Here is a 72,089-nt window from a genome sequence, read left to right as displayed (position 1 = left end):
TTGGGAGCAGGTGTGAACAGAGGAGTCTTCAAAGGAGCTAGGGAAAAGGAGACCGACACGAGGGAAAACAAGAAATACCTAAGAACTAAAATACAATCAAAAACAACCAGAATAACACAAAATGGAAATAAAACCGATGAAAGAAAACAGAACCAAAAGCATGACACGGTAGGTGTTAATACAGCAGCTGATTCGCATTCTATTCTGTTTCTGTTCATCGTTTAGCTAACTAATGGTGCATTGCTTAGTTCCATGAACAATATTTAGGTTATTTTGTTCAAATGCTCATTGTTAAGATACAATATTCACCAGAGCACGATACCTGAAGAATGAGAGTTTGAAGGAAAACACAGAAAAACACCAGGGATTCAAGAGTAGACTACTTTTCTTTTTACCATAAACGATTTATCATAAACATACATTTTGGTAAGATTTCAGTTGGTACATAATATAATTTAACTGTCTTTAACACAAATATTAAAAAGTCTACATATACTTTTATAATAAGTCGTAAAATGATAGAAACAAACCATTTTATTCTGGCTTTAAAAAAGACAGAAGTTTTAACTTTTTGGGTTAGTTAAAATGTAGTGTTTGAACACAATGGAAATTAGTAACCTCAGAGGAACTGATGTGCTTTAAAAAAATATGTAGTATTGTGAAAAACTGTGGGTTTATTAAGCTAACGCTGTTAGAATATAATAATAATTGAACTTCATTGATCTCACACTGGAGAAATTCACTTTCTGCATTTAACCCATCCCCTTGGGGAGCAGTGGGCTGCCATTGTGAGGTGCCCTGGGAGCAGTGTGGGGTTAAGGGTCTTTCTCATGGAACCAGTGTGAAGTCAAATGAGAAAAGAGGGGGAAAAAAAAAAAAAAGTGCACTGTTTCACACGGACCTGTGCAGGTTGTGGGGATCAAACTGGGTACTTGCAACTTTAGAACAAGCGCACTGCTCTAACCACTAGGCCAATACTCCCCCCTTTTTTAGCTTAGGATTCCAAGCTCTATGCTCTAACCACTAGGCCAACACTCCCCCCTTTTTTAGCTTAGGATTCCATGCTCTATGCACTAACCACTAGGCCACCACCTCCCCATCAACCGGGAAGTTAAAGCTTGGACATAAACGTGTATTTCAACGGGACAATGATTATTAGCATACCACAGAAGTTCTTAAGTGGTTTATGGATAACAAAAATGTTTTGGAATTACCATTACAAAGCGTCGATTTTTCAGATGAAATTATGATTCTACTACATACCGAGAAAATTTATATTTCTCTTTTAAAAACTTTATATAAAACCTTCTCCTCGATTATTCTGTCATTTAATAACACAGACTAAATTAAACTAGGGTTGCTTTGGTTATTGTTGGTCAGTGGAAAAAAGAGCTTTCTATCGTGTATAAAAACAGGGTTTAAATTGAATATTCTTTATATATATATATATATATATATATATATATATATATATATATATATATATATATATATATATATATATATATATATATATATATATATATATATATATATATATAACAGATCAAGAAAAAAAAAGGCATTTGACATGTTACCTGCTGCTGATTACAATTATAATACAGGCCTTTGTCCTCTTGTGGTCACTCTAACACAATCTGAAAATAGAGAATAATCCCCAGTTTCTCTGTCAGTATTTACAGACCAGATAGCAATCAGTCCATGAAAATGTTTTTTTATAGGTTTTTGAAAAAATGGCACTAGTTGAGTTTCAAACTAACACAAAAATGTGTGTGTCTGTGTATATATATATATATATATATATATGTCAACTCATTAGTTTATTTTTTAAAGGAAGCTCTGTATTTTTTCAGTCATGCATTTAAAAGTTTGCAAAATGATCTTACCTAACAGCCCTTAACAAAAATAACATTTTGTATGAGGTTATGTTCGTGTACCATTTCACTCTGAGTCATCCAAAGGTCTGGTCAGATCAGCAAAGGCAGAATGTGAATTTGTACAATAAAAGATAAACTTTTTCAACATAATTAAACTTTTCCTATAATTTTTTTTCAGGGCCCTTCTAGGTTAATAAGTTTAGCTTTGCAACTGTCATTATTACTGATCCAATGTACATTGTAAGTTTTAACATATAACATGGAACTGTTTTTCCATTCAATATGCTCTATTGGTTTAAATTTATGTGATAAACCAACTTGAAGTAGTACATTATTGTGATGTTAAAAAAATTGCACTCTCACTTTTAATTTTTCCTTCAAATTAAAATCTGAAGAGTGTGGCAGCATCAGTACACGGTAAAAAAAAAAAAATACCAGCTCATTTCATTGATAGACCAATGTTCTTATCCAATAACTAAATCTAACTCAGAGTGAATCAAGACTATCTGTGAAAATCTATTTTAAAATGTCTTCACAGATTCTCAATGGGATTTAGGTCCACACCACTTCAAGATATTAAACATTACTACTTTTTAATTTAGTTGTATGTCTAAGCTCAGCTTTTGTTGGAAGATTAACCTCCATCCCTGTTTAAAGTCTTGAGCAGCCCGCAGATTTATTCCCGTGTTGTCTTATATTTTGCTCCGCCAAGGAAAGGCCAAGGTACAGTAAGTCCAACTGCAAGTCAACTAGGAGTCGCCTATGTACAGATAAAGAACAACTAAAACCATTTAACATCTGTACTATTAATATTTAATTATATTAATATAATAACATTAGGCAGAACCATACTGTAATTGAATAAAGCTATGGTAAGTATTATTTCCAGAAATGTAGAAGTCAATTTTTGAATTTCTGCACATACACAAGAGCATCCTACCTGCTCTTTCACCATGGCGTAAAATAATCTCCCAAATGTACTGTGGTTTTATTTATTTATTCTGAGTCCTTCCTCTTCTTGATTTAAGACTATTCTTTGGGGGGGGGGGGGGTTCTCAACCATTTTTTAAGGTACACAGCGAGAGCAGTGGAGTCTCAGTGAAAGGCTCTCCACAGACATAAACCCTTGAAGTGTCCATGTGCAGCAAAAGCATGTGCATTGGCATTAGGGTTTGTTTTTTGTTGATATGTCTGCAAGGTCCGTGCGGCTTCCATGCCCCACCGCGTGGCCTCCGTGAAAGGTTCAAAACTCGATCAATTATAACCATGCTGACAGATTCAAGTTATGGTGTTATCACTGCTTGTGCTTTGGGCTGTACAAGCCAGAAGGTGGGAAAAGCCACACAAAGTATAAAAAGCTGCAGACATTGTGACAGGCAGCTAATCAACAATAAGTTGAGGACTCATCCAGAGTTACCATGCTTGCCTTGCCCATCCCGTCAAGAGAGGAGGAGAATGTGATTCAGTGGGAAAAGTAGCAGACTTTTGCCGTCACAGTTTCCTCTTGATCACATGTCGATGTGCCCCTTGGCAAGGCACCTAAACCCTAGTTGCCATCTGACTGGTATAGGGATGTGATTGCGCCGTGGAACATCCATTAAGTCGTCTGTATGACTGAAATAAAGCACTAGATAAATTCAGCCATTTACCAACCTTTTGCAAACTGGAGATCTTCTTTATGGGTATTGAGTCAATGAAAGGCTACCAATATTGACTAGTTGAGTCAGAGTTCACCTTAAATTCATGTGAGACAAACATATGTTTTGTTTTTAATTTTATAAATGTAAGTGGGATTTAATGAGAAGGGAAAATTTAACATTTTTAAATGCAGCTCACTGTTGTGTTGTGCTATATTTTAAAACAGGCTACTCATGTGATCCTTTCGGGCCACCTGGGGCCTCCTACTGTCTAGTGGCCCCTGGTTTAGATAGACAAACTTGTCTTGCTACTGTATGTTAATTTTTTCAATTTTGCCATTCTCTCTTTCTTTTAACCTAACATGCCGTAACTGATTAGTGTTCATTTTTGACATGAATGGAAAATATACAAAGTAGGCAGCAACCTTCTGAAATAGTCGCCTGTTGAAATAGTAAGGGTATTTCTACAGGTGACTTAAAGCTGACGTATTGTCTGAATGAAACCAGGATAGTGGCTTCTTAATTGCATACTTCATAACAGTTGTAATTTTTCTTTTGAAAGAGAACCATTTTACATAAACCCTGGCTGATTATAGTGGATATTGTTAATCTGGTCCTGCCGTAGGCGTAATGCTGCTTCTTTGTTAATATTTTTACAAAGCAGATTGGTTAGACTATAGCCTATTTATAATTACATGTGGTAGTTATACTGAACCTCAGGATTTTTTAAGAGAATACAGATATTCTTTGTCTTTTATTTCATGCTATTTTCTGTGACCAAAATATATTTTTCCCCAGGTCTTAATGAGATGAATTGTATATCAATCAAATCATTAACGCTGTAGAATCGAAACATTTTACCAAAGGGTTCAGATGACACAATAAATGCCTTAAAATCTTCGTTGTTTTTGCTGATATTTAAGGTAATATCTATCCTAATTGAACTAAAGAGTTAATTTTTTTTGTAGTTTTGATCACACCAATATAAATGTTTTAAAAAATAAGCTTTTTTGTGAAGTGTTTGATTATATGTTACTTGGAGACTTTCTACTAAGGCAACTGCAGACAGTAACCTCTTTTCCACTGGTTTGTACAATGCTTTCTCCAAATTAAAAACAGCATTTTTAAATAAATGAAATACAATAAGTTGAGGACTGAACTTGACTAACATGTTATTAGTAGTTAATAACAGATAATATCTTTGACTTTATAATAGATTTAATTGATAAAGTTTAGAAGGACTTGCCTGACTCATGATTTGATGTGTACAGTCGATAGACATAAAAAACACGTTATTTGGACGGAGGTGGCGTGCCTTTAAAAGTATAGGGGCAAAGAGTTGAATTCAAAGGTTTACATAAACTGTACATTAATACCATTTCTTCTTTATCACTATGCAACATTAAATCAAACTGAACTATTCTTGTTTAAGGTCCGTGAGGGTTACTCAGAGGACTCTGTTTGCCCGATTCCAGAATAATTAAAGATATTTTACAAAGTGTTCGATCGTCATTTGACCACGGGAAGGGATGTTTCTCAGATAGTGTACACTAAGAAGGAAACATGTTTAAGCATTAACAGAATTCATTCCAGTCAAGTTTAACAAAATCATTGACATAAGCACAAATTGCAGAGGATGATCGCACCTTCTACAGTATCTTAGGCCTTTTTTCATCTTGACCATTAGCTGGGGAACAAGCAAAATGGCAGAGAGCTTCTACATACTTCTCAGTTTATGCAAAAAGTCCGCCAGAAGGTGCCTCCCCTAAAACCCACAGTCAGCATCAGACAAGGTCGGACTGGGAATGATTTTCGGCCCTGCTGTTTTTCCATCTACACTGCCCCTGCCCCCACCCCCTACCGAAAAAAACAAAACAGAAGCACAATCAAACATGTGCGTCTCAACTGTGAAACACAATACGAACACACGTTGTGGATTACCCGATCTATCCCAAGCATCACAAGACGACCATCACCAAGACTTCTGCAATGCGTTTTTACTGGCTTTGGTTTTTAACACGGATGCAACAGTGACTGCTGCTGCTGCGTAACGTCCATACCTGCACGAAACCAGCCAGAATCCCACTCACTTATATTAGGTCTACAATGTAAGACCGAGTGTTGTAAAAACACCAACATAAAACAATACAATAAAGAGGCAGACAGGCACTTCTGCAAGAATGAAAACATTAAAGTTCAGCAGAGTGTAATAATTCACTGCGACTCTAGGTGGCATGTGAGCAATGAAACGGAATTATGTAAAAGATGCAAAACCCTATCATGCACCACAACATATTTTTGCAAAATATAAAATAAATTCGCCAAATACAAGAGGAACATCGTAGTTTGGTTTAAAGATGGCATTTTAGTTTTATTATAATTTAGTTTGTTGCAAGGATTTTACAGTTTGAAGAAATAGAAAATTACATCATATGCCAACGGTCACAAGGATGTGCAGGACAAGGAAGGGCTGTATATACTGCATGCATCATTCAGGGGGTTAACATTGTATTACTTCTTGAGCTCCTTAAGTTATTTACTGTCACAGGTAGGAGCTTCGGCCGGAGAAGAAGTGTTGGGGCCGGTATGATTTAAGGAAGGCGGGCCCTCGCACGCTGAAATTAGGACAGATTACCAGTCCGCGCCTGGCATCAGACCTTTCTCACACAGCTCCACAGCATTACCGTATGAGGTGATGATAGAGCCTCTCTGATAGTCCTCATAAGTCAACGTAAAAATGTCCATTTGGCTGACTTACATGGAAAGTGAACAGATACAGAAATGAACAAATATAACAGTTATTTAAAACAGAAAATGAAATAAAAAGAATTTGATCATTGACAAAAGACTATTAATTTAACTTCCTTTAAATTGAGAAATCACATACTCTATATATATCTTTGTCATTAAGCAAGTTAATAAAGGCCTGTCGTTGGAAGTATTTTAAGGCACACCTTTATTTATGACATATTGGGAAATAAAACAGGAAACATGGAAGCCATCAGGAAGGAAATGGTGGACCTCCACGAATCTGGTTTGTTCCATGGTACAATTTTCATGTGGCTTACGTAACCACATTCATTCGTTCAAACATGTATATACAACTGGTCATAATGACCATATTATGTTTAGAAATTAAATGAAGGAATTTACAAACGTGGGAACAAATTTGTAATACAACGTTGGCAACATCATTTTGAGCGAATTAAATAAAAAAAACTTTATTTATGCCGAGTCAAAATTAAATGTTACTCTTATAGGTGTTTCTTCAAGGAGTTATGTGTAAATGTTAATAGCTGCAGTCTGGAAGCACCTCCTGTATCAAGCTGTCAAGTGTCTTCAGTCTCTGAAGACACTTCAAACAAACTTTAATATCAAACAGAAACAAGTGAAATAAATTCAAAAAGGATTTTATTCAAACTGCTGTATTTGTTAAGAAAGAAAAGCTGCCCATATCAATGTAGTCCTCTGTGAAAAAGCAATCACTACCCAGGGAATAAGTTTTGTTAATAGTTTAAGAATGTTTTATTACAAACAAGATTGTACAATTAAAGGGAAAACAGAAAAACATAATATGAATATTATAAGATGTATAATTAAAAGAGATGTCACACTATTCACAGCTTTACAGCTTGATGTTGCAAACTGTCTTTGTCTCATGTTGGCTGATCCTTGGGTAGTTGAAATTAAACATTTAGTAGTCTATAACTCCTTATAAAAAAAGCTAGATTATGTAGTTATAATAAGTGGAATTATATTTTTCACACTTTCATGCAAATTTTTGTACGCAGATACTGTAGAAATAACATATGACCTATGAATGTGTCAGGCCTCCCTCAACCCATAGCTGTGCCATCTTTAGTAAAATATCTAAATCCTTTTTAAACTAGGTAACGTTTGGACATTACCATACTTCTACCCTGAGACTATTACATCGTACTACTTCCTTTTTTTTTTTTTTTGCCACTCTCCCAATAACCCTCATTCTTTCTAGCTGTTACTCACCCTGCCTCTCTCAGTTATTCTCCACCAGAATGCCATCTTCTCCTTGTCCATATATGTCCGTATATCTTTCCGAGGGTCAGTTTGCACCGTCGGCATTTCTGTGTTTCCTGTGCTCGGCCTGCCTTCATTACAATAGTCCATCATATTTTGATGACCAGAAAACAGAACACCCAGAATTCAAAAAGACTCTGAGAGCTTCTAAAGACCGGTTGCTGTGTGACGACACTGATGAACCTCAGAGGATTCCTGAAGCCGTCCAGGCTGCTTTGGGGGAATCCTTCTTTGACAGTTAATAGTTGGTCCAGGGGAATGCACTGGCAGATAGAATGATCAAGGGGAAAAACCAGATTTCAGGGTCAGAGAACAGGTCCAGAGTCAAAGCCAGGTGATCCAAGATCCAGAGAGAATCCAAGGGAGAATTCGAGAGCAAAGTCAGGGCACAGAAAACAGGTCAGAGATCAAAAACACACTATGACAGGTCCAATAGGGTTACAAAATTCAATAAATGAGTATCAGGAAGCAGAATCCAGTTAGATTCAGGCAGGCAGGTGTGCAGGAAAGCTGAATAAAACTCACAGATGGCTTTCAGTAATCTGGTTCTTGTGATTGGTCTGAGAGCTGGTTATAAAAGTCAGGGGAGCAGGTGAATCAGATGGAGGCTGACTGGAAACGGGGTGCAGCTGACAGGTGTGTCGAAAGATGAATCCAACCAGCACTAGTTCCAGAACTCATTACACATATTTATGCAAACTGTTAAACAAAAATTGTTTTAAAATGACCATTGATGTGAGTACTGCTCAAATTGAGCTGCAGTCAGTTGGTAAATGAAGAAAAAATTGTAGCTTCAGTCTAGGATGGGATCAAGACAACGACTTGCATGTGTTGAGGAGGGTCGATAATGCCTGCCTAAAAGATTTTCTGTGTCTTCTGTATTTAAAGCGCTATAAAACCAGAACATTTTGTTGAAAAGTGGTAGTTGTGGCTTGTTTTAGATGCATTGAAATTATTTCATCCTTAAAAAAAGACTACCGGACGGTGAAAAGCCATGAGCTTAAAGCAGCTTAAAAATTCCTTTCAAAATTGGAAATAAATTTAGCGAAAAAGAGCCATGGTTCCCCTACAAAGTATAAAAAGCATCATAACTAATTATCATATATGTTTGATCTTAGCTTTTGACATCAAGGATTTAACTTTTCACCTGTACAGGCAATCATGAAATACAGTGGCTTTTTCTTTTTCTCTGACTTTATAAACATTCATTTTTTATCGTTATTATTTCAAACATTTAAATGTGACAAGAAACTAACAGAATAATAAGTCTGTTTTAGGGAAGGAGTCTGAATGAGTCAAAATCAGATTTTTTATGAATGCCTCATTTGAACATTCAATAAAAAAAAATGATTTCAGAACACACACACACACACACTGCTGCTGTGACAGAATATTTGTGACAGTTCTGCTCATATTTCTAATATTATCCTCAATTCACAGTTATGTTAACAGTCTCTATTCTCTCCTACAGGCCGACTGTTGCTTCTGACTCATTCTAATGCCTTTGTATGACTTCACACACATACTAAAACGCAACTCTCACGTCTTTTCACCGGCGCCGAGCGCCAATGCAGTGACTTTTCTGCAGCAAGCATTAAAACAGACACCTGTCATCAATTGGCAGCCCCCACGTGCCCACTGTTGCCCCCTGTGGATACTTATAGCCCACCGCAATTATGTCCTTCCATTAGTCATCCTACGCGTGCAGTGATGGGTTACTGGCTATACTTAGCCATCGCCATGGTCACTTCTGTGCAAATGAGAGATTTTAAAAATAGATAATTGTGGTTGGCGTCAAAGATGATGAATAGAGACGAATATTACGCACATGGCTCTTGTTTTATTTTGGGTTTTTTTTAACCAAATGTGGAGTCATTTCAATGAGGAAGCATCTTTTACCTGTTGTGCAAATTAAATTTCACTGTTATTTCTAAACGCTGGTTGGAAAGGTGGGAATGAAAAAACAATTAAGCTGCACCGTCTAATGCTTTTACATGTGCTTTGAAGACTGTAACCCTATTTCCTTTCTAGCAGTGGCGGCTGGTGAAAAATATTTTTGGTGGGGCTGATATAGCCTAGTGTATGTCTCCAACTAATCCGGAATAAGAATTCAAATAAACAATTGGACAATACATACAATTTAACAGTAATGATTTAATTTACTATATAATAACAGTAACAGTGATGATTTGGGTCACTGTGACGGGGTTCTTTGGCCTCCAAGAATCCAGGCTCAGTCGGGTTACCAGTGTTGGTGATTTATGGTGCTCAAAAACTCAAAACAGGGTGCAAAAGAAACTAAACATGTACAAGATACTCTGGGCCTCAGCCTCCCTCCAGTTACCAGCAATGTAACAAAGAAACAGAAAACAGAAATGGCGCTCTTCTTCCCACAGCCCTCATTAAATAGTTTAAGCCCCTCACCTCAGGCTCTCTTATTTCTGATTTCTTCTCATTAATCAGTTTTGTACATATATTACCTCCGCAAACAATTGATGTACAAAAACAAATAATTTTTACAACTTAATTATTTTACACAGATTCATTGACTTATTCAATTACACCAAACTGGGTTTGAACCCAGCAAAGACGCAGCCAGACTGAAGATGACAAGTCCCCATAGCATAAACACGTACACACCCACACCCCCCACACACCCATACACACACACACACACACACACGGCTAACCCCACTGAAATATTAAGTGTGCACCCTCAATACGCCAGCAGGTAACCAGGACAGCTTGTGTGTTTTAAGTTCATGGAGCTACTGGGCTCAGCGCGAGCAGATTGGTCCTCACAAACACAGTATAACAGGAATGTGTGTGTGGCACGCAAAGTTTTAAGCGACGAGGTGGATTCGTCACAGTCACAATAACCATGACATGAAATTTTCATATCCCACAACAGGGATGTTCTTCTGGCAAACGGGTAGATAAATAAGGATCTCACCGAATTTGGTGGAAGCTGCATCTCGTTTGTTACGTTCGCCATCATCCCTCTAATTGTCTGCATCTGCGCTTGAGTGCAGAAGCCTGTAAAAGCGCAGTATTTTCAGCGCCCCAATACCATAAAGTTCTGAGACGCTGATTGGCCATTAAATTCACCTAGCAATAGTACATGATTGACAGATTCTCTGCAAATGTGGGTCTGTCTGATCAGCGCCCCCAGAACAGAGACGGTAGGAGTCTGTCTGTGGAAATCCACAAATTAATGACAGTAGATAGGGAAATGTAGTTTATATAATTTGTTTTGCTTATATGTAAACACTCTAGAGAGTAAAACTGACATTTATGAGTTAATTTCTAAAAATATATTTTACGTTTCTCTCTTCTTATCAGGGAGGGCTGTGCCCCAGCGCCCCCTATGGGCCGGCCGCCACTGCTTTCTAGCTCACTTATAAACTATGAAACTAAAATATGTGATGGATCTACTTTTTTAAAGCAATAAATAACAAAGTACACATTAGCTTATACTTTTTAATGCTTTAGAAAATCCTTATTATACTTGCTTAACCTGATTATATATGAGGAAACTAGCAGTGCTTGAACCTGAGTTAAGAGAATAAGAAAAAGATCAACGCATATGGGTATAAACGCAAACATTGATGATAGAAGCAGTGCTGCATCCGCCCTTTAATAATAGACCAAAAAGTTTAAAAATAATCAACTTCTGATTTTCTTTAAGGACAGATAGCCTTCACCAACAGCTCTACATGTATTGGTGATATTCCTGGAAAATCTTTTGGTGTTCTGAGATTTTGGTTGAAAATATCTCTTTTTTTCTAAAGGTTTAGATTCTGATATTGATTTGCAGCTTTTACTTGCCTGTAACTACTGTTTAAGGCTGATCACATTATCACAATATCAGAAGGAAAAAACTGAATGTTTAATTCAGCTAGAAGACAGTTAGCCCTTAATTCTAATAAAAACTAGCAATCTCACTGAGGAAACAGCCCAAACAGTTTAACTTAGTAGTAATTTTTTTATACGCCTGCAACATTCTTGAACTTTGTCCTTAAAATGTTTCTGATAAAAGGCTTTTGATTGCAGGTCCTGAAAGACTGTGCTCTCTTAAATGCTACACATTTTCTTTTAGCTGATAATTGGCTTCTGCTTGTGCCCGAAATGTCTCCATTCAAACATCCAGCTGTGTTTAGTAGGCACCTGTTAGCTTCTCTCGTTCCTCCAAGTAACCCTTTGTCAAGCTCAGTGGCTAAGGACCCATGCTTTTTTGGCAGATATATAATAGGTCAGAAAACTATAATTTCTGATTGCTTAGAGAATGAGATGCTGCTGGCCCATTTCTTATGTTATAATAGCGTTCTATAGCTTACAAAGCAAATCATTAAAAAACCTTTATCCTTCTCTTAATGTTGGGAAGTAAAGGTTTCTTCCAGGCTACATGACCTTCTAGTCCATGATGGTAAAGGAACTGTTTCACCTCAGAAATGTACCCTTTTATTAACCCGCATCATCATTCAGTCGTTTGCTTTTTTGATCTTGGGTTGATTTTTACATTTTTCCAACATTAAACCCCACTTTTTTCAGTTATGATAGCTAGATCATCCTATACTATTTATACAGAATGAGTCCATAAATATGAACATGTCTAAAAAGTTTGTGTAACTCAGTTCACAAAGGGAAACACTTTATATAGATAAGTTACAGGGATTATTTCTGTTAATATGAAGAAGTTGTGCTTATAGTTGTTGAAAACACTGGATCTAAGATTAAAATATTATTGATAGCTTAATGCACATTATGTTTTTTATTGCAAGAAGTATGCTTTTTGGTCATAAAGGAAGATATGAAACGCCTACATATCATAATTAAAACTAACTAAAGTGGCACCTTCATGTTTCTGGGAATTGTAACTGAGAATCAGCAAGATTCTGTGAATGTTCATAATTCCCTTAAAGAGTGGATCTCTTGATATTTCACATGATGCCTAACAAAGGAAGCAGTGTGTTTGACATGTGACTTAAAAACACATCCACAGTTGTTCCTCCAATTAACTGAAATGTTGTGAATAACCTATCAGATGCTTAAAGGCCATAATACATTTACCTAGGCTTACCCAAATGGTTTAAAGGCATATAAATACTTAGCTTTATGTAAAATACTGGCTATGAATAAAGAAAATATTCTGTCATTTAGCAGTTAGTAACAGGCCTTTCCAACTGAACTAAAACTGGAAAGGTTTGGACTTTAGATGTGTTTACCACACTGTCTCACATTTATTCTGTCTGTATGCAGTTTAAATACACTGCCTGGCCAAAAAAAAAAGTCGCCACCATCAACAAGGTCATTCACTCTAATACTTTGTTGGACCGCCTTTAGCTTTGATTACGGCACGCATTCCCTGTGGCATTGTTTAGATAAGCTTCTGCAATGTCAAAAGATTTATTTCCATCCAGTGTTGCATTAATTTTTCACCAAGATCTTGCATTGATGATGGTAGAGTCTGAACGCTGCGCAAAGCCCTCTCTAGCAAATCCCAAAGATTCTCAATGGGGTTGAGGTCTGGACTCTGTGGTGGCTAATCTATGTGTGAAAATGATGTGTCATGCTCCCTGAACCAGTCTTTCACAATTTGAGCCCGATGAATCCTGGCATTGGCATCTTGGAATATGCCTGTGCCATCAGGGAAGAAAAAGTCCATTGATGGAATAACCTGGTCATTCAGTATATTCAGGTAGTCAGTTGACCTCATTCTTTGAGCACATACTTTTGCTGAACCTAGACCTGACCAACTGCAGCAACCCCAGATCATAACACCGCCCCCACAGGCTTGTACAGTAGGCACTAGGCATGGTGGGTGCATCACTTCACCTGCCTTTCTTCTTACCCTGATTCGCCCATCACTCTGGAACAGGGTAAATCAGGACTCATCAGACAACATGAACTTCTTCCATTGCTCCACATTCCAATCTTTATGCTCCCTAGCAAATTGAAGCCTTTTTTTCCGGTTAGCCTCACTGATTAGTGGTTTTCTAATGGCTACACAGCTGTTCAGTCCCGATCCCTTCACTTCCCTTCACATTGTGCGTGTAGAAATGCTCTAACTTTCAGTATTAAACATAGCCCTGAGTTCTACTGTTGTATTTCTTCGATTTGATCTCACCACACGTTTAAGTGATCGCCGATCACGATCATTCAGGATTTTTTTCCGACCACATTTCTTCCTTGAAGATGATGGGTCCCCACTATCCTTCCAGTTTTTAATAATGCGTTGGACAGTTCTTAACCCAATTTTAGTAGTTTCTGCAATCTCTTTAGATGCGTTCTCTGCTTGATGCATGCCAATGATTTGACCCTTCTTCCACGACCACGGGACGTGTCTTTCGACATGGTTGTTTAGGAAATGAGAAGCAAGTCATTGCACCAGTTGGGGTTAAATAACTTGTTGCCAGCTGAACGATAATCGCCCAGGCAGTAATTATCCAATAGGAGGTTCGTACCTATTTGCTTAGTTGAATCCAGGTGGCGACTTTTTTTTGGGCCAGGCAGTGTATATTTGGTTTGAACTGCTTGTTAAACATTTCAGTCCTTTCTGAATTCAACTCTATCTTTTTAATTTTCACTCTTCCTTTTTCATCATGTCAGCATTTTGACAGGAAGACAGGATACTAAAACAGTGCCTTAAATGCATGAATATGTCTGCATATGACCATATGACTGTAATTCCCCTACACTATCTATGAGATGAAAAAATATGGAAAAGTTTATATATTGCCTGTAAATGTGTTTGCTGCCTTCACTCTCCAGTCACAAATATGAAATGTGACAGGGAACAAAATACACAACATGCTGTCATTGTCAATACATGTTTATTTTGACGACTCTGTGCAAAACTACTGATGGTGTGGCAGAGGTTGGACATTGTTAGCAGCTGAATCAACTCAATGTCAGTGAGGCTGGAGATGTCAACAAGGTTTCACTTTTCGCCTTGGTTTCCCTCTGTTGTTTGTCTTGGAGTTATCTCTAACTGTCTTAGGACTAGTTTCCCTTTTCCATCTATTTTTTTCTGCATTATTTTTCAAAAAAGCTGAGGTGATGTACACCTTATTAAAAATGTATTTGCTGTTTAGTTAGGGTTAACATTGTTTTAATCATAAACGTGGCAGAATTTAGCCCATTTAATTTTTGACATTTCATTAATGAAGTGTTAAAAACTGAGTTTTATTGCATGGAGAAATGTATTCCCTGATTTCTTTTCCTTTTTTATGTCCCTGTCCACCTACACATAAAACTTGCTGAATGCAGGTTTTATATGCACCCTGAGGAGGATGCTCGGTTGCCTTATGGTTGTTTAGGAAAAAAATGTTGCTAGACTTGTGAATGCTTTCAGAAATATGCTAAATAAAAATCAGTTATAGGTGTTTATTAAAAATTATGCATACAGTTAAAACCAAGTAAAAAAAAAAAAACATATAAAAATATATATATATATATCCTGTCAAACATTCTCTTCTCTCAACCTCACTGGTGCAAACTATATACACAGTTCACATTCCTAAGCATTGGCAACAACCTACAGTATATAGGTACCGTATTTTCTGGACTACAAGCTGCTAATCTTTTCTTACGCTTTGAACCATGCTGGTTATAAGAATCAAATATTTAATATTCTGATTAAGCAAATCCTTAAAAAAAACAATATTTTTTCACATAATGCTTTATTTATCTCTTGGATTTGCATTGGGAATTGGTTTGAACATATTCCAATTTCTCTAAATTAGCCTAAAGCAAATTTTTCCACATTCCAAATTCTTCAAGATAAACCTTGTTTCTCAAGCATAGAATCCATGATAAACTGTGATATCCTTGCATAATTTTATTGATTATAGTCAACCATGTTTTCTTTATTTTGCAAGCAGTAGCTTAGTTTTGTTGAGTTTCACTAGTTTAGTCGAGATTTTTTAACTAAAATATGTTTGACTTGGACCTGAATGATTTTTGTTAATGAAATCTTATATTTTGAATGGAAGTTGTGGTCAATTTATTCCATATATATGTAGAGTTTTATCTATTGACCATGATTTGATTGTTGTTTTTACAAACAACACATATATAATGAACTGAATATCATCTGATTAAATAACAAATTTAGCACCAGTACTGAAGTGGGCAATAAATATATCAAAGTTGCATTAGATGATTGTGTTGTGAATGAGTTTTACTTTCTGAAATGAGTCCATTCTGGCATTTATCATTTGATGTTAAGTAGCTTAATTAAACATTGTTTGCCATGTAATGGTCTTAAGGGGGGAAGCATGTTTTTATGGTTTTATTACCTGTAGTCTGGACAACTGCAAATCTCTCTGGTTGAATAACTCCCCTCAATAAACCTTTAAATTGGTCCAAACTCAAAGAAATGCAAGCATGTTCCCCTTTATTTGTTCTCCCTGCACTGACTGCCTGTATGTTTTAGGAATGATTTTGAGAATTTAACTTAAGTTTTTAAGTGTTTAACATCCACCTCCTAATTCAACAGGGCTTTAAGACAAATATGTTTTCAGGAGGAATTTAAGATCTGAACTAGTTTTTTCTTTTATGTTCTTTATATGTTTAATTTTGGAGTTTTTGTCTATCTGTCAAGTTAATTTGATAAAATTACTGTAGTTCACTTTGAATGTTAGACCTGTAGAGCATTTTGGTCACACTAGATGTGTCAAAGATGGATGGATAGATAGATAGATAGATAGATAGATAGATAGATAGATAGATAGATAGATAGATAGATAGATAGATAGATAGATAGATAGATAGATAGATAGATAGATAGATAGATAGATAGATAGATAGATAGATAGATAGATAGATAGATAGATAGATAGATAGATAGATAGATAGATAGATAGATAGATAGATCTATATCCTGTTTGTGTGCGTAAATTGGTGTAGGACTGGTTGTAGTGTGTAATGTGTTGAACCACTTGAACTTGATTCAGTGGTATACAAGTATAGGTAATTTAATTACATTTCATAGCAAAATCTCCTAATATTTTTTGTGGAACTTCTTCCTCCCCCACTTGTGATGTCATTGTTGAGATTTCTCCTTGTTTTTCCATTTAAAAAATCATAACTTGGTAATGTACTAAAGACATTTTATTGTGGGGTAAAGTAACATTGGCAACCTGTCAAACATCTGGTATCAGAAAATAAGAGCAGGCCTTTTTTATTTCTGTTTTAGCATGAATCCTATTTTTTCCCCCTAATTGAAATATAACACCGAATTCAATTTGCTTTTTAAGCTTGGTTCATCCCTTTTTCACATAGGTAAAAACAAGGGTTGTACCTTTATTCATACCTTTGTATTTTTAAAATAAAAATCAAATACCATCTTGGGTTTTGCTTTGTGATATATTCATTTCTAAAAAGATATTCAAATGTCCAAAATATACGATGACACTTAAACGTGCAGTTTAAATACTTATGTTAAGAAAGCCTTTGTCATAAATTAATACTGGGCAGCTAAATAAGACCTAAACACTTACAACATAGTTATGTTATCTATCACATTTATCATTTGGAGTTTGACATGTTGACTAAAGAAACACATGCCTTTAAAACTAACTTTCGTTGTTTCTTTCTCTGCACAGGTAAACAGCACATTTCTTCTTCTACGCTTGCATTATCGGCAGAGCAGACGCTGAATGCGCACTTTCATCTGGTTTGGTCTGCCGCGGTTTCCGTAGACTCGTGAACTCGCATGCGCGCGATTTTAGGAAATCCTATACACTACTGTTTATGCTCTAAAAACATTCTAAATGACTTTGTTTCGAGTAAATTATGGGCGCTACCCACTCAGGACACTTGGAATACATTGGACGAGCAGTATGGAGGAATATTGACACGTTTTTGCGGACTTTTATGGACCTTTCTGCCTCGGGTGCCATGGACCTCCATTATTTGAATGTCAGCAGACAGCAAGAAGCCTCCCAGATCTCCAGATGCATTTGAGATATCAAAAAAAGTACTCCAGAGTGTTGTTCAGCATGGGGGGGAGTAGAAAATGAAGGCTAATCATGTTTTGGGTGTACTATTCCTTTAAGAAGATTTAGGGTGGCTTTGTTTCTTCGTCCTACCTCCAGCGCAGACGGTCAGCCGAGGCTTTCTCTCCCCAGCTCTGCAGGTGTCTGCTTAGGCAAGCTTTGTTGATCCTCCACAGTACCTCTTTCATCTCCCACAGTTAGCATTTCACTGTAAATTTATTTCAGTGAAAGCCAAATAATATATTTTAAGAATGAATTCAAAAATATGAGTATAATAAGCCTCTGAATTTATTATTTTAAATAATGTTGTTTCTTCTTCTGGTGCTGCATGGATTTGCGGAACTGAACTGCAACAAATGACTTATGTCTGTAGACTCATCCAAGCCAGGGAGGAGAACGGCGCTGCATTTATATCGTTCACCTGTGTTTCCTCCACTTGCTTTGCCATCGTGATGGTAAGATCAGTTCTTGCCGACAGAGGCATGTCTTGTATCTGTTTGATTATCTTTCTTTTTTTCGGAAAATTATCAAAATGTTCATTGGCCACAGCCAGCGTGAACGCTTTAGCACACAAACCATTTTTGAATGGGTTAGGGCTAGGGTTACTCACTGTTGCTAAAGATCCAGAAAAACTAGTGAAATAATGGTCACCTTGCCAGGTCCGTACATAGCGTTGCTGCTGGCTAGCTTGCATCCTGCTCAGTAGCTCTTGGCCTGCTTTCTTCCTGCTGTCTCCCACAAGGTATTTCTTTGCAGACGTAGCATGACATGTGTCGAAGTGCTGCTTTAAATACCACCGTTTCATCTACGCAAGTTTTTCATTGCAGATTAGGCACACTGCAAAACCTGCTCTCTCCACAAAGGCGAATTCTTCAGTCTATTCATCCTGAATTGTACGATACTCTTTTTTTCTTTTTTGCCATCTTCTTTGTTGAAGGTTTAACTTTAAGCTAATGACAAAAGGGGGCGTTTACCTGTTTACTCAACAATGGCAAACGTAGGCTAGTCTCATCCAATTAAAATAATGGACAATTGCTCCTGCAGCCAACTGCAGCCGTGAACAGGACATGAGCAGTGAAAAATCAATGGATGGATTAAAACAAGTGATAATATTTAGTATTTTATCTGAAAAGCAGAAATCTGCGAGCCAGATGCAATCATCAAAAGAGCCACACCTGGCTCACGAGCCATAGGTTCCCAACCCCTGATCTAGAGGCTAGCATCAACCAGCCGGAGCCTCTCCCTCTCCCAGCTCTGCTGTACCGCTGTCCTACTCCCAGGCAGCCGTAGTCTCTACCCCACCTTCAGTATTCTGTCCTCACGGTAGACTTACCCAATCTACCGCTGTGCTCCCCCTTCTTCCACACTTGGCTTCTATAGCGAGCCCCAGCCAGCTCTAGCCTCTCCCTGCTGGTGCTGTTTTCCCAGTGGGCTTCACATTCTGTCTTCTCTCCCCAACTGTAGTGCAGTGATTCCCCCGATGGCTCCACCAATCTTCCGCTGTGGTTCCCTTTATTCAGATGGTGACATGGTTGGCAGCCTGGTCCTGTTTCTGTTTTTTTTCTCCACCAGTGTTCTCACACTGATTACCTGCTAGTCCTGTGTGAGCTCCAGGATGCCGTCTCACCTAACCCTCTGTTGTCCAGGGATTTGTCCGCCAATGCGGAACAGCAGGGCCTGTTACTGGGTCATGGATAGGTTGAGGTACTGCTGAAAGCGACCTTCATCCAGACTTAGCTTCTGAAAGTCATGGTGGGATTCCCCTTACTGGTTCTGTTTATGGGAATCTGGTGAACCTATGAGCGTTGACAGCTTTGTTTAGTTTTCTAAAGAAAATCCCTGCCAATTGCTTTGTAAATTCATATCTGCTATGATGAGGTGAACCAACGACCAGCAGACTCCATGAAGTATAAGCCTTTCGCTGCCAGCCAAATTTGCCTGCCATGTGAATCCTTTGGCCAGGTAAATATCAAGCTAAGCAAAAGTAAAAGAAACTGTTACATTTTTTGGAGGTTTGTGTAATCACACCTTAAGAAAACTCCATGCCTCTTTAAAAGGGCATTGAATGTCATCTAAAGAGGATATTTTGTCTTTTTCTATGTGCTTTTAATTTGATTGCTTATCATATGTTTATTTTGAGCCAGTGTCTCTGGAAAATGTCAATGTTTGTTTATATAATGATAAGGAATCTTGATTATTTCTAAGCCCAATAACGTTAAAACCAACCAGTGTGAAGTGTTAAACTTTACCTGTGTCTACAGCCAGTATTTTGTCATTTCTTTTTAATGAACAAATTTTGTCTGGAGAAAAAAAAAAACAACACGGTCATTTCTAATTATGCTGTTAAGCTGAGCATAAAGCATATAAATATGCACTGCAAATTTGTTGGACCATTGGTCAGGACACGGTGAGTAATTGAATATTACAGCCAGATGGCACAAACTGAAGTGGGTCTTTACCGTGTTATTTTATCAGTGTGTGTAAAGTTGACTTTCCTTTGACTATCTAGATCTGCACCCAACACCACACTGAAAGCAAAGCTCGGCATGACACCTATTTTCATTTGATCTTATCATTGTGCTATCTGATAAGTGTAGCTTCACAGTCTTAGATGTTCCTTCCAAAGTAAAATTGGAAAAAGGAGAAAAACTGATAATCACAGCACCTGTTAGGTTGTGTTTTTCAGATCTCGTTATAATGTGTCTTTTGTTCAGTGTGCGGTTCATTACATCAGCTTTTCATCACCTGCTGAGACAGCTTGTAGGTCAGTTGTTTTATCCAGCATCTCATATAACATTCCTGTCCAATTTTTTTAACTCAACATTTGTTTGGATTTCTCCATCAGCCAGTCAATATTTTTCGACCTCAATATCAGAGGCTTTCTAAATTAACCAGTAGCTGCACCGCTTCTACAATGGTGTTATTCTATCTAAATTTTCTGCAATATTACATTTTTACTGTGCATTTGTTCAATTTTGGATTGACTGCAGCAAATTTTTATCCTTTATTCCAGACAGAATTCATCATTCGCTTCAATACAGCTCTGTAGGTAATACTATAATTCCTCCATGGAGCATTTTATTTCATGTCCTCCATATACTTACAGCCAGGCTCAAACTGGTAATCTGTGATACTGGGCAGTATCCTAATTTCAGTTTGTAAGGGCCGGCCCTCCTTAAATCATACCGGCCCCAACACTTAGTCTCCGCCCAAAACACCTACCTGTCACAGTAAATCACTCAAGGAGCTCAAGAAGTATTACAATGTTAACTACCTAAATGATACATGCAGTATATATAGCCTTTCCTTGTCATGCACATCCTTGTGACGGTTGGCATATGGTGTAATTTTCTATTTCCTCAAACTGTAAAATCCTTCCAACAAACTAAATTATAATAAAACTAAAGTGTTTTATTTAAACCAAACTACGATGTTCCTCTTATATTTTGCAAATTTATGTTAGAATATTTTGCAAAAATATGTTGCGGTGCATGATGGGGTTTTGCATCTAAAGACTAACGTTTCCCGTCTTACGTGCATTGTTGCCAGGTTGGGATGATTCCCAATGTGGCAGTTTAGGATGGCCGTCTATGGGTAAAAAATGTTTTTCTTTAGATTAATGGGCTAAGAGATCAATAGACTTTGGTTCCATTTGGGCGAGATTTTGTATATCCAGGCGGTTTATGAACATTTTGTGGGGTCAATAAGTGGGCCGGTGTAGATGGAAAAATGCCAGGGCCGAAAATCGTTCCCGAGCCTGCTTACAGCCATAGGAGGAACAGGTGACAACTTTCACCCAATGCTCGAAACTGTTGAGAGCCATGTTCTACCAAAAGGAGGTCACTCTAAGATTTTTTTTTGTAAAGGACATAACTATAATTCTGTCTAAACCACCTATTACCATTTTTCAATATTTGTTATATCTAATTTTACAATAAATCTCTGACATTTGTTGAAAAAAAAAAAATATATATATATATAAATATATATATACATATTTATCTAAGATATATGAATAGCCAAATTCTGGCCTAAGGTCACCAATGGGGGCTTCTTTTCAAGTCTTCTGTGAAAAGCATGTTTACGTTGGTGCCCATGTGGGTGGTTGCTAAGGATGGCAGTTGGCTGTGGGGTTGACACTGTATGCTGTGTGGGATTGTTTTTTATTGTTTTTGTTCTTTTAATATCAGATTCAGGGAAAACAGAAGTAAACTAGCTTCAACTACAATCCCATTTACCATTTATGTTCCTTCATAAACACGGTCGTTTAGCAAAATCCACATCCTGAGTGGATGCTATAAGAAGCAAATGTACAACTCTTTCTGTTTTGTGAAATTATTTATTTCATATTTATTATCTTGATCTGTACTTTTATTGTTTTTTTCATTTGTTTAGCTTTTTTATTTATTTTCTTATGTTAAATATATATTTATTTATTTGGTTTCATTGTTGTGAATTATTGTGAATTTTGTACTAGCATTTTGGATCATATATATATTTATATATATATATATATATATATATATATATATATATATATATATATATATATATATATATATATATATATATATATATATATATATATATATATATATATAATCAAATATTTGTGTAATATATGTTTTATATTTATTCATTTTTATTTTCATTATTAATATTAATAGTATCAATATTTATTTTGGGGAATAAATAGCGCTTCTGTTAATTTCATATCTCTTTATGGTTGTTCAATACTTAACCTTATTGTTCATTTTCTGTTTGTGCGTTATATTTTCATTGCTTTCTTTTTTATTATATATACAGAATTTGTGTTGTACTTACAAATGATTGATAGATTGATTAAATTGTGGAAAAAGCAGGACCACTGACTAAAGGACATTTAATGTTAAAATCGATTTCAATGAAATATCATTGACTATTTTGTTTTGATTGTTGAACTTATGCAGTAATCTTACCTTTACACTTCAAGCACTTAGCAGCATTAGCTGTTCTCATGCAGGTCTATCCCCCTGCTGCTGCCCTCAGAGACAAAAACACTTTGTTAGATACATTGTTGACGTCTCTTTCAGCTTTTTATATTTGCAGTCTATTCCTTTGAAGAGAATCGCTGCAGGCCTGCTGAAAGTAGGATTTCCTTATCAGCCTTCAATTCTGCTGGGTTTTCTCTCATCTTTTTTATCTTTCCCCTCCTGTTTCTCCATTACCGCTTCTCTGTTTCTCAGAGGGAATTACATAATACTTCCAATGCGTGCGTGTGGGCTGTGCTGCACTTTATGTAAGGCGGACATGAAAATGGCTAGTGCAACACTTGGGTCTTGCCCCTTGCTTTGTTTCTTTCTTCCTTTTTCAGCCTTTTGCAGCCTTTAGTGTTTGTGATTATGGTTGGGTTGTCACTCTGGGTATACAATCAGGTAAATTTGGCTGCCCACCAAAAATCAGAATCACAAACATAAATACAAAGAACAGGTTCTATATATATAGATATTTATATGGATGGAACTTTGATATAACACACTGATGCAGTTGACTTTCTAAATGATCTTATTGTTTTAATATTAAATTTTTATGTGTAGATGTGAATTATGAATACTGTATAAACATTTACAGGCTTACCCTTACAGTATTTAACCAAGTGTTCCGCATGCCTATATTTCTATTCTCTGTTCTTTTTTGTTATCTTAGAATACTTTATTGACTAAATCGTAACTCATCTATTGCTTATTTGCATAAAAACTATCATAAATTTGGTCAAAGTCGTCATGTTTGCTGTTGTCTGAAACCTTCCTTTTTTTAGGTCCATTAGGATTACCATTAAAGATGGACCAACCCTTACCATTACTTGGATCATATATCGGCTCGGATATCCAGCATTCCAATATATCATACACAGCAATACAGTTACAGTGATCTAGTGACTATCGAGTGATTTTATGATTACGTCATCACACAACACACAGCAGCTGCTGATCACCTGCGCCAAGGGGGTTATGTTTTTGGTCGTGTTTGTTAGTGGGATTACTTAAAAAGGTTTTAACAGATTTTAAAGACAAGAAATAATCCATTAAATTTGGTGATGATCCATATCATATTCCAGAATCAGGCATTTTTTAAAGGGTTCTGAGGCATTATTTGGCAGAACAAGCATTTCCCCCCTAAACCAGAGTGTGGCTGAAGCAACTATTGACAGCTTCAGCATGAAACTCAAAAACTTCAGGAGTCTTACTCTGAAGAACAAAAAAACAAAATCAAAAGGAAGGGGATCCTTCACTCTCTCGAAGCATTGATCTGCTGATCAAAGAAGAAGTGCAGAGCGAATGAAGAAGGTGAGAGCAGAACAAACACCAGAGGCTGCAGACACATGATGTGCCTTACTTATGAACTTATGAAAGGATTTTAAGGATTTATTTTTTTTTTACCAGGGCAGCAACTCAGGCCAATTAATAATTTATTAAATTTGGGAATAATCCAGATCACATGGTTTTAGATATATGTGTAAAACATAATATGAGGAAGATGTCTGTGTTTATATGTTACGTTTTCTTAGCAATGTTTAGGTCAAGCCTTTAATAACGTGGCATGGTAAATGGTGCTTTTTTTGCTGAACGACTGCGTAACAACAGGGGTAAGGTTTTAATGCATTCTTAAAATACTGAAAGTATGACTTGGGTCAAAGGTTTTTGGCATCATTCTACCAACTTCCGACATCAGTTTGATGTCATTCTGTTCCATTGATCTTGACAAAACTGCTGTGCTTTAGTCATGCTTTTAGGCCACCTCTTTTGCATGGATCTTAATACTAAGACCAGCACCTCTTAAAAGTTATCCCAAACAAGAAGGGCTTTGTCCATCACTCCATTTGCAATCTATAATCAGGCTTTTTAGATTAATTGCTTCAGCCTGACTAAGTAGCCCCTGTCGGTGTGGGAAACGTTTCACTGTGGATACTGGCACTTTCTAACTAGATTCAGTATAAATCTTTATAAGGTCCTTTGCTTTTGTTATTATAATCTGAATGCATGATTTTTTTTGCATCAAAACACTGAACTCAATGAAAGACAAGAGAAGAAAGACTAATTGGTGACTGTCTCTACTTTTATATAATTGTCAGAGCAACATGACATTTTCAGGCAACAAATTGCATCAAAGAATGAATCAGCTTGCGGCTTGTTCCCTTCCAGATCTCCTGACTGACTTCTCTTGATTTTTCCATAATGTCCCTTAAGACGCCAGAGTGTCAAACGTGTTAGGGTTAAACTCAGGTCTTAGAACCGAGAAGTCAAAGTGACATAATATTGCAACTGCTAGCGTTCAAGTTCCCCACTTGTCTGAAAGAAAGAATAAAGATCTTCACTGCTCATATACAGTATGGCCCCTATGGCTAATGATACAACTATAGTGAAACTATTTTGCACAGTAAATAGTTTTTAGTCAGTGAAAGTATTTGTACCATTAAAGAGTGGCTATTAAAGAATGGCTAAAAGGAGCCGAAATAAGAACGTTTTACTGCTGTCATTGCGAGTAACCGGTTCATTTAAACAAGAAAGGCAGTCCTGGTCATATTGCTCCAACTTTTTTACCTCATAATTCTGTCTTTTGAAGTTAAAATTTCTGTGGCCGGTATATTCTGACTTCTATAGACAGATAGAAGGCACCTGTATCACCTCAAATACATCCCTAGATGAGAATCTGGTTACCACAAATGTTGTGGTGACGAAGCCCTGATGAACCGACGAAGCCCTGATATCATCATTTGGGCTTTCCCCAAGTCGTTTCAAGGACTCGTAATCCCCTAGTTATATTTATTGTATGAAATTGTGTTATATCAAACTGGTCCTATAGTATAGTCAGTGGGATTATTAAAGTATTTCTGATTCGGATTCCTCGTTGATGGGACAGGTGTTGTGAATGAAACGGTGTCCAGCTTGAAAGAGCTCCTGTGTGTCTCAGAATGTGTGCATTGATGACTGAAAGAAATCTTCTGCCTCCATTTATCAGTTTACTACAGTGTGTTGAATTTATGTTAATGTGTATTTAAAGACATTTCAATTAGTGGTAAAAATTGCAGGGGGGAATAAAAAAAAATAGGTTCACGACTTTCACGACCCCCATACAGTACCTCCATGAACCCCCTAGGGCTCACAGACCCCCTGTTGAAGACCTCCGGTCTAAGGGGTATGCAGACCCATTACAGGCGCTCCCATCCCTGCTTAATTTTCTTTATTTTAATGTCTATAAAAACATAAAAAACAGAGACTTGTGTATACCACAGAACACCAAGCTGGTGCCTATCTCCAGCTGTCAATGGGCGAAAGGGAAGGGTACACCCTGGACCGGTTGCTGGTCTATCGCAGGGCAACACAGAAACAAACTACCATTCCCACACACACTCACACCTAAGAAAAATTTAGAGAAGCCAACTGTTTGTTTTTGGACTGTGGGAGGAAGCCAGAATACCCGGAGAGAACCCACGCATGCTCAGGGACAACATGCAAACTCCATGCAGACAGACCGGAACCTTCTTGCTGCAAGGCAGCAGTGCTACCCACTATTCCACTGAGCAGCCCAAATGCTTAAACAAAACAATACAAATCAGTACCCTTATTTTATTAGGGGAAAGTTGCGGCATTTATTCCATTTGACTCTGTTACTCAGATATAGTTTGGATCAGACAAACTACAAACTACTACAAATATTTTTGTACAATAAACTACCATCTGTCAAAACCATTTTAAGCTAAATAAAGAGAGCACATTTTTCACTACTTATATCTGAATACATAAAAGAGTCAGGTTGTTCTTTGGGGATGCAATCTATGTCGCTCCTAAAAAAAAGGATTAATAACATTAGAATTGTATATCATATTACTATTTTGCATTAAAACATGTTATGAGTGAATGAATATTACAGTTTTCTCATCTAATTCTCATCTGGTCTGCTTGAGAATGACATACTTGATTGGGTGAGCAGGCATTGTAAGTCAAACATTCAACCCGACATAATTTCAGTAGCATAGGAAGAAGTTTTAAAAAATCTGTTAGCAAAATAGGATTTTAACCTTTTGCTAAATTTACTTTTGAGAAAACTGTCTTGAGAAACTAAATCTGTGTAAAATCCAGCTATTAATATATTAAAATATAAAACTGCCATGAAGACCACATTATCTACTTATGCATAGCAGCGAAATACTTGCATTTCACAACATAATTGCAACATCACTGACATTTTAAATATGTATACTTTTATACAGTTAGTCACTGTTTCTTCATATACTTTTACTTGTCTGACCTTAAGACCTGTGCTTTTCAAAGGTAAAAAAACTAAAGAAAAGTGTCAAAAATACTGTTATTTGCTCAGTTTTATATTTATGGGGACAGTAGCAACAGCTGTTGCCCCTCTTCCTGTCAGCCATGATGAGACCATATGGCGAGCTAAATTAGGTGGCTTCGATACATGCTAACCAATGTAGCTAAAAGTAAATTATCACTTATTTAAAATATGTAGATTTGAGCTAAATTACAATAATGGCAAGAGTACAAAAAAAAAAGCTCAAGCAGAAAAATAATTTCTTAATATTAAAACAATATTTGTCCAGTAAATACCGGAGCAGCTCTAGAATCTGCCTTTTTTATTCTAGAATAGGACCCTGGTCTTTCCTACACAGTAGGATGACCAAAAGTCTAAAACAAAAGTGGGAAAGCTAGGATGCTTGAGATGGACAATGTGGAACTCTTCTGTTCTAACAGCATCCTACCCAGCTCATTCATGCCACTGGTCACATTTACACAGTGTTGTATAGTAACGAAGTAAAAATACTTCACTACTGTACTGTATATTTTGGATTACTTTATACTTTCCAAGAGTATACATTTTTTTTTTAGAACTTTCACTTTTATTTCACTACATTTACAAACTTAATGCATACTTTTACTCCGATACATTTTCGATGTTTGGTTTAGTTACAAAGTAAAAAAAAAAAAAAAAAAAAAAAACAAGCAAGAGAAACGCAAGTGTTTTGACCCCACCTACTGACTAAAAGTCAGGTCTTGCCTGGGCTTTTTCATCAACACCAATAGGATACCCCTGTTACGCAAAGCCAGTCTTAATTTACCCTACACTTGGTTGTGTATATATTTTTAAGTGAATTTAACCTTCAAAGTTTACCAAAAGTGTAATTCATACTGCACTTACTTTTTACTTATGCTTTTCACTACATTACTTGAGTACGTCTATTTTACAGTAATTTTTTTTACTTTACAGTAATTCTTATACTCAAGTAAAAGCCATTTCAGATACTTTAAGACCTTTTCTCAACTAATATTCAGTCAGTGACTTGGACTTTTACCAAAGTCATATTTTGGAGAGGTAATAATACTTTTACTTGACTCCGAGATTTCAGTACTTTATACAACACGGCATTTACATTACATTTAGGTTGCATTGCATTTAGGAAAGCATCTTTGAACTCTTTTGAGATTTCTTTATTTAACCCAGTCAAATGCAGAACATTGTTTTGACCCCCATAGAAGGATTTTATCCCTAAATGTTATCCTTCTTACTCCTCTGTTCTTAGTTCTGTGCCTCTGAGAACTATTTTTCTCTGTCAGGGTTGATCGATCGTTGCTTTTGCACTCCTTTTAGTGCGGCGCCCCATGCAATCATATAATGCATACCCACATCAAGTGTCATACAAGTTAGTGTTCGACTGTATATGTGACTCCATGAACTTTGCACGCTGAGTGTGTTCTTATCTGGTTCTAAACAAGTCTGACTGTTGCAAGAAGACTCTATCCTTCACGCTTTCTTAGAGTCCTACAGACCTTAAGTTCTGAGTTATTGCTGATGAATGGCTCTGTAGGGGATACTGTTTCACTTTCCATTGATCCTTTAAATTAAATTGTACCTGATGATTTATTTTATCTCTCGATGCAGTCAGCACAAACCTGAAATTGTGACACGACACCAAAGGTGTCAAAAGTATTAATCCTTATTTTTAAGTAGAACTATAAATGCTACTGTTTGTAGAAGTTAGAGTATCAGCTTGAGTTTCTATTGGGAGGATCCCCATTAGCTACAGCTATGCTGCAGCTATTCTTCCTGGGGTCCTGAAAATATATATACATTAAAAACAAAACAAAGAATACAAAAATAAATGAAAGGAAAAGATAATATATATACACATATCAACATACATATGTACCCTCATGCGGGCATAAAATATATAGACAAAAATAAAAAGCACATTCTACACTTACACCTGTAAACATACCTACAGATATACATACATATTCGCACACAAATATAAATAAATACAACATTCAGTTATATTATTCTGATAGATGCTGTTTTACATATGATTTAAATGTATTGATATTATTAGCAAGCAGGATATGTTTTGGCAGATTATTCCATTCTTTCATACCTCTAAACACAACTGTATTTTTTATGTCATTTGTTCTTATTCTGGGTAAAGTAAAATTACCTTTAGTTGCATGTCTACTACTGTACTGCTGATTTTCTACAGTAAAAGAAATATGCTCGAACAAAACAGAAGGAAATTTTGAATTAGAAATACATCTTATGAAAATTAACAATGAATACAACAATCTGTCTTCGACCAACAACCAATTAAGATATTTGTGCATTACTATTATGTTTCTCCTGTAGCTGCACCTGAGTGCTACATGAGCAGCTCTATTCTGTATAAGCTGTAATTTATTCCCCAGTGGCATTTGACCAAACTGCTTAAGCTTTTTACTCAAGTAAAGTTTAAAACTACCTAAAGTATAAAACTTGAAATAATGCAGGAAAAAAATGTTAAGGACAGAACTTACTGCACTTACCTACTGACTAACTTTACTGCACTATCCTATTAAAAAAAAATATTTTTCTACAATTCTGGATGATAATTTCCTTATACTTAATTTTTGGTTTTAAAACTAATGTTAACAGTGTCAAATTTAAATTTGCATCATCTTGAATATCTATTTATTTTAATATGTGGCAAAACAAGTTGGTGCAGGACAGAGTCACAAAGAAATTGTCTGGATGAAGCAAATTATTTTGATGGCTTTTGTTTTTTTTTAATACCAACAGGCCATAACGAAAATCAGCTTAAATGTTACAAAATTCAAGAGTTAGTTTACAAAATGTAAGGAGTTGAAAGTAGAGATAATTGCAAAAAAAATGTAAGGAGTAGAAGTACAAAGTTGTCTGAAAAAGAATTACTCCAGTAAAGTGTAGACAGCCAAAATTTCCACTCAAGTAAGGTAAAAAAAAAAGTATTTGTACTTTATTACTTGACACCTCTGCACAACATTAATGTATTTTTATGTTATCATTTGTTTTCAGTAACTGTAAGTGGCAGAAAGAACTAGTTTCCCCTGTTGAAGTGGACGGTTATGTAATGGGGGCCAAAGAGGTGATGGAAAGCATTGTGTGGGAAAAAGATTCAAATAGGTTATTAAGCAGAGAAAATATTAATGGTGCTTCCTTTAATGCCAGAGATGCAGGTTGCTGCCTCTGACCTCTGATTTGCTTCGGTTTTTGTGCTCATTGTTATTTTCTTTCAAAAAATAAATAAATAAAACACCTCTGCACTCCGGAAAACCTATCACCCTTTGGCAAAGTGGATCGATGCTTGTGCAAAGTTGTGTGTTTTGCGGTTTGTGCATGCGCGTGCACCTCCAACTTGTTGGAGAAAGGGTGTTTCACTGAGTGGGAATGCCTGGTAGGATGTGTAGGCCCAGGTTGCCATAGCATCCATCTGCTGCTACGCTCGCAAGAGTTTGCAGACAGCCCACGCGCTGTGACATCCAGCATCAAGCCGGTCTTAGAGGGAAAAAGTAAAGCTATGACTGAGCGCTAACATTAAAAGAGCCAAAAATAGGCAAACAGACAAAGCGATCTTGTTTCATTTTAGGTACGTGAATAGGTACATACGTCCAGAATGAGCTTCTTTTAATGGCATTTCCTGTTGCAGTGAAGACAGACAGACTTAGGAGAGGTGTGCAGCTCTCAGCACACAGAACAACATTTTGGCAAAATGAGGAGCGAACAGAAGGTAGCAAAGCGGCTTTAAATAATATGCAGCTTGACATAAATTCCTGCAGAAGACAAATATGAGATAAAAAAACAACAACTTTAAGACAGCAGGTAATAATTTCTTACTGATGTGACAATGTGCCATAAAGGTTAATAACCTCAGTGCAAACATCAGTTTACCTGGCACACGCCATACATTTCTAGAGCGGAAACAGCAAGAAAATATTAAAGTTTTTGGTTTCAGTACACTGAAAATAGACAACTAATAAGCAAACTTTGTGACTGCTTCATGTAAGAGCACTAAGTAGCACCTTAAATCACACGATCCTAGCAGTGGTGTGCACGCTTAAACAACATTCAGAATAGGGCTACAACTAATTTTTTTTTTTTTTTTGCAAATCGATTAATCTGTCAATTATTTTTTTCGATTAACTGATTAATAATCGGATAGCCAAAGGTTCCTTAAAGAAGCTTTTTTTTACTAAATTAAACCAAGTTAAATAAAAACTTTTCCACCCGAGGACTTCTGGATAGAGCATATTGACAGAAAACATTTTTTTAATCTTTAATGCAAAATGTTTATATATTTTTTTACATTCTTGGTATAATTGCTGCTGATGATGGGTTACAGTCAACTAAAGGCATGTTTACAGTCACTCCAATTACTAAATTAGTTGAGGATTATTTAAATAATCAATTAAACAAGATTAATCTGGTAAATTGTTTCGGCCCTAATTCAGAATTACAACAAATGTTCCTCCTGGGTGCTTGTGAACACATTTGATCCAACCTTCAAGCAGATCATCCAATCCAAGCCCTTTTGTTTCGTGGTTACTGTTATAATAATTTTCACAAGTCATCCTTTCAGAGGTTAGTTTACTGAAGGCTTATTTGTAGCTTTCAGCAAATAGAGATATAACCAAAAAAAATGCATCTATTAAGTCAAATAGGGAATTGGAAGTTGTACAGGATGCAATATCTCTAGACTATTCTTCTACCAATTGATTAACAGAGAGACAGACATCTTCATTTGCTGAAAATGGGAGCTCAGATAAATAAAGTCAACACTTTCCATGGTTATTAAAATGTTATTGGCTGGGCTTTTAGGCCTTTAGTTTGAAGACAGCCCAACAAAGGAAATTTATATACAGACACGATAGAAATAGTTTTGAAATAATACATTTCACTGTTAAACAAGCAAGAGTTCTTAGAATATCAATAGTACTGTCAAAATAAAACCAAAATGTAAAAGATTTCTATTTTCAATAACTTCTAAGGCACATTTAGCTGCAATTGTCAGGGTTGGTTGAAGTTGGGTGAGTACCCAGATGCAGAGATAAGGAGGCACAGATGAGTTCTTGAAAATTTAATTAAAGAGGACAACAGAAACAAAATCCAATAACTGAATACAAGATACCAAAAAAACAGGAGACGCCAGAGAGAAAGAACACACGGGGAGCAAAGAAATAAAGATAAACCAGCACTGATGAGCTGCAGAGGAGGATATATCGGGGAAACAGAACCAAGAGTGGAGTAATCAGTTGATTGGGAGCAGCTGTGGAAAGAAAGAGCTAGAAGGTGGAAAAGAAAGTGGCACAAGGGGGAAAACAGAAGCTACCTTCACATTGAAGCCTGAAGTGACCGAAATCCGATTTTTCTGGCCATATGCAACCTGTTTCTGATCTTTTCATGACAGTCTGAACAACACAGATCCGATTTTTTCTAATGCGACCCAGGCCACTTGGCTATGCGGTCCTAAATCCGATATGAATCTGATCTTTCCAAATGCGACCTGTGTCTGAATGGCCAGGTCGCATCCATCTGGCCTGAACGCCAATAATACCCGACATAGGTCACTATTCTGGGTCTTGCTATGCAGAAGTGGCAAGTAAAACAACAACAATGGTGGACGATAATGTGGAGAGCAGTATTTATGTTTAACCATCTTGGAAAGATTGAGTTTTAAAGTTGGGAAGGATAGCTAGATGTTCTCCAGCACTACCATCCATGTTTAATTCCGTAAACATAGAGCACGCTTGCTTGTTACGTCATTGCGTCCTCTACTGCCCATGCGGGATGCTTAGGTTGTATGAATACAGTTCACACAGGAGATCACATGCAAGTCGCATATGTTTGGAAATGTGAATGGCAACACAAAAAAAGTCGTATTTCACAAAAAAAATCGGAATTGAGCATCAAGGCCTGCAGTGTGAACGTAGCTAGAGAGTAACATTGTGGGAAAAAAACAACTACAAAGACACAAATTTACAGTGAAACTAAAAAAAAAAACTTTAAGAATGGTCAGAACCCTGACAGCAATAACCTCAGGTAGCTGGTTTCTGTATGACTTGATCGGCCTCTGTCATCTATTATGGAGGAATTTGTTATCCATGGCTTTAAGGTTGGTCAGGTTAGCTTACAATGCTTAGTCATTCTATTTCTTGATGTTCTTTCATCTAAAGCAAGAACAGCTGGATATACCATAAAGCCAGTATTTCTGAAGACAGTAAGACTTGTTATCTATTTGATGTCTAATATGCTTTCCTCCAAATAAATGACAGATGTTTGGGCTTGTCTGATTGTGTCTTTCAGATGCAGGAAGTGGACCGCACCCAGGCAGGCTTGCAGCGGGCGTTCAGTGTCCTGGACCGCCTGCTGCTCACTCATCCTGTGTGGCTGCAGCTGTCACTCAACCAGGACTCAGCTCTATACATCCTGCTCAGAGAGCCTATTGGGGTAGATATTCAGCTGTCAGTTTGAAACTAAGCACATATCTTTTTCCTTATATTATTTTCCTTTTACGATAGATGCTATAGGGGTTTTTATTATTATTTACAGATTGATTTCCTGACACTGTCTCACTTGATAAAACGTCAAATAAAGTTAATGCAATTGGAAGAAATTAAAAGCTGTAGCTGTATATTCTAGATCCAGCTTCAGCTTCACCTCTGTTTGTTGATTGTATGCATTTTTAAAATTCACGCAGAATAAAGTAAAGCTATTCCAAATATGCTTACTATATTTTTGTTGGTATTTTCAGACTTTTCTGGTTCGTAAGTGCAGCTCCAGCCAGAGGAAGGTACTGTGTTTGAGGGTGACAGCTGACAGAAGTGCCTCCTCTGTTAAGGAGTGCTTCATCTGTGAGGAGGACTCCAGTGAGTCTGAAACAAGCCTGCAACGTCCACATATAGCTACACTGGTGAAATGGGCAATTAAAGCACTAAAACAAGTAAAATGTCTATTCTAAAAAATTCCCCCAGTACAGTAAAACCTTAAACAGTTCAGTCTGTATCATTTTAAAACAACTCTCACTATGAATATGAGAAACGGACGGTTGTAGTCCACCCTTCTATCAGCTGAACGGAGTTACATCACTTAGACAGCAGCAAAGAAAAATGTGTTACTAGGTTTAACAATGTTAAAAAAACAAACATATTTTTGCTCTTGCTGAATCTCAGGCTGTTATTTCTGCTTATGCACAACCTTAGTGTTAAAAATATAGCTCAGTTAACTGCAGCAGAAGTTTGAAACTCTTCACTTTTTTAAACTCACATCATTTTTTTGCCTCGGAAGATTCATTTTGATCTGTTTATAAAATTATGGCACAATATAATAATTTAGGTGTTCACCAATAGTAACAAAAGATGGTTGATTGAATGATTGAACTGGCTGTTCAACAGTGAGTCATTTGCGACCAGTCATGGCAACTGTACAAAAATAAATATTAATTTGCTGCAGGCGTATGTATATGTAAAAAGTATTTTTAGTTTAGCTTAGTTATACAGAAGTTTATATTATAATATTTCAAAGTCGTCTTTGGAAAACTTTCGTACCATCTGGCAGTACCCGATTTACATCTATAATTAATCAGAGACACATTTCTGTGACTGCAAGAAGCAGTTAAATGAAAATTGAAAATGAAAAACTTGAAAACACTAACCTGGTGCATATATTTAGTGACTTTCCTTTATGGCAATATATTTAATCCCATACTGTGTATGGTCTCTGTATGTTTTATGCAATCCGGACTCTTAAATTCCAGTCATCATGGAATCATGTCCTACATCTTTTAGATATTTACCTGGTCCAACAAAACGTGAATCAAATGGATTAATACAGCGTAGTTGTTATGGTTTTACTAATGAATTCATTATTAAATTTAGCTCTTCTGAAGGACTGAGAATTACAACAGTTGCTGGACCATATTTGCAAACTAACTCGACAAATCCTCTGTGCCAGTGCCAAATAATTTCTGGTGGAGGCAGTGTGATTAAACATCAAGGCATCTAAATCATTGGAGATACTCTCAATAGATGCATATTTTATTAAGAGCTTTTTAACATTGTAATTGGATTACAGGTTAGCTTTTTAGTTGGGCAGTTTAAACATCCTGACAACAGTAGTCCATGAAATGTATAACTTTGGCAGTGCTACATGAGTTTTCCCTTTGTTAGTGTAGGAAATGTGATGGCTGCTTCATATTATTTATGACAGTTCCTCCTAAAATGAGCTAGCCTTTCACTGCTGTCAATCTCTCTTCTGTGAGCAGCATTCGCCTTGGAGAGCTCAGCACTCAGCTTCCCGGACCTATGTCGTCTGGTGGCCTTCTACTGCATCAGCAGGTAATATATCATACAAAAAAAAACCTTCATAAAGAAGATACAGCCACACAGATAATCCTGTCCCCGCATTTTGATCTGGACTGGCAGCAATTCCTCATAGATCCTGCAGAATAGTAACAATCAGGGATTTTATGCATCTGTTTTATATATTAACGCTGCTCCCTGTACCTGTCAGAGTTTCCAGCTCCATCTCACAGCTCTAAAAGGTAGAAAATAATGCAGATTGTGTTTTCTGAAATATATCCTATATTTATTAATGGTTTCCATTCATTTAAATTTAATTTATTAATAAGGCGCCAAATAAGGCGCCAAAAGGCGCCAAACACCACTCAAAGCACTTTATAGAGATGATTCAATTAAATCTTACATACAGATTGTTTTTTAAGGAACTCAGCAATGTATTGCATCATTTACATTTTCCAGTCGTACAATCGTATTTTCTGTTTTAACTGTTATTTATAATTAAGTCAGTCAAGCTCCTGAAACATTTTAGTTTATTTTATGAATCCATTTAACTTCTAATTGAAAATGGAACCCAAAAAAAATTAGGAGAAAAATGGAGGGATGATTCAGTATTCAATATGCAATAAAGAGCCGATTTAAACTTGTGGTTCCAATGCAGTTAAACAAATTCTTATTAGAGATTATTTTTAACTTATCGAAAGCATATTACTTCTAACAGATGTTGTTTTATGTCCAAATCATCTGTAAGAATCTGAATCCAGATGGCGATCATTTAAAATGTCCTTTTGTGTTGCCTTGATATTTCTTGATCTTAATATTTATGCTATCATATTGGACATTATGTTATTAAATAGTTCAGTATTTTACTGAGCCTAATTTTTTATATGTATCTTAATAAGTATTCCTTCTCTGATTCAACTTTAGATTCTCACACATACTTCACTCCAAGACTATTTATAGACAGCATGGATGCTGCTCGGTCTTCAACTAGTATAAAACACCTGGTTATGATTTTATGTCAATCTTCATATCCAGAAAGGATTTCCCTCTTTAGATTTGTAATTTCTTTTCAGATTTAAAACATTTTCCCAAGTATATGCAATGTTTACATTTGGGTATATGGAACTTTAACTTAATTAACTACATTTTTGTGATTTAGTGAGTATATATATATATATATATATATATATATATATATATTTTATTTTATTTTATTTTTTTTTTTATTATTATTTATTATTGCATATTCATGCCTAGTTACCCACCATGGTTGCTGAATAAACAATAAAAAATGCAGGGATAATGTAAAAAAAGCAAACATTTAAAAAGCTTGGAGTCAGCAGTTGTTTTTTCTGCTCACCAAACTGTCACGTCAATTCAAATAAAGGTTACTTTTCAAAACATTCCACCTCTAACCATGGTTTGCAAAAAGTAACTGTTTACATTAAACATTGGTTAAGCGGGTTATGGTGTCAAACCTTCAACTTTTAATTGATGCTTTAAAAACAGGGGAGAAAAAAAACTTATCCAAAAGTTTTTTGTATTTAATCAGATTAATTAAAGATGAGGTATTTGTTAAAATAAAGTCCCACACAGATGCTCCAGTATAATCTTTCCATTTAGATTTTCCTAGCCAAAGTTTCTTCAGGTCAGTCTCACTAACATGCTCTAACAGGAGGTTAATTTGGTTTAAAAAAAGGATCACCGAAAACACATAACACTATTGTTTTATTGTTTTTTTCTTCAGCTAAATTGGACTCAGCTTTGACTCAAGAGCTCCTGTCAACAATTAACTCCTGTCCAACACACAAAGTATTCACGTGAAGTGCTTGGTTAAAGTTGCCTGTTTGCTCTTTTTTTTTTTTTTATGATTCTCTTAGCTCTTTTATTATAAGTGTTGGGAAACCAGAAAAAAGTGTACACACTGCCTCATAATTATGATCTGAAATAGGTGAAAAACATCTCATCTTATTTGTTAAACACACATGATGTCAGTTGACAGCCCTCAGTCAGAAAGCAGTATTTCATTTCTTTTACTTCGGTTACCAGACTCACTGAAAGTTGGACATCTAAAGCTTTTAAAGGCAATCCTGGGCAGAGGAAGCTAACTGTTTAGCTCTGCCAATTTTAAAAATAAACTGGCCAAGCAATGCATATCTTACTGCCTAACTCTTTGAGTTTGGCAGCCACATCTTAAACAGTCCACCAACCACTGAGACTATAAATTGAATTTAGTGAGAGACTCATTTGAGAATCCCTGTTCCACTCTGATTCTTAGGATCAGATTATAAAATCATGAACTATTTAGGGCAGCTTTTTACCATTTCATGAATGTTTTTTTAATAATCTATTTTTTTTTCTCCAGAGATGTCTTGCCATTTCCTCTTCAGCTACCAGAGGCCATTGCCAATGCCACAACACACCGGCAGCTGGAAGCCATCTCTTACATGGGGCAGGGTAAATCTCACTAATTTAGTCATAGAAAAAGTTTGCAATACATTTTTATTGTTTAAACTTCATTTCAATCTGAAAAACTCACACAGAAAGAAAACGACAATTAGAAGAATTGTATTAATACAATTATTTTAAGATTTTGCTGCTCAGAACTTGGCAGGAAACATTATCACTAAATTTTACTGTAATATGCATAAGCAGGTGTATGAGAACAGGGACGTTTCCCTCAGGCCTGGTGGTGGATTGGAGATAGATGAAGTTGGTTCAGTCCATAGACTGCTGGTTGGCGACACAATCTGCTTGAGCTCTACTGGTGAGATCCAGTAGACTGTGTGCAGTAGACTGACAGTAGACTAGTGCTTTAGTCAGGACCTGGAAGATAGAAGTCCAGCTTGCATAAACACAGGTTTGCATGAAGCTGTCAATGATGAGCAAGCATAAAGTGAACCAGACTCAACATGGCAGTCTTCTGCCAGACTAATTGATATGTGATGGGGAATGCAATAAGAGTCCAGGAGGAATGACAATCTGATTGTAATGATCTCAGAATGTTGGACCCAGAATTCAAGGCGAGACAGGCAGTGGGAAAGTTCAAAGCGTTTATTAAAGGAACAGGAGCGCGGGGCTGCTCGTCTGCTGCGGGGCTGATCTCTGCAGGGATAGGAGAATACAGGTCAGTGACTGGATGTGGAGCTGAATACGACTTGGAGCAAAGTCACTGACCTGATTCAAAGTTCAGTCTGTTGGCGGAGAACACAGCAGAATCCAGGAGGGAGGTTTGACCGCAGTTGCGGCGGGCGACGCCCCCAGAGTTCCTAGAGAGCGAGCAGCCGACGCCGAGCAGCAACAGAGTCCAGAAGGGAAATCCAAGGCCGAAGTCAGAAGACAGTTCCAGGTTCAGAAGCCGGTAGAATCCAGAAGCAGATACGACAAACAGAGCAGACAGGGGCAAGGCAAAACTCGAGATCCTCAGGGCAGAAACTGGTCAAAATTAGGAAAACAGACAGACTACAGATTGGTAGGGAACGTCTCACAAAAACACTCGAATAACCTGGCGCTGATAGGAGGCAAACACACAACCTAAATAGTAGAGGAACCAGGTGGAAATAATCGGCAATAATCAGCCGCAGAAACAACTAGACAGCTGAGCAAGGAGCAAAGGAAAAAAACAAACCATCAGTGCCAAGATCATGACACTGATAGTGATGAGTTTGAAGACACCCCATGGAAAAGCCAGATGGAATTAGCTATGATGGTGGAGAAGGGGACGGAGGTGGGTTGAACTGGGGTCACCTGAGTCAAAATCAGACATAGCGCAACCACTGCTTGCACTTTGGCTGGGTAGCAGGCTGGCCTGGTTATGAATTTAAAGACCTTTTAAGATGCACTCTGGATGCTGATTGGGTATCGTGGAGGTGCGGTTAAAATCTGATTGGTTTGTCAGAGGCAGTTGAGCCTCTGATGGATGAGGGTAAGTAATTCAGTTTCTTCAATTGAATTTCTGCCTAGGCTTCATTTAGAATAATTCTTCATTGAATCACAGTGAGACATGCGATAAACAGTCAGATGACTATCATGTGTTATATACAGTGTGTATTACATTATTATGATTCCAAGTCAAGCTATAACCCTCTTTCTATGCAGCTGTATATTTTCACTGCTCTCTACCTAAACTTGACAGTTGCCCTTTGCAACAACTAACGGTGAAGTCTATAATTTGTGAGAAAATCAACTGTGGAAAGAAGTGACTGCCAGTCTGCATCTATTTTAACAGAGGAACATGTGCTGTGGTGCTGCAGCAGCACGAGCGAGCGAGGTGTGACTTCATGAAGACGAAAGTGGAAAGCAGATTCTGAGCGATGGTAGCTTTTCAAAATGGAACGGATGAAATAGAACATGCAAACATTTTTTAATTGGCTAAATAATTAAAGGATAAATCAACAATCTACATATTCAATACAGGCATTGGAATCAACTATACATCAACAGATGTTTGAAATTATGTTCAAAGAGGTTTATAGAAATAAACCACACATTTGACACCATTCTAGCCTTTTCTAGCCTCACTGTCTTGAGCAGAATTAATTATTTGTACTAGGAACAGTGGCTTTGTCAGATGGGTTGTAGACAGGGAAAGTTGCTCTAAGATTGTTACTAGGATTACAGAAACAAAAGATGTTGTATTTCTTTCACAGAAAATGTAGATCTGTTTATTTCAAGAAGGATATTTCTTGAGTGAAGGAATCAGAACATCTTTTATGTTCTTCATCAGTCTTTTTATTATTTTGCAATTCTTGTTCTCTCTTGCTTTCTCTGTCAGAATAAATCTCCAATACGTCAGGAATGTCATTTTAAATAGCTTTCTCCATATCTTTGCTTCCTCTGAATTTAGATTTTAAAACATTGCCAATGCCGAAAGTAGCTTCTTTTTTCAGTGACACCATCAACACCAAAATACATTAATGATAAAGCAGTCTGGTAGCTCATCAATTAGTAAATGTACATTGTGTACATATGTATTTAATGTTAAAAGCTCTTGTTCTGAAGGGAACGGTTGTAAATGTAAGTGAATTGTCTTTCTCTTTAATAATTGAAGTCGTTAAGGACCGACAAACTGGCAATGAGCCTGAACCAACGTACAAAGGAGGTGTTAAATGAAGGGTGAGTTAAAAATGACTGTTAGCTTCCCCAAATAAATGATGTGACCCAGTGTAGCATCTGTTTGTAAACCCCAAACCCATCGTGATTGAAGAGAGGTTTCATTTTCCTAATGGGAACCGGTCTACAAATGAAAGGAAATCGTCTTATTTGGCAGATTAGGGAAAACTCCCCCAGTTTGTTCTTAATCCACCTTTTAGCTGATACCTAAATTTTAGCTGATAACTTTTTGAGCAACCTGTGTTCTGTGTTCTTTTAGACTTTTGGAGCTCACCGAGTGCTTTAGACATCCAAAATGGGCCTTTAGGGCCTGTTGCATCAACCAGCAGCACCCAGTCCCAAATGGGAGGGACTCAAGACAGATGTTCTTTTATGACAAGAGGCAAACAAGGCAAAGTCTGCTTCATCAACCCCCTCTTTCTTCAGTTGGAGGTTAGCAAGGTGAGCTAAGAATCTACTGAGATTCGAGAAAGGACTTTTAATACGATAAAAAAATTGTGCTTAATTTCATTTTACATTCCAGCAACAGCCACAGCACACAAACCACAGCGCCTCCAATAAACGGCACCGCTTCAAGCGCAGCATGCGTCTGCGGCTTTCAGAGTCCTCCATGAATTTGTCCCTGGAAGGCGTGGGTTCCTACTCACCTCCCCCATCGCTGGAGCAACCTGGAGGCTCGGAGGGGCTGCACAAATCTAGTCCTAATCCTCAAAGAAGAGTACATGCAGGGGCTTGTGTCCTGAGGAGAACCCCAGCAGTATCACCTGGGTCAGCAGAGGAAGATGACATGATGGCAGTATATGTGCCACAGGTGGGTGCTGAGGGTAATTTTTTGAATTCAAATAAGACAGGGAACAGTGTTTTCTTGAGGTTACTCCTATGTTTTGTGGTTGATTTTAAATTTTTGTGCAGGCTTTTCATGTTCTAAATGAGAAGCTTTTCTGTCTTTTTCAAGACATCTGCTGCTGCTGATGAAACACCCAAGTTCCATCAGGAGGCAGGCATCGAGGGAACAGTTCTGGGCTTGGAGCACCGGCCAGCTCCGTCCTTGGCTGAGCTTGACAGCTGTAGCTCCTTTAGCAGCATGGATGACGAAAATGACTCAGCGTCAGAACCAGAAAGCATGTCCCAGACCCAAACAAACACCTTCCACCGCCCTCCGCTCGTCCGCTCACGAGGCCGTGGAGGCCTGCATCGCATGAGTGAAGCATTTGTGTGTTTTTTTGCGCCTGACAAGCGCCTGACTCGACTGGTGGAGGAACTGGCAAGAGACAGGCGCTCAGTGTTCAGAGATATGATTCAGGATTTCCTCCAGGAGCAGAGAAAGGTGCTTAAAACATTGAGCACCTCTTCCACATCTTCATCCACAGGTGTATCTTCAGTGCAGCTTCTGCAAGGTCTGCGCCTCTTCCTGTCACAGGCAAAGTGTTGCTTGTTGGACAGCAGAGAACTTGAGCCTCCCATTGAAACTCTTGTGCCAGAGAATGAGAAAGGTAAACCTAGAGAAACACACAAAACCTATGCAAATACTTTGATTCATCTGTGTTTGCACACATTATTTGTTAGTATAGTATAACTCAGTCAGTTTGGGAGACCATCTCACAGCTCAAACGGACCAAAGATCACATCTAAATATCATGTAAGGTTTCTTTCACACTGATGATGGGGGTAGTTTATTTTTCATTAATTGATGCAAGTAATTCTACGCCAAGCATATTATTAGTGTTATTAGCACTCATTTAAAAACTATAAACATGAATCACACCAAAACAATAAAAGGGTTCTAATTTAAACCTGCTGAACTTGAGATTAGGATGATGAACAAAATTATGTTTTGCAAAGTGCTTTGCACTACTGCTGGGATACATGTCATAGGGCCTCTGTTATGTAAAAAATACTTTTTTTAAGCTATAAACTAAATTATGATGCTACAGTATCTTAAAATATATGTCTAAAGTCGTATTTAGCTTGATTCATTCATGTGTCAATGAATAAAGTCCTTTTTTTTATCAGTGAGCAGTGATGTGATGCAGAGTGTGATGAGTGCGACTCAAGAACAAGATAAAAAGCAACTAATCTGCACAGTGACAGCAACTCTTTTTTTTTTAAGCTAATGTCTAAATCATGAAAGTTTGCTTTTCGACCATGAGAGCTTTGGACTTTGTTTAGCCTTACTAAAGAAGAGCCATGTCATCAGTAGTGACATGCTTCTCTAACATGATGAACACGCTTTGAAGTTAAGTGTCTTTCTTCTGCGTTGGAAGAAAACAACTAATAAACATTTTAATACTAAATAATGGCAAAAGTAATGTTTGATCATACATATGCCTATAGTTGACTTTGAAAGGCTTAGAAAAGCATTATGTAGGACCTTTAAGAGAATGTCTTCCAGAATTGTAAAAGATTGAGATGGTCGCTCTCAGACCTTGGTCACTAAAATAGTTTTAAAAGACTTGAAGCCATATCAAAGTCTCCTTGTGATCCCAAAAACTTAAGCAGCGGGTAAAGCACTAAAGAAGAGATATAAGGGCCTAATATTCAGAAGGTTGGCATGTTTTAAAACATTTGCAAAGGTGTTTGTATGCACAGAGCAGATCTTCAAAGAAAGTGTAAAGTGATTTGTATTTGCAATTCAAATGTAAATCACCTTGTTTTGCATCTTTGCCTTTATCAGTATGATGATCGTACTCTAATGCACAAACCTCAATAATTCATGGTTGGAGAATATGCAAATGTAAACATTTACAAAATGCAAATTTTCAAAATCTAGAAGTACTAAGTGGGCCCAGCTTTAGTGTCTTTTTTTATTACTTCAGGTGCAAAGTGACCTGCAAAAATATCTGTGCTCATTGTTGCCACAAGGAGGAATTGGTGAAAAGCGACAGTATGGAGAGATATTCTGTATAATATTTATGAAGGAAAATATTTATGCTTGTGGACAAAAATTTGTGCAGTAGGACAGCAGATAATCTTTAAACAATTAAACCAAAATGGAGAAAAAAAAGACTAAACTTGACCCATAAATGTACAAAACAATAATCAAATGCATAATGGTTATCAACCTAAATTAATTTTATATTCCTACAGGTACTGTCACGGGACAATACTATTTTAATTTTATGTAAAAAGTAGGAAAACAGTCATTTTCTACTTTCTATTTGTGGTAAGGGCAACATTGGAAAGGAGTAAAGTTGTTACTGTCACTACTCATTCTCTACAAGTAGCATCATAAGCTTACTTGCACATGAGCAACCACATATTCATCCGGGTCGCCTTCAATTGCACCATATAAAAAGATCCAAATTAACTTTTTTGATCCCTAAAAATATTAAGTGTACTAATATACAAAATGTAAAAGATTAATAATTGATTTTCTGCTAAAATAAATTTATTTAAATCCTGTTTTATCACTCTGTCCCCGATCCGTCCCAGAAATGGGATCTCACGCTACTTCCAGCAGCTAATTTTTTCAGCTTTGGATTTAAGCATTATGTTTGCCTTCCGTTTTACCTTTATGGTGTATAGTGCCTAATCTAAAGAAAGAAACAACTAAAATGAATATAAATATGGGGAAATCCTACTGTCAGACTGTTCTGAGCATGTCCGATGATGACATCAGACAAGCAATTTAACAAAAAGAATGTAAAACACATCAAATTCTCTCAAGAAAAGTCATTAAAATATTTTTTACAAGGTGTATTTTAGCATTCTTTTGTGATTAAAGGGTAGAAATATTTACTTTTAGTTAATTATATTATTTACGGCAACCTGGCTGAATATCTGTCTCACTTGGCTAGCTCAAGTGGTAAGTCACCCATCCTGCAAACAGGAAGCCTGGGTTTGTATCCCAGCTGGGGGGATTGATCTAAAGAAAGTGTGGGTCCTTAGGCAAGACCCTTCATGCTAATGCCTGCTTTGGGGAGTGACAGCCTAGTGGCTATGGCATTGCCCTTGGAATTCTGAGTTCAAACCTCACTCACACAGACTGGCACTCTGGTTCTTTGAGCAAGACATTTAACCCCCACACTGCTCCCCGGGTACCACACCATGGCAGCCCACCCATCCTGAAGGGGATGGGTTAAATGCAAAGAGTTTGTAGCTCTGCACTTGTGACTGTAATGACAATAAAAAACACTGAAACATGCGCAAATGAGTTGATGGTCAGATGTCACATAACTTAAAAACAAGATTATATCCAATTATAAAACAATAACAAGTTTCTTCAAATTAGGTTTGATGCAATAAATTCTTTAGTTTTTGTCTTCTTTTTTTTTAATGAACACCCTTCCATCCACCTATCCCAGCTAACTTACAGAATTGTATGTTTAGATCAAGTTAGTTGCTCTGGAATAAAAATCTAGGCTCAGTTTCCCAGTGATGGATTTTGGATTTTGCACACATTGTGAGCTTGTCAGTCTAAAAGAATAGACCATGAGAAGAACAAGAAAATTATGGGGCAGAAAGACATTAAACAATTAGAGAACATTTAAGCTGGAGGCTAGGTTTATACAAACAGACATGGTGGGCTGCCCAGGCTCCCATGAAAGAAGCTGTCATCACAAAGCAGACCATGTAGTAGTAAAGTGTTGGCTGGAGGGGGTGGTCATGTTGTCTCTGATATTAAACAAACAGTGTTGGGATAGCCTGCCTTACACATCCACACTCACAAGCTTCCCGTTAACCGACTGGCTCGTCTCTGTACTGTAAAGACATTACAGCAGGTTTCTTTGCTAGGAAAATGGTTGAATCTGTTGACACGCTGCTGTGCGTAGGATTTTTCTTTGTGCGTGCCTCACAGGTGTTTTTTGTGTAATGACGAATGGCGGTTGCCTGGCTGCCTAGAGACGTCGAGGTGGGGGGGGTCTTAGCCTTCCGTCCATCCTATGTTCCTTCCTTCCTTTCTGCGCTGGGATTCTGATTTATCTCTCATTGCGTTGGCGGGAGGCATTTGCATTTTTTTTTCTCCCCTCGTTTATCATAAAAAGATATCAGAGTCCCACGCTCACTTGAAAAGCTGCACGATTCACTGGAGGGTGGGAGGGAGACATAGAAATAGACAGGTTACTTGGAAAGTGTAATCAGTTACTGGTCTGTGAGTAACAGATTTCAAAAAATGTACTCACCTTTCTGCAAAAGCTGTTCATCTGTAGCAAAGCTGTAATCACGTTACATGTCATGAGTTACACTCCAGAGCTGGTAAATAAGAGCTTGATTTTGAGAGAGAGAGTGAGAGTGATTGATCACAAGGGGGATATAGTAAGGTAGACAGAGGGGAGAAGTGGGGGATTGTACAGTAGGGAGACATGATGGAGGGGGAAGAGAAGATTGATGAGAAGTGGAAAATTATTGAGTCAGGACCGCCCACTGCATGCACTGAGAGTGGCTTTACAGGCAAGAGCATGTGCATGGACATGAGGTTATTTATTATAAATTAACATTGTCAGACCAGAAAAGACGTATTTCTTTTCAACATACGTGTATGTCAAGGTTCAGAACAGAGGACCCAGAGTTCAGCCGGTATATATCTTTAGAGGACAAACTCAGGTTAGTGACCACATAACTCTGACAGAGGACGATAACGAGCGTGTTACTCCTTAACCTGGTTTTAGAGTTTAATCTGTGCCAAGAAGAAGGAGGCTGCAGCTATACTAAACTGTGCAACTAACTAGAGTTTATTTTTTTATTAAATAAAATATTTAATAAAAAAATAAACAATGCTTTGAATCAGCTTCATTGCGATCAGGCACTTTATTAAAGCCATACAACAGAGAAAACAAGCTGTTCCACCTGTGTTATATTGAATCCAAATGTTGCCGTGAGAGCAGGATTGATTGATGATAAAAGAATCTGCCTTGATGTGATCCGAACATAGTTTGTTCTATTGGCTTGGACATCAAAGATTGTCCTGTTGATTTTTGTTTAATCTATTTACTTTCTGGATCGAAATTTGATGCAAAACCGGGTCCTTTGGATAATTAAACATTCCTTTTCCCGATCCAAAGCCATTCCTACAATTGGCAGCAGTACGATAGACCACTGTAATGTAATTTTAGCAATCCTTTTAGAGTGCTTAACAATGCGTGATTCTATACCCGCGTCCGAGGATGTTTGACTGCACTGACGTCACAGCTGTGTTTTATCACGTAACTGCTCTTGAGGTGCTAAAGGCGCCAAGCATACTGTAAAATTCTCTCGATTTTTATTACTTGGAGCATTTTTAGTGCGATTTAGACCACCCACATAGAGAGAAGAAAGGATAATCTACCATCACACATAAAAGGATAAAACTGCTCAAGATGCACTCTTTCTATTTGAACTTTAAACTAACACTTTCAAAAGTTTATCAGGTTTACAGATTTTTCATTATTAAAAAAAATAATAGTTTTTTCGGTATGATATTCATGTAATAGTCGAGTTAGCTGCATGTTACCATCATCCCTAGATTTTTAACACAGTGGATGATCATTGAAAAGATAGAAAGCAGTTTTGGGATATATTTAAAACCCACGTCCATTGTCTTATTAATAAACAATAATAGTTTTTGGTCTTCATTGTTGTAACGAAAGTATAACTTTACTGTGGGTGGGAAAATCTAATTTTCAATGGCCTTGTTGCTGAACTATTCCCACTTTTACCCAACATTTCATGAAGGAGAAAATAAATAGTGCCAATTTTTGAAACAACTTAGATTCTTTATGAAAAATATTGTTTGAATTTGTTTTCAAATTAAGAGTTTGCTTTTAAAGCTTTATTTTGTTGAGTTTATTTTATTTCCTTCATTTCCTAAACTAACTACAGTAACTTTTTTTTATTTGGATTTCTAATTGACAATCAAGACTGAGAGGGAAACAATAAGAACAAAGTGCTGATGAAGGTTCTCAGTCATCCAGGTCATAATCATTCCGTAAAAATTCAAAAAATATCCACTGGACTTGGTTTCCAAGATTTGAAGACGTTTCGCCACCTCTCCAGGAAGCTTTCTCAATTCAAATGTCTGGATCTGCAGTGAGTTTGAGTCTTATATAAACAAAGCCTTGTATCGCTTGGAAACATGCAAATGGTAACCGATGAATGGGTCGTTTGATTCCATCGTTAGCCTGTAAGTAACATCTTCAAATCTTGGAAACCAAGTCCAGTGGATATTTTTTGAATTTTTACTGAATAAGAACAAAGTAAAAGTTGTAGATAAGAGCTTCAGGTATGTAACCACTGAACTTTTTGTTTTTATTCAAAAACTTTGCAAAAAAAGAGAGAGCCCTCATGCAGGTGTGCTGAGGCACCACAGGAATAATTGATTTGACTCAAAGCTTAGTGAATTTTGTTAACGTCAAAATCCTTAGAGCATTCATCTGGACGCTGTGCAAAATGGATCATGACTAAACAATTTAGGAGTCTTTTTATTTTATAACTTGTTGAATTGCTGACTGTTTTTAAATGAATATTGGTGCATATTGTGCAGATAAAGTATTCTTTTTTATCATTATTTAAACAATATTAATCACCCTCACTGGTTAGTGTATCCCTCTGGGCGTAATTCCCATCCTGTGTTTTTCTAATTACAAATCAGTTAAATAAAACACTTGTCAGTTACCTTCGTTCTGTTTTCACAGACCTGGCACTAGAGCGAGCTATGTTCTCCTGCATCCTCCGGCCTTTAAAGTGCCCGCTTGAGAAAGCCCTGACAGCTTTTCACAACCAAGATGGCTCCACCCAGCTCCTCACACAGAACATGCTCCGACTGAAAGGGAACGGTGCCATGGAGAGGCTGGGCGTGCGGACTGGGGTCCCCGATATCCGGGAGGTGGAGAGGGTGAAGCAGAAACTGATCCTCATGCAGCGGACGCACTCGCCTATTGATAAGGTGCTGTTACTGCTCCAAGTGTGCAAGTTTGTGCACAAGGCGATGGGGACCTTACATGGTGAGACTCCGAAAAGTTTATTGAAGCATCTTTACGCATAGCACATATTGATTTTAATTTAAAATTCTGATCTGGACCAGGGCTGGTTTACTTCAATGTGTTTTAATCCAAAAGTACATTTCTTCAGTTTTAAATATTTTACCACAACTGCTCTTTTGACCCAGCTAAAAAAATCTACAGGGTCTATATATAAAAAAAACTACTTATTGTATTTACACATCTGTGTCATAACTATAGTTTTTAATATGTCAATGTGGTTCATACCAAGTTTACATACAGTGTAGTTATTTCCTATGAAATAGTAAATATATCACAAAATAATGTTTTTACAGGAGAAGATGTAAGCTGGGATGACTTTCTTCCTGCGCTATCCTATGTGATAGTAGAATGTAACAGGCCTCAGCTGCTTATAGAGGTGGAGTACATGATGGAGCTGCTGGAGCCTTCCTGGCTTGGCGGAGAGGGTAAGACCCAAATCCAACCATTACTTGATGCAGCGAAATATAAGATTTACACACAGAAAATAAAGATTAACACAAGAAAAGTTTACACTTAATTGCATCGACTAATTGACTTGAAAGCAATCTCTCACACCAAGCATGCTTTTGATGTGTTTTTTTAATAATATGATGGAAATAAAATCTATTGATAAATTGATATTATCATGCTTTCATAGCATCTCGATTTTGAACAACTGGCTTCATTGTTTGGATTTTCCTTTGCCTAAATGCTGCAATCAGTTCAGTGTCAACTTTGAAAGGGTAAACACCTAGTTAATTGGGATAATAGGTGAATTTGAGGACTTTAGTGTTGTTTTTGACAAAAAACGAAATTAAGTCGTTTTACATTTGAAGTCACAAAATCCTCTATATCAGTGGTAGGAAATATCCAGCTTTAAACATTAGCAACTACCACTATTAGCTGCTGAATAACTAGACTTGTCAGAACCCAGATTTTGCCTAGTGCAGTAATTGGTCTTAATGACTAAGTTTTACATTTTTCTCCTACCAATGTTTTTTTTTTTTGCAGGTGGCTACTATCTGACCAGCGTATATGCTAGCCTGTGTCTGATCCAGAGCCTGGAGCAGGATCCACCTTTTTCTGGCTGTCTAACACCACAAGTGCAGGATGCTTTGAAGGAGTGGAGCAGTCGACGGACCCTGGAGGCCCAAAAACAAAAAGAGACCCAACAGAGCCAAGTAGGTACTCTCATTTGTTTGCAGTAACGCCACAGAAACCTTGCTTGCTTTACAAGTAGGATTGTTGTGGAGGAATGTTTTCTACCTGCTACCAAGGCTACAAAACTATAAAGCTATAAGATTTTTAGTTTTTATATCATTTAACCATTATCATTTAACATATCATTTAACCATTATCTAACCATTATCAACTAAAGACAGGTACCCAGCAATTGAGATGGAAAGGAGACATTTCCTAACCTTAGGCAAGCAGTTGTTCCACTCTGAAACATGTTTCTATTGATCTATTTAGTGGTCTGTTTTAGAAACCAATATATAAAACATAAAAGACAGAAAAAAGCAAGTTAATTTGATAATCCGGTTGCTTATTGTTACTGCTGTCACTTAAAGAAAGGTAAGAACTCAATTCAGTGTGTTTATATAGCACCAATTTACAATACATGTAATCTCAAGGCACTTATAGATGCAGTTCAACCACATCACACAGTCAGGTTGGTAGCAAGTTTTCTATCTAAGGAAAATCAGGTGATTGCATCCAGTCTTTGGCTTTGCTGGATTTACTCCTCCTGCATGATCCTTTGGTGTCAGAAATTAGCTTGCATTTCGTCATTGCATCCCCTTAATCCCTCAAATTGAACATTCAGTGAAAGTGGAGAGGAAAACTTCCTTTTAACAGGAAGACACCCCCAGCAGAACCAGGCTCAGTGTGAGCGGTCTTCTCTTGAGGCTTACTAAGGGTTTAAGGAGATAGAAACAAACCAACAGAAGGAACATAGAAGCACTGACCTATAAATACTTTCTGTGTTCGAAAATGTAACCGTAAAACAGCTCCATGGGCAGCTGTCTGCGAAAGGAAGAGAACTATGCTTTTATCTCAATTTGCTTAGAGTTATGATGGATAACATCTGGTAAGATAATGATGTGTGAGTCTGTTAACCCCTAGTAATACCAGCTTGTTGTGTGTCAGAACTAATGTTTTCCCAAGTAGTTTATCTAATTAGGACAGTTCCTCTGTCAGGATTTACATTTATCATCTTCATTATGTGCATAGCAGAGATTTGGGAATGAAATGGGGACACGGACAGAGTGGCAACTTAAACAGGAGGTGAGCCCAGTTGATAAGCAATACCTTCTGTAAGTTAAAGCAAATTCTCTGGACTGAGTAAGATTACAATTTCTGTCAAAATCTGTTGTCATGTCTCATGGTTATTTAATATATATACATTATGAAGTGTTATTTAAAGAGTTTGAACCGAGTGATCTCTTCTCAGGAAAAGAACCGCAGAGGGAAAGCTTCAAGGTGTAAAGACACAGCTTTCCATTACACAGCTAAAATAAAATGTAAAAACTGTATTAGTTTTCCTACTGAAAGTAAAAAAATATTTACAGCAACCTTTGATTCACACTAAAAGAATATAAAATAAATTCTAATTAACAAAGAATTTTCCAATTAATTCAGGCCCTGACTAAACTGAGTCAAACTGTGACCTAAAAATAATTTTGAAAAAAATGTGCTACCAAAAAGGTAAATAAAGCTACCCTGAGAGTGAGGAAGTATGTCAGGATCATAATACTGTGACTATTTCACAGAAAGACACCAAAACAACGAAGAAAAAAAAAACAGGCATGCATTGATAACTTGCAAAAGGTAAACATAGCAGCATAGTGGCAAAGAGGAGCACGCAGCTTACAGAGATGAAGATTTGGCTTCACCATTTCAGAAAAGACAGTTTGAAATCTTAACACTTTGGGACCAGGTTTCCAATATGTCCTCGTTTATTGTGTACAAAGCACTGAATCTATGTGAACATAGCCATACTTCCAGACCGTACTCCTCAGGGATCACTGCCCTGCATTTGAATTAGGTGTGCTGGAAAAGAGACATATCATTGGAATATAATTGGAATATTTCCAATGCTAAGAAAACCATTATCCAAGGTAATCCCAAAGACAAAAAAAATATATCTAGTAAAGAAACAAAGATAAAGAGAAAAACATGATTATTTTCTATAAAAAAAAAATAAGAAAGAAACAAGGACTGTATCTAAGAAAGAAACTAGTGATACTTTCTACAGAAAATAATTTAATATAAAAGTAATGGGAGTGGTGACCCTTTTTGGGGTAAACCTGTTTATAATAAACACAAAACAATGAATATATAGTACTTCCTTTATAAATGATTACCCAAATTCACAGCAACTGACGTGACGCAAACGTGACATCACTCCGCCAATGCAAAAATGTAACAAATAAGGTAGAAAAGCTGTGCTGAATGCTCACAGATGTATAGAAAGAGCAAAAATCTGAATGACTCCCACAAACAATATTAAAACATCTGCAAATTTCCTGATAAAACTTTTTCATTAGCAGTCTAATGATTATTTTGCAGAGGATTTTTTTCTTGAACAGCGTTTCTGCAGGTCAAGAGATGGGATTTTGGCATTCGCTTATAGCCAGCTGAACATCTGAACCAAACATAATAACAAGCAGCTGGTAATGGCAGATAAGATTAACATTGCAATTATTAAATCAAAAAAATTACATTTAAATTTGAACCCAAAAAACTCCATACATTGCTAAGGCACCTTCTGGTGTTTAGGTTTAGCAAAGTAGGTAGGGCACCCGCTCCAAAATGGCAGACATATTTAATATGCCCCAACTGCCATTGTCTATGTCAATGCCTGTTACGTTTAGCTGCATGTGTGGGTCACCACCTGATAACCGACAGGGTAATTGACCTCAGTCCCCCTCTGAAAATGTTAAATCTTTTATTCAAATGATTTTCTATTAAATACCTGTGACAGCAATGTAATTATGAAATCAAATCCATTGAAATACCATATGTCCGAGGTGAAGGAGGTGCAGCTTTTGCAGGAAATGGTTTCACTTTGGTACAATTTACAGTTGCTGATTGGTCAGCTGCTGCATGAGCCCACTGGATTAATGGACAGGTGGCATCATGTCAGCTCCGTTAATGAGTCCATTCAAGACAGTAAAGACTTAACAGAGAAAATCGCAGGTGTATTACATAGGTGTATTTTCAAATTCCTATGTATTTTATATAGAGGGACACAAAGATAATAGCAGCAATAGTTTTAGTATCCATTGAGGATTTAAACACATCTATGAAAGGAATATGAGGAGTAAACTAATTTAATTGCAGATCAATTAATGCTTTGCTCCAGAAAAGAAAAACAGCAGAACCAAAGTACTATTCTAGAAGTACCTAACTATAAAAAGAAAAGCGAAAGAGAATACATAATTAACAATAATTGCAGATATTGCAGCAACACAATTTGAAATTTTAACTTCCACAAATCTGTTCTGCTCCTCTTTTAAATGGTCAAAAGACAAAAACATTAAAAAAAACAACAGATAATCCGTCCACACAGGCTCAGACATCCCTGTGATTAATTACATTGATGGCAGCATCATCTAATTGTCCTACATCTGTGACGTTAGCAGGTAGGGTTAAGCTTCATCTTCGAATGATGTTTTATATCGAGTTTAAATTGCTTTTACAGATGCTTGAATGTCACAACTTGAAAGCACTGAGTGATTCGTAAGCATCAAATAATTGCTGGGGAGGAAAAAAGTGAGACAGCTCACTTGGACGGCCCTCCTCCCAAAATTTGGAAGGAGATTAATTTTTAGACTTTTTTTTTCCTGAGGTAATCCCTTTGATCTGGGGCTTCCAGCTTACGACTGGACTTTCCCTAAAACCATCACACACTCGCTGACATTTTGCCCACACTTCCTTTCATCACCTCCCTCTTGGCCTTCACATCGGTGCAACAGGTCCACCAGAAGCCACTAAAAAAAAAAAAGAGAGAAATTCAATGTCATCCGCGTTTCTATCTTGTCACGTGGTGCTTCTCCTGGCTTCAAATAGCCCATCTAACTCACCCGGCAGCCAGATTTTCCACTGACACAGGCGAGGATCAGTGAGCCAAGTGCTATGAAGAGGTGGGCGGTCAGATAACATGAAATTTATCGAGCTGCATCTATCCGTCGAAGCAGGCAAACACAATATGCACACGGACAGCGAGGAGCTCAGTGACTCTGTGAGTTTTGACGGTTGAAAGACCTGTTGATTGTTATGCCTGAATGTGTGTCTTTGGTCCTCTTTGGAGTTTTTTTTTTTTTTTGGCTTTTTTTTTTTTTTTGGCAACTTCTACTTGTGCTTTCTTGTGGTTGGAGCCTGGAAGTGAACATGTTTGTGGGATTGTTGGCATCTTTGAGGCATAGAATTGGCTTTGCTTTAGTTCCTCAAGATTGGCTGTTTGGTGAAGGGATTATGTGCCGTGTCCTTTGGACAGCGTGAGTGTGTTCTCTTAAGAGAGTTGTGAGGGAGGCTGTAGGTGGTTGAATCGGACGTTATATAATGGCTAAAGGGTTTGATAAGTGGCAGTTGTTGATCTAGGCTTGTTAGTTTTAGGGCTGATTGCCTTTAATGGTTTAGATCAGGGAAGAAAGGGAAGCCTTCTTCCTTAAAGACGGAGAAAAGTTGGGTTGCAGTCATGCTTTTGGAGGATTAATGATTTAAAGTTTGCGGCAGATAAAAGAGCAGCTAAGGGAAAATGAATTTATATAAAGCTTGTCGACCTGGCTGACTGTGTGTGGGAAGCAGAAGCTTTGTTTCAGAGGCTGCTTCTTTTATGAGCTTCGTTTTGCCTCATTTCCTGCAGCTTTCACATTTCTCAACCTTCTCTCCTCCCCCTCTTTTGCCCTCACTCCATAAGCCTCTTGACCTCTGTTTGTCATCATTGCAATGCATTCACTCATTTTTCTCCCTCTCTTTATCTTTCCTTCGTCTTCTTCTTCTTCTCCCTCCCTACAGAGGTGCGTTCGGATACTGTTCCAGGACGGGGAGCGGAGCGCTGTGCGGACGTTGCAGTGGAGAGCCGGGGAGACCAGCCAGGCCCTGGCGCAGCTGTGTGCGTCCACCTTCGGAGTGTCCGACCCACAGCAATATACACTGTACTGGCGCAGCGGTGGCGAGATGAGGGCCCTGCCGTCCCACGCCCAGCCCCAGGACCTGGCTGGGCACAGCGAGGGGGGGCCCTCGCTCTCCTACCTGAGGACCGACCACGACTTCAGCAAGATGCGGCGGCTCACCAGAGGTGGCGCCGTGGACCTGAGCGAGTCAGTGTGCGAGGAGTGAGTGGGAGGCACAGAGGAAGGAGGAGGGGGAGATGGATGGATGGTTGGTGTTTTTCTCTGTCTCTTTCTCTCTCTGTCTCCTCTCTCCGGCGGTGTGCTGTGCCTCGTCACGGATCGGGACTTTTTGTGAAAAACTACAGTCCTAGACCCATCCTGGTCCTAAACAGGACCGGATCAGAGCAAAGAAAACTTACTGAGAGTTCTGCCACACTTGAGGCTGCTTGTGTAAAAGGAGTGTACTATTTGTGACATGGAAAATATGTAATAAATGGATATGATTGTTTTTTTTTTCCTGCAACCTGAACCCAGAGTTATACCATGAAGGGATTACATCATTAAGAGACGTGGAGGCTCAAATCCAAAGAATACAAATTCTGCGAGACTACTGTTGCCTAGAAACAAAACCACTTCCTGTACGCACTTAGGGAGGCAAATTGTCCAAGGTGGTGATGTAACCCTTTTACGGTGTAAGTCTGGGTTAAATCTTAAAGACACTTGGATGTATTATTGCTTCACTTTCTGTGCAAAAATTGGCTGATGTTTAACGGTGGGGATGCAACCTTTTCTGTGGTTTGCGAGATGTGTTATAGCCAAGACCAAACTGCAGTACCAAAGTGACATGCATCAAGAAGAGGGGAAATTTGGGGCTGTCTAGTTTGAAAAAAAAATGGGATTTGAAATGAGCTGTGTTTAAGAACCTCCTGCAGAGATGGTTTTATATTTGCTTGTTGGAGAGAAGGCGCAGTTTTTTGCTGGTGAAATACCTAAATGAAAGGAAGGTGACAAAAAAGTTTCATTTGTTTTATGTCTAAGGCCATGTCTACAATAATAAGGGTATTTTGAGATATGGGCAATGGAGAGCAAATATTTTTGAGTTTTACCAAGGCTGCAATCACCATAAAAATGAGGAAAGGATTATTTTAAAAATCCTCACACGCCTTTTTGTTTCCATCAGGGCTACATCAAGTTGTCAATCCCTAAAGCCAGATACCACACAATTATTCTTTGATCAAATTTTTAGCGATAGATGAATATGACAATTAGTCATCCTACTCCTGTCAAAAGAAAAACACCACATTTTGGGAACCGAATTTTAAAATTAGTCATCAACTTAGAGATATATATTTTTTTTAGATATTTAATGAGTAAATAATTGAAAAGCCTTTTAGAGAACCTTAAAGGCCAAAACATACTCTGGGCAAAAGATTTGTTCTCTATCACAGGAACAATTAATGGAAGGCAAAGTTATTTTCTTAAAGTTTTATTGACGCATCATCAGAGCTGATCTGTTTCTCTTATGTGGAGCCTAAAAACTATTTAGTGATTGGTCAGAGATTGAACTTTAGGGATTGAAATTTAGGAATTTCAAGAGATTGAAATTTAGGGATATTTTATCCTTAGGAAATGTGGACTTTTAAACTTTTAGATTTCAGGAAGACTTTTAAAAAAAATTATAGCTTTGCTCTTTTACTTACAACTATTAAGTTCTTTCTTGCTGAGACACTTTATTCGTTGTCAGTAAACTCTTGTGCTCACAGAACGATGGAAATCTGGCTATGCATTAACCATGCCTGCTTTATATTTTTGGCCAATTGCAGAACCCCGGGTAAAGGTGCGTTCACACTGAGTGCTAAAGAGGCAAATGAGGCAAGTTGTTTACATACAAAGGCCCAATCAGTCGGCGATGCAAATGGGGACTGGATATGGATGTGATGTAGGGTGAAGGAGTACAGTAGAGACACTTTTTAGTTATAAACTCACCAGAGGTTGATCTGTCCCTTTCCACTGGTACAGCATTTCATGACAGTGAGACATAAGGAAGTATCACTGGAAATGATGATCTGGCCACATATCCTGGCAGTGGTACTGGCTAAACAGAGCAGACCTGGTGGCCCCAGTGATGCTGGCATCAACTTTGTTGTTCAGCTTCACAACACAGAAGACAAGACTTTACGATGCGAGACTCTCAGCATCAGAAATAGCCATAATGCAGCACCAGTTTTCTGCTAGCATAACCACAAGCTTGCAACTACAGTGAATGAATGTTGCAAAGATTATTTTGGGCAAAACTGGCAGAAATCGTTCACTGGACAGTTTCTTTGATGGCTTGACATGTTTCACTACAAAATTACAAAAATAGAGCACAACTCTTGGAGTTTTTGTGTCACATCTGTAGTTATCTGATGACGCTGACCCTGGTAGTCCTGTCTTTGTGATCAAGCTGTACCAGCCATTTATCATACTGATGCATAGCATATGTATTACTATGGTACATACTGTGTATACTTCTTATTAGTATGGCTGGCCAGGCTAGTAATGAACAGGAAGTAAAGGCTGCAGGCGAGCACTGACCACAGATCAGTAATGGAGGAAAGAGCTAATGAATGTGTTGCTATTGGGGAAGTTGTTCTTATATTCACATGTCAGCTAGTAATGGGGTTGTTGCTTCCAGCCATGTTGATGGGCATGATAGAAACATCCGGAAAGATTCCGACATCAGAAACTGGGGATCAGTCATGTAAGGTATAAGTTGTTTGTCAGAGCTGATTCAAAAAATGTGTTTCCAATCTCCTGGTTTGCGCAAAAATCACCTCAAATGAACGTTAAAGCTCTTTTTTTCTTTTTTCAAATGTTTTTGTTTCCATTAAGCTTTTCTAATGCAATACTTCAACATTTTTAAAGAAGCCGATGGAAACACATCTTCTTAGTGTAATAATGTTATTATCTTGCAGTCCTGGTATGAGAGCTCATTTTTGGCATAATGTTTCTTCTACAATATATGATTGGTTAGAAATTTTGCAGTGGTCAGTCTTCTGACATATATTGCTTTGGGACTTCCTGGGAGTTCTGTATTGGAGTGGCTTGTAAAGTATGAAATATTGACAATGTTTTCGCTTGTAAGCAAAGGTATCTTTTTTTTCAGATTATGATCAAAACCTTAAACCTAGCACTACTTTTAGCCATGCTCAGGTAATATCAGTTAGGTTATTGCCACCCGCTGGCCTAGTGTTGGGATAATTTCCTTTTTTGATTGGAATAAAAAATGGTGAATGCTGTTTTTTTTTTTTTTTTTTTTTGGGGGGGGGGGGGGGGGGGGGGGGTTTGGGGTTCTCCAACAACAGATGAAAATAAGCTCTGGAGATGTGTAGCTGGGAAAGTAAAAGCACATAACCGCAACAAATTCATTAACTTATTGACTGACTCGCGAATGTATTAAATAATTCTGTTTTTCCTGCATTGAATCCATTTGTCTAATTCTACTCTAAAGTTCTGCTGTTTCTCTTGGCCTAAGTGTAAGATGAAATATTGTGTTCCTAACCCATAATAAGGACCTTATGAGGACTGAAAGGTCCTCATCACCAGCTTCTGGGACTCCTGCTGCAAGTCATCAATGCCAACGGACTGTTTGACTCTCTCTTTGATGCTCTAAGATATATATATATAAATATATATATATATATATATATATATATATATATATATATATATATATATATATATATATATATATATATATATATATATATATATATATATATATATATATATATATATATATCATATTGTGAATTCAAAACTAAGTTGAAATAGTTTGGTTTGTTGTGTGGATATGAAAGTGTCAGATCTGCAACATAACTGGCGTTTTTAATCCAGCTGAAAAGGTTTGTTTTTGAGAGCTATGATGTGAACATTGTTGCATGCTTTCTCATTCAAAGTGAAGGTTGACCTCTGTATGTATGCGTGTGGGCGTGTTGATGTGAGGGAGTGTGTGTGAAGCATGTGTTTTCTGTGAGAGCTCACCGATTCTTTTCAATGTAAAGAACACACATGACTGTATTTTGTCAGGTAATGCAGTAACGCAATAAAAATTGCAATATCTGTACCAGTGGCATGTGCTTCCAGTTTTGCTGTGAAGAAGGACTGTGTCCTTGAACAGATTTACCACTAGATGACAGCAAATCTTTTTTTTTTTTTTTGGCTTTAACAAGTTTGTTTTTAGCTGAGGGTTTCCTTTAAAGATATTACAGATTTAAAATCGAGTCATTGGACACAGCATAGCCTTTTCATGTGCTTTAAAATTTATTTGCACCTCATTCAAATGACACCTGCTCAGACACTAGTGACAACACTGAAATAACCAGCAACATGTGGGGGTTTTAGAGAAAAACAAGATCAAATGAAAATTTCCTATCTAAATTAAAATGTTATTGTACAGATATACTTTTTCAAATGGGCAGAAATGGAATCAAATCTTGATCACATAGGGAGATTAAAACCTGATTAAAACAATGTCAGAAATAAAACCAACAGAGTGTGAATGATAAAATCTCAGCTAATTAGCTCATGCTGTTGTTTATTATTGTTTCATCTGATTCCTCCTCCCAGCTTTTGCAGCACCCCCAGACCCTTCTCATTGTACTCCTCCCGACTCAGCCAGAAGGTATCCTTGTCTTTCATGATGTTGGCCAGCACAGCTCCTCCCAGGAACACCATGTGCTTGCGTCTGGGCGGATCCTCGATTCGGATCTTGAATTTCTGGAGAAGTGTACGGAGAAAGTGAAGTGAGGAAACAGTATGAAAACAGAACACATGCAACCTCAAAATTCATTTTAATATTTTAGAGGTCCAATTATGCTTTAGGTTTATTTTTTTCAAAGATGCTCCCATAATATTCCACCGATATCCTGAGAATGAAAAGCCATTTAGGTTCTATTTCAGAAAAGCATTGCCTACCCATGACACTTCCACCTCTATGTTTCACAGCTGGCCTGGTATAAAGTTATTTTCTCGTAAGTTTGTATTTAGTTTATGCCAAAATTATCCAATCTTATCTGCTTTTATCAAGACAAAATAGTTTTAAAAAATTTGATCTTTATCTACAATCCTATAGACAATTATAGAAATAATGCAGATTAATCCGAGAATATTTGTTAGAAAAACACAGTGTCTAACTTTTTAACATTATATTAGAACATTTAAACCTTTTATTTACCACATATGTAGATCTAACTAATACAGCCAAATTTGTTTCTTAAAAGCACTGTATTAGCCCTTAATTTGAGGAGGTAAATTACACAATCTGCCATTAGATTTGATATTTTTGCTCATAAAATAAGTTAAAATATTATTAACTTCAAAAAGGGTAAGGGGGTTCTTATTTTAAATATAAATCATCACAGCAAAAACTTATCTGAAAATGTAAAGGTACTAAACAATGTGAACTACCAAGTGATTGAGTATTTTTGCCCTTAAAATAAGATGATTAGATATTGTGCACTTGGAATAAGTAAATTGGATTGTTTATTTCTTATTTTAAACAAAATTCCTCTTATTCAATTGGCAAATAAAAAAAATAAAAAATCTACTTATTTGATAGATGTTGTTTTGTAGAGAGTACCTTATGTACCTTATGGGGTGTTGTTTGTAAAGTTATGCAGTCAACAATTAGGAGCAATATTTATGGATATTTAGCACATTTTAAGAGAAAAATAACGGTTATTTTTTCCAAGTCATTATTTTCATTATTTATGTAATTCATAAATTTATAGAAATCAAAGTTCCAAACTAAATATTTAGATTGTCAGTTAAAAAAATTGTCAGCAAGCTAAATATTAAATTTCCAAACTAAATATTTATCATTTTAACTAAATATTTATTATTTTAACTAAATATTTATTTTCCAAACTAGATACTTAGTTTTTTAAATAAATATGTAGTTTCCAAATTAAATATTTAGCTTGTTAAATAAAAATTTAGAAAACTAAATATTTATTTGCAAACTAAATATTGGCCAAACTAAGTATTCATTTCAAAAAATGTAATATTTAGTTAAAATAATGAATATTTAGCTTGTATCTTTTTTATAAATACATGAATGACATAATGAAAAACTGACTTGGAAAAAATAATCCCCTTATTTTTCGTTTACAACAAAATAACCAAAAATATTTCTCTCAATTTTTGACTGTGTAACTTTACAAATAGCACCCTATACTGTATGTATAAGGCCATGAATTAACAATTTGAAAATCAATATTTAAAATTAAATGATACTCTTTGAAGGCTTACAGATAGTTTCTGTGTGTCTCCATCAAGCACCCTCTCCAGGTAGAGTTGCTTGATTTCTCTTTCGAGTCTGGATGGAAGGCCTGGGTACATGGTGCTCCCGCCTGATAGAACGATGTGCTTGTAGAAGTCAGCCCTGCTCAGGAAAATACAGTAGAAACATGTCACTATTATGTTTAATACTGGTTTATTAAAGTGAACTAGAGGGGAAACTTTGACCTCAGGTCAATGTCTGCAGCCTGGATAGTATTAAAGAGCAGTTCAGCCACGCCGGCTCCTTCCACATTGATAAGATGAGGCTGGAAAAGAGCTTCTGGGGCCCCAAATCGTTCCCCACCGACATTCACCTGCCTTCCATCTGGGAGCTGCACCAAAGTTATGGATCAATAAAATCATTAGGAATATCTAGAACAGGATCAAATAAAAAACTTCCTTGGAGGTTTCTCCTAAACGTACCATGTAGGACTCTACCAGGTAGGTGGTCTCCAGGGCCAGGCGCTGCTCTTGTTCGATGTTGTATCCCACGTAGCAGAGCTGCTCCTTCAACATTCTCACAGTCTCAAAGTCAGCCGAGTGATTGAAGGCGTAGCCGCGCAGCAGCAGGAGCTAGTGGGAAAATAAAACATCAGTTTTTTTAATCAAACTTTTAACGTTTATGAGGGATTGAAGTTTATTTTTTCTCCTCACTTTAATGAGGTAGCGAGTGATGTCACGTCCTGCGATGTCCAACCTGCGCGTGAGATGGGGTAGAGAAAACCCCTCGTAGACAGGACAGATGTGGGTGACGCCATCTCCTGAGTCTACAACCACGCCAGTAAGCAAACCTGAACAAACAGAGGATTTTTAAAATCCTAAAGAAAACAGACCCATTGATTGATTGATGAGTCAAAACGTAAAACATCAATTTAGAGTGTGGCCTTGGAAGCAGCAAGTCGATGTGACCTTACCCTGGGCATACAGGGTGAGCACAGCCTGAATCGCCACGTAGATACCATGGAACTGGTATTTTTCAAACATGACCTCAGCGATTTTCTCTCGATTCTTGGTGGGGTTCATGGGCGGCTCAGTCAGTAAGATCTTCAAAAGAAAATATATTTATGAAGATGAGCAGAGTTGATTGGCTTTATTGATCTCACAGTAGAGAAATGAACTCGTTACATCAGCTCAAATATATACATGTCGTGGGAAAAAAGTAATCAAATATTTACCCTAGTTAAATAAACAGATATCGATGGATTTCACTCAGCCAGTACTTTATTTTCATATCTTTGGAAAGAGAGAACAGTTCATCATACAGCCCTTATGGCAGTGTATTCAGCCCTGTTTTGCCTGAGCAGCGTATGTTCCCCCTTACTTACAGCAATGGAAAGTAGTTAGAGTCAAAACAAATTACGGACACTCTGCTTAACAGTAACATGTTATGAATAAACCTTGAGAAAGAATCTGGCTTGTTTTGGGAAAAAGCTATGTCGGGTCTACAAACATCCTCACTCAGAGAATTGTGTGGCCTTGCAGGTGAAACAGGCTGAGTGAAAGCGTTTATAGTGAGTAAATAGGGTATTAACGTGTATTTATATAGATGGACATTTATGTTTTTATATGTATATATATACTTATTGCAGTGGTTGTCAAATATAGAGAAACAGGTTATTGCACAGGGTATCAAATGGTAAATTGCACATAGTACATTGCAAAGTTATTGCCGTTGTAGTGTCGCATTGTAGAATTTGGTTGCAGCAGGGATGAATGACCTGCGGTAGAGCTCCTTTTTGTAAACAGTATGTAAGAGTATTTCAATAAAGGAGCTGCTCAGCTCCTCTACAGTCTGGAGGAGAGGGTGGAAGGTGTTGTCCATGATGGATGTAAGCTTGGACCGCACCCTCATCTCAGCCATTTTACTCCACTGAGTCCAGAGTGCAGCCTAGGACGGATGCGGCCTTTAAATGTGAATTTAAGACTAGAAACAATGCAGAGGTATAGTCAGCGGTAGAGACCTAGAATGAGTTCTCTTAATGCTGAGAGTTCTCTAAAAATAGAATATGTTTAAATTGTTCTTTGATTTGTAAAGAGTTTACCAAATCCATTGTCTTTTGTTTGTCCATAGCTGTAAAGACATTAAACCTGAGATGCATATGAAACATGCAGATCAACATATTCTCATTATCAGTTCGTATGAAATCGTACGAAAAGTTATGCACAGTATTTCGTACGTTTTGGACGTCTTCCCTCGAAAATACAGATCAGTGCGCATGCGCAGGCAGACAGACGAAAAAAGCAGATCCGCGGACGGACGTAAAACTGGGAAAAACTGTGCAATAATCACTTCTTCAGGTCTCTAACTAGGTTGCTTGCTGTTTTGTATCTTAGGGTTAGGGTCAGGGTTAGGGTTAATTGTATGTTAAATTCTATGTTATTTAATGGTGCGTAAGATGCGCATGCACAAGGATATCTTTTCTCGAGGCAAGACATAAAAATACGACGAAATGTGACGAAAAAAAACGTTTAAAACCTACGAAATTACGGTGCATAACTTTTGGTACAATTTCATACGAACTAATAATGAGAATACACTGTGCAGATACGTGAGCTTTTCTAATTCTATAACATCAAATGCTGAATGTTTTTTCCTTAATTTTAAATAATGATTCAACTAGGATTCTGTTTAGTATCAGTTGAATTCATTTAGATTAATTAATTAATTAAAACTATTTCAGTCATGCATTTTTCAGGCCTAGCAATAAATGAACCAGGCTTCTAAGAATCTCTAAATAATCATTGATTCTATCATAATGTTGATGCTCAAATTAAACTGCTGCACTTTTATTGGTTAATCCAGGCTCAATTCAGTTCAGTTTATTTCTATAGCGCCAATTCACGACACATGTCATCTCAAGGCACTTTCCAGTTCACCAGGTCATACAGTTAAATTGATTCAAAGTTTTCTATCTTAGGAAAACCGGTTGATTGCATCGACTCATTGACTTGAATGCAATCCCTCACACTAAGCATGCTTGTAGCGACAGTGGAGAGGAAAAACTCCCTTTTGAACAGGAAGAAACATCCAATAGAACCAGGCTCAGTGTGAGCAGCCATTGTTGTGTATTAATCTGCACTAATCATAAGATAAAATAAAGTTAATGTTTTATAAGTTTAAAGTTGTTTTCCCAAATACTGTTATAAGAGCAATTCAATGCCAGAGAGGAGAAAAGCAGAGCAGTGAGTATGTGTAACTATTGCACCTGGCCCCAATAGGAGTGAAGTCTGCAGGACAACGCAGGGTTGAGGCCCCTTAGTGATAAGAAAGCACACTCAATAAAAATGAAATATTTGACATCTCAAGGTTGCCCAGCTCAGCAAAATTTGGCCATACAAAAAGAGTTGTTATTTTCAAGGCACACGGAGCGGTAATGGTCCCAGAAAGGGTGATGCTTTGACTAAGATACGAAGGGGGAGCAGTAGGCCAGACTGACATGGCTTGAAGCAAGGGAAAGATGTGTTCTGACATGTTTGTGACTAAACCGTCATAAGTTTCTGATTTGAATGCACCAGATGTTTTCATGGCCTGAGAGATTGCTCTCACAAGAATGAGATGTGTCTATGAATGTCACTGTGTTTTGCAGATAAATATCAATGTGACCTTTACCAAAGACTGAAATATGTTCTGAAGGGGGTTTTCCACCGATAAGAAATGTATAAAAGGGAGCTGTGTTCACCATTTGTTCAGCTTCGGCTCACCGGTGACCAGCTCAGTGTGAATGTGTTGTGTTTAGCAATAAACACACTGGACCCTGACTCAGCTGCCTCTGCCTAAATTTTTTGATCTTTGTTTGAGACTTTTTCTGCTTTTTAAGAACTTTGAATTTTTATAAAACTTAGCTTCAATTTTAAGTCGTCAAGAAGAGAATTATAGACGACACCATCTGCCGAGGCCAACTGGGGTTCAAGGAGACAGAAGCAGAGATACAAAAAGCAGCTGTTAAAGGCGGCCCCGTCCAGGAAACACCCAGCCAGGCAGAGGGGCTCCGAGCCAGCTCCCATGTCAGCGGATGAAGAAAGCACATCCAGCCAGGCACAGTCAGAGAAACAGGACTAAACTCACCAGCCTGGATTTTTGATCTGAGACTTTGATTGTTTCCAACAATTCAACAATTAAACAGCATATTACTCTCATCTGCAAAGTCTTAAATTGTTTTAATTCTAACTGTTCTACAGATCTACTGTGTAAGCTGTTAGTATTTCTAAAGAAAGTCTACAGTTTGGAACAAAAGTAGATCCACAAAAACAATTAGCAATGTTTACAGTGGCGCAAAAAGTATCTGTGTATGTTCAGCACCTTGCATTCTGAGGGGTTGATGTTGAGACGATCTGGGCCAAACGTATAATCCCAGAGGTGCAGCATGTCTTCCCAGCATCGCACCATGCCATTCTCCATGGGGTAGGACACCTCCAGCAGAGAACGGCACTCACTGGCTTCATCCCCAACCATCAGGTCCTAGTGGTGGAGGTCACAGTCACAATAAAAACACTGGAAGCATCTTTTCTCTTGTGTAAAATGTATGACTTGTTAAAATTGCACTTACTTGAAGGCTTTTTTTTGTGTTTAGAATATGTATAAATTAATAATGTCATGGTTTTGGTTCTGTTGTCCTTTAATTTGCTCCATGTGTCCTAGTTTTATTGGTTTATTTCCTATTTTCTTGTAGTTTCTAGATTTATGTTTCTCAGGTTTTTCTGTTGTTTTCCTCTGTTGCCCTCTCGTGTGTGTTCCCTTCCCCTTGACTTCCTCGTTGTCTCCTCTCACACCTGCTCTTTGTCAGCTCGTTAGCCCTGCCTTTGTCTCTGTCAGCTACTCTGCAGTCACTCCTTGTTGGTTCCTTGTTGCAGCTGGTCCTGTCGTCGCTGTTGTCTTCTCACCTCGTCTCTACCTGGCTCCTCGTGAGTGTTTTCCCCTGATGTCTCCATGGTTCTGGTCTGTGTTACATTTCTAGTTGGATTTTTGGATTTTGCCTCTGTTATTAGTATTTGCATTAAAACTACAAGAAATCACCTCAGCCTCTCTGCCTCTGCATTTGGGTCCTCTAAACCACAACCAAACCCTGACAAATAAAGCTTCGGATTTTCAACATTTCTTGGGATTTAACATGAGTAGCAAAAATTAGCATTAAATGTGCAAAAATGCGGGATATCTTTTTTTTATTTAAATTATTTTAAGTTAATGTTACTGTGATATTGAATATGTAGTTGTGTTTTTTATTTGTAGATGTGTTTAAAGATTACTTGATGTGGTTTGCACTTCAGGGCCACCATAGATAGACATAATCTGCCTCTTTAGTTTCTGCCTGCATATTTTTATTTTCTTTACAACAGCATGAAGCTCTATGATTTACAGTCACAGGTTACCTTAATGAAAAAAGACCAGGTTTATTGTTACAGCACTTAAATATAACACCTACACTTCGAGAGCAAGCTTAGCAAAAGATCTGGAAATCAATAAAATTAGATTAGCACCTCTTTATCTGTGTGCAGTTATGCTGTGCTATTACAGACTACTTTATGTTGGTACTAAAAACACAAACGTTGGTGCTTGTAATATGACTACATTTAAAGAAAATTAAAAGATATTTTATTATAACGATCTTCTTCTTTTAATCATATTTCACCTTAATCTCGATGTTTCCCACTTTGGTGTTTGACCGTATGGCTGGCCTTCCCACCAGGGCTGGGAAAATATGTTCAGGGAAGTTGGACCCAGCAAAGCCGCATTTGACGAACTGTGTAGGGAAGTGAAAAAGAAACAATAGAAGTTTATCCTAGGTGTGTAAATAAAGCTTGCACTTCTGCTTATCAACTGTAACTCAGACTTTGTGGTGCTAGTGGAAAATCCAATTGATATTTTGAAGTTAGAACGAGGAGAGGTGTAAGCATGAATCCTTTTTAAATACAAAGATAACAGCAGCATGTAAAAGCCATGAAATCAACCACTGAATGTGTTTCCTTATGTCATGGCTGCAACATGCAATTTGCCGTCTCAGCTTGTCTGTTTAGTCTTATACACATTCCTTAGCCTGAAGCAATGTAATACATTCCTAGCAAAAGAAAATAAAACATGGTGATCAAAATTTTTGTGGAAATGTTATTTACAGTTTTTTTCTTTGAAATAAGCATTTATACATCCTAGCATGTAATGTTAGTGTGCTCATTTGAAAATTTTTCTAACTCGTATACTTCTTCCTGCTTTGCCTCCAATGCACACTCCCTTCAAACCATCGCAACCATTTATGGATGTTTTTAAAAGCAGAAGTGACAAGTCCAGACTCATTGAAACAGGGGCCCGGTATGCACCAAGCCTATCGCTCTGTAGTATTTCTGCATATGTTCAAACATACAGATCTGAGCTTGAAATCAACACCTTCTATAGAAATTAAAAAGCTGTTAGAAATGCTGCACACCTTGTTCACAGGAGCAGGATAGAGGCTGTATTAAAAAAAGCAAGAATTTTTAATGATGCAATGACTGCTGTTTGAAATAGCTTAAAGCAACTCACCCCAGTTCCATTGTCACAAACCACCACCCTTCTTCCTTGGCTGTCCATGTTTTAACAAAATAGTTTAAGTTACTTCCACCTGTCTGAGCAGGAGTCAGATTCAATCTAATATTTAGGATATATATACATGAGAGCAGCTGGGATCTCAGCTGACAGGTAGACAGAAGTCTTGGATTGTGGGTGTGACTCTAAAATGTGAAAACACCCATTTTTATGGTGAGGGAGGGCGAGCAGGAGCTGAGCTTTGCTTATTTTGTTCAAACAGGAAAGATTTTGCCAAGTCAAGCTTCTACAAAAAAAACTTTCTGTCTTAGTTCAGTATTTTATTTCGCTCTCTGTTTATGTCACACAGATTATTTTTCGATTAATCAGAGTTTGATCCACCTTGGAGGGTTGTTGTTTGTGCTAGAGCTCAGGCTGGTCTCAAATAGTCGGTTAATTTAACAAAATAAAATCCTCAACCCTCCCTTTTTTGTCATGTACTCACTAGAAAGGTTGTAAGAGAATACTATTACGCCGTAAACATAATCCCAATTAAAAGTGCCATACAATTTGGAGAAGCAACTAACTCTGATTTAAGTAATACATGAATTATGAGGTGGTATTTACTATCCAATCACTTCTTGACTATTTGATCACTGTCAGTTGACTCCTATGGTGTGTTATTACATTAGTTTTAAAATAAAACAGTAGTGTTGTTGGGTTTCTTTTGTTATTTTGCAGTCAGATGCAATAAATTAGCAACTGGCTTAAAATTAGACTGATTTGTCGCATAAAAAGTACTTTTTTAAAATAATCCTTAAACAACCACATATTAAAGACATTTTTTATTAAGCCCACTCTTATTTAATCCATTCTTATGTTTAATACTCATACTTGTCATCTTCAGTTTATGTGGGACTGGGTCTTGAGAGCAGCAGTCACAGCACTCCCATCTTCCCAGGTAACTCCAACTGCTCTGCTGGGGAAGCACTCCCAGGCCAGCCAGGAGACATAGTCCCTCCAGCGTGTCCTGGGTTGTCCCCTGGGCATCCTCCTGGTGGGACATGTCTGGAAAATCTCCCAAGGGAGGAATCCTGAGGGCATCCGAATAAAGATGTCCGGGCATCTCAGCTGACTCGTCTGGATGTGGAGGAGAAGTGGCTCAACTCTGAGCCTCTCTCAGGTGACCTACTGTAACTCTTCAACCTATCTCTAATGGAGGGCCCAGCCTCGCTGTGCAGAAAGCTAATTTCAGTCACTTGTATAAGGGATCTTATTCTTTCGTCATAATACAGATTTTATGACCATAGGTGATGATAGGAACGTGACTGATTGTCTATCGATCCCCCAATCCATTCTCCCCTCACTTGTGAACAGGACCCCAAGATAGTTGAACTCTTCCACTTAAGGCAGGAACTGCCCTCTGACCTGAAGAGGGGAAGTCACCTTTTTTCCGGTCAAGAACCACGGCCCCAGACTTAGAAGAGCTGATCCTCATCCCAGCCCCTACAGACTGGGCTGCGGACCTCCCTAGTGCATGCTGTAGGTCTTGGCAGGAGAGAGGAAGTAGAACGATGTCATCTGTGAAACATAGAGACAAAAATCCTCTGGAACCCAAGTCAGACCCCCTCTGACCCTTGGATGTGCATGGAAATCCTGTCTGTAAAGGTTATGCACAAGACCAGTGACAAAAGGCAGCCCTATCAGGGTTCAACATACAGTACTTAACGCTGGCGATGTGGACCAAACTCCTGCTCCACTTGCACAGAGACCGGTTGGCTCCTAGTAAAGAGCCTCTGCACGAACCTTGGCTCCTCCAGGAGCCAAGGTTCGACAATCAGCCCGACTCTACTCACCAGCACCCCGACATGGGTCTTCAGGGGAGGCTGAAAAGTGTGAAACCCCCCATATTTGAACACCTCTAGTCCCCTTCTTATAGAGGTGAACCAACACTTATATCCGATATCTATAATTATATTAATAAATTTTATTATTAAACTTTGCCACTTGGTGAACTGAGCTACTAAAATAAATAAACCTTTAAATGGTCATTTAAGTAACTGAAGACAAATTGAACACAAACTTCCTCTTAAAATTCAATTAAATAAATGTAAATTAAATTCAAGTTGATTAAATTCCACTCCTGTATATAAAGCCGATTCACAAGACATGTAATCTGTAGGCCCTTTACAGCAACATTTCAATCAGATCATTCTGTAAAGAAAGATTGGTTAAAAATGTTCTATCTAAGGAAACCCAGCTGATTGCACCTATTGTCATTCACTTTACAGAATTCCATCCTTATGGATAGTGATTAGTGTGATGGTAGCAAATGGCCATCTGCAATGACCCACTAGGGGGTTGAAGAAGACTGAGGCAGGAACTCAAAGGAAAGATAGAAGCAATGAATACTTTCTATGTTAAATAATGTGATGGTAAACCAACTCTATTGTTGGCTCTGGCTGGAAAAGAAACAGTTCAGCAGATTAACTTAAAAGCGTTCATAGCAAAAAGCCTTTGCTATGTCCAGAAGGAAGACAGGACTAAACATTGAAAAACAGGCCCAACTCTATTCATCTATAATGGAAGTTGTAGAAACCATAAGCCTAGTCGATGGCTCCCTTGAGGACGGTTTCATAGATGTAGCTTATTTTTCAAGTAAAAGTAAGGAGAGTTCAAAATTTAAAGTTGCACTGACAAATCATGCAAAATTGAAGAATAGGTAGAATTAAGTAGAGCGAGGAAACGGATTCTTATGTCTTTCAGCAGCCTAAGGCAATAGTAGCATAACTAGCTTTATGTTATCTTTTTATTTATTTTTTATATTTTCTCAGATTTTTATGTATGCAAAGTGATTTCTGGATCTGTGTTTGTGAAAAAAGCTATAAAAATAAAGTTTCCTTGGTTATTTACTAACAACAGAGATGACTCAGAATAACCTAAGTCACTCTAACCGTATAAACTTTGTCAAATAGGGAAGTTTAAAGCCAACTCTCAAAAGTTAAATGTGTGTCCTTCTCACTTACTAAAACTGGAAGTGGGTTATGTAGGAGAGGAAGCTTGTAGCTAAAAGGTCTGCCTGTCATCCTACTTTTACAAATTATAGACACCACTAATAAACGTTACAGTTTGGGAGTGAAATGCTCTGTGCGGAAACATAAGGAACAACAAGTCGGATCGCTAATATGGAGCTGAATTATATAGGGTTTTATATGTAAGGAGGATATTTTAAAATTATTTTCTCATAGGAGATACATGATTTCTCTTTTGAACGGTAATGTGGTAAATAACTATTCTAGTTGCAAATGTCTGGTTTTTTGTGCAGTATCTACATAGGTGTATAGAGGCCCATTTCCAGCAACTATCATTCCAGTGTTCTAATGGTACAATGTGTTTGCTTATTGGCCAAGAAGGCTAATTGATGATTAGAAAACTCTTGTGCTATCATGTTCACACATCTGAAAACAGTTTAGCTCATTACAGAAGCTACAAAACTGACCTTCCTTTTAGCAGATTGAGTTTCTGGACAGATGATGGCCAGAAAAAGAGAACTTTCATCTGAAACTCGACAGTCTATTCTTGTTCTTAGAAATGAAGGCTATTCCATGCGAGAAATTGCTAAGAAATTGAAGATTTCCTACAACGGTGTGTACTACTCCCTTCAGAGGACAGCACAAACAGGCTCTAACCAGAGTCGAAAAAGAAGTGGGAGGCCGCGTTGCACAACTGAGCAAGAAGATAAGTACATTAGAGTCTCTAGTTTGAGAAACAGACGCCTCACAGGTCCCCAACTGGCATCTTCATTAAATAGTACCCACAAAACACCAGTGTCAACATCTACAGTGAAGAGGCAGCTGCGGGATTCTGGGCTTCAGGGCAGAGTGGCAAAGAAAAAGCCATATCTGAGACTGGTCAATAAAAGAAAAAGATTAAGATGGGCAAAAGAACACAGACATTGGACAGAGGAAGACTGGAAAAAAGTGTTGTGGACGTAGTTGTGATGTAGTAAAATTCACTTACATTTTAATACTGGTATCAGTATTTAAACTGACATAGGTCTGGGGGATGTGGCCATAATTCACGTGATAACATGATAAATAATAAATGATATATTCCCTATACTATATAAAAACCTTAAAAAGTTTGCCAAGAATGACTGCAGGATCCTGGAAAAATGAATGACTTTTCCATAAGTTCAGTAAATTCACAAAGTTTATTAAAATACTATGATATGACATTTTAAAAATCATTCATAAAAAAATAGAAAGTAAAACCTGAATTGGCAATCAGTGACAAATATTATGTGATCTATTATTGAATTATTGTCCACCCCTATTCTGCAATCCCAAATGTTGCAATTTTAAAGATGTTTTTGTTTAAACATTGAAGCAGTAGTGATTTTATTTCATTCATACTTAAAAGCAACTATAGCTTTGGCAAAGCTTAAACTGTCCTGTGATTTGTGATCATTTGCATTAAAAACCAATAGTCTCCTAAAAATCTTTTTAAAACTACAGGGAATCAGAATCAGAAATACTTTAATAATCCCAGAGGGAAATTACTTTTGTTACACGCTCCAGTTACAGTTTTTATATATATATATATATATATATATATATATATATATATATATATATATATATATATATATATATATATATATATATATATATATATATATATATATATAGGGAGTGTCCTCCTCGCACGCTGTAGTCCTCCTGCTCTCCCCCTCCCCTACCCGATATTTGCTTGCGCATGCGCAAATGAGCTACCGGTACAGGTAATCACACCGCTCTTGTGCGCTCAGAGAACTATGGCTCAGCCCGTACCTGCTCTAACGGTGAGAAAGCGTATAAAACTAACAATAAGTTAGCTTTTAATGTGTTTTTGACATTGTTAT

At 37.4% G+C, this 72,089-nt stretch overlaps 2 protein-coding genes across 2 annotated transcripts; one reads left to right on the top strand and one right to left on the bottom strand.

Annotated features, from left to right (window-relative positions):
• Positions 1 to 33,207: 33,207 nt before the first annotated feature.
• si:ch211-168d1.3 (ras and Rab interactor 2) lies at positions 33,208 to 57,659 on the top strand. The gene is made up of 11 exons (XM_038270277.1): positions 33,208 to 33,351; positions 33,656 to 33,770; positions 35,165 to 35,237; positions 37,567 to 37,658; positions 40,573 to 40,754; positions 40,837 to 41,124; positions 41,269 to 41,806; positions 47,924 to 48,232; positions 48,565 to 48,696; positions 49,262 to 49,431; positions 54,272 to 57,659. The coding sequence occupies exons 1-11, from the start codon at positions 33,208 to 33,210 to the stop codon at positions 54,593 to 54,595; spliced, it is 2,367 nt and encodes a 788-aa protein (XP_038126205.1). The 3' UTR covers positions 54,596 to 57,659.
• A 1,248-nt stretch (positions 57,660 to 58,907) lies between these two features.
• zgc:101810 (uncharacterized protein LOC493612 homolog) lies at positions 58,908 to 67,389 on the bottom strand. Its single transcript, XM_038270424.1, has 9 exons — positions 67,205 to 67,389; positions 66,321 to 66,431; positions 64,994 to 65,152; positions 61,608 to 61,737; positions 61,348 to 61,484; positions 61,117 to 61,266; positions 60,880 to 61,025; positions 60,664 to 60,796; positions 58,908 to 59,130 (listed from the first exon to the last, which is right to left on the bottom strand). The coding sequence occupies exons 1-9, from the start codon at positions 67,250 to 67,252 to the stop codon at positions 58,960 to 58,962; spliced, it is 1,185 nt and encodes a 394-aa protein (XP_038126352.1). The 5' UTR covers positions 67,253 to 67,389; the 3' UTR covers positions 58,908 to 58,959.
• Positions 67,390 to 72,089: the final 4,700 nt, after the last annotated feature.

This window comes from Cyprinodon tularosa, unplaced genomic scaffold, assembly GCF_016077235.1.
Source record: "Cyprinodon tularosa strain WSP-4 unplaced genomic scaffold, ASM1607723v1 ctg76, whole genome shotgun sequence".
Classification (NCBI taxonomy): domain Eukaryota; kingdom Metazoa; phylum Chordata; class Actinopteri; order Cyprinodontiformes; family Cyprinodontidae; genus Cyprinodon; species Cyprinodon tularosa.
The sequence above is the reverse complement of the archived record's forward strand: the minus strand, read 5'-3'. Positions and strand labels throughout refer to the sequence as shown.

Coding starts and splice junctions, on each gene's coding strand:
- si:ch211-168d1.3 (XM_038270277.1), top strand. CDS start 33,208: ATGCAGGAAGTGGACCGCACCCAGGCAGGCTTGCAGCGGGCGTTCAGT. Junction 33,771..35,164: donor CATCTGTGAGGAGGACTCCA/GTGAGTCTGAAA, acceptor TTCTGTGAGCAG/CATTCGCCTTGGAGAGCTCA. Junction 40,755..40,836: donor TTCAGTTGGAGGTTAGCAAG/GTGAGCTAAGAA, acceptor TTTACATTCCAG/CAACAGCCACAGCACACAAA.
- zgc:101810 (XM_038270424.1), bottom strand. CDS start 67,252: ATGGACAGCCAAGGAAGAAGGGTGGTGGTTTGTGACAATGGAACTGGG. Junction 66,432..67,204: donor TTTGTGACAATGGAACTGGG/GTGAGTTGCTTT, acceptor TTCCCTACACAG/TTCGTCAAATGCGGCTTTGC. Junction 65,153..66,320: donor TGGGAAACATCGAGATTAAG/GTGAAATATGAT, acceptor CTCCACCACTAG/GACCTGATGGTTGGGGATGA.